This window comes from Nicotiana tabacum, chromosome 14 (genome assembly GCF_000715075.1).
Source record: "Nicotiana tabacum cultivar K326 chromosome 14, ASM71507v2, whole genome shotgun sequence".
NCBI classification, from domain to species: Eukaryota; Viridiplantae; Streptophyta; class Magnoliopsida; order Solanales; family Solanaceae; genus Nicotiana; species Nicotiana tabacum.
In genome coordinates this window covers 114,813,431-114,885,519 of record NC_134093.1, presented here as the reverse complement: position 1 = coordinate 114,885,519, position 72,089 = coordinate 114,813,431, and the positions used below count along the sequence as shown (strand labels likewise).

Sequence of the window (72,089 nt, the reverse complement as noted above, 5' to 3'; positions counted from 1 at the left end):
GTTTTAAAACAGTATTATTCATATATTCTACATTAGTCTATGTATACACGAACTTCATTTTACGTAGTTACTATAAATCTGGAAATTAAGCATTAAATAATAAGCTTTATAATATTATTACAACACTTATTATATTTATGATACTTCTCTTTATATTAAATATTATTACTAAATTACAGTTAATATTTAATATTATTACAAGAGGGGTTGCTCTAATGGTAAGCAACCTCCACTTCCAACCAAGAGTTTGTGAGTTCGAGTCACCCCATGAGCAAGGTGGGGAGCTCTTGAAGGGAAGGATGCCGAGGTTCTATTGGATTATACTAGATATACTGGATTATATATTTAATATATATTTTCACCTTTTTTACCACTTAATCGTGATAAATTAGTATAGTTTAATCTTTGTATATTGATATACGATTTTTTTCTTTTTCAATATATTCACCGTGATTGAGAACTTCTTTGTGGAACTATTTGCCCTTATTGAGTTCAATATTCTTCATTTTCAAGACTTACACTTTAATTTTATAATTCAAATATAATTTTAAATAAAATATTTCTATAATTTTTTAGAAACTTTTTACTCACGCGCTACGCGCGTACTATTGACTAGTGTGTGTGTATATATATATCCGTGCAGAGTTAGTTAAACTCGTAGCACATGCTGAAGTTGCTTGAGGATAAACAAAAACATCAATTATGAGGGACTCGCTTGAGTAAAATAGTAAAACCTTGCTCAATGTTGGCAAATAACGTATTACTGGTATTTATTTCGACGAGTTTTCTCAACTCATGATAAAAGAACATGACTGATAGATTATACAACTAGAAAATAGTCACAATGATTTCTAGGTTTTACCATGAAATTAAACTTTACAAAAGGCCCTTTCTAAGGCTGCAAAACTAACAAACTAAAGCAACAAATTCACCCTTGCAACGACGCCAAAAACTTTCTTGTTCCGTGATAGATTTGTGGTCACTGGTGTACTCTCAAACAGAATGCTTGGAGAGCTTCTCTTTGGATTGACGTTCTTCTTATTGTTCAGATTGGCTGACCTTTCGGGGTGATTTGATCCTTGAGCCACATGTATATTGGAACGAGCACGTAATAAGTTGCAGCAGTTATGCCAAGGAGGAATCGCACGAGAAATACGAATGGGTTTACAGGCTTGCTCACATCCTCAACCTTCGGACCGAGCTGCAACACGAATAATACAGCACCAGAGAAATATTAACTATTGGTGTAAGAAAGTATTAACAAAGCGGGTTGCTCTGATGGTAAGCGCCCTTCACTTCCAACCAAAAGGTTGTGAGTTCGAGTCACCCCAAGAGCAAGGTGGGAGTTCTTGGAGGGAAGTATGTCGAGGGTCTATTGGAAACAACCTCTCTACCCCAGGGTAGAGGTAAGGTCTGCGTACACGCTACCCTCCCCAGATCCCACTAGTGGGATTATACTGGGTTGTTGTTGTTGTTGTTGTAAGAAAGTAAAGTTCAAGAAGTTCAAAATGTATGATATGGTATGTTTAAGACTACAAGTTTCAAAAGTCTTCAATTTCTCGATAAACTCCGTGTCCAATCAATCAGGTTCATATAAAATAAAACAGAGGGACAACAACAACAACAAATCTAGTGTAATACCTTGTGAAGGTAGGGATGTTTCCGATAAACCATTGGCTCAGGAGAAGCATAATCACGTCATGTGTTGAAGAAAAAAAACAATAGTGCATAAACCATGGAAAGAAAACAGTAACACGAAACAATACCAATAATAGTAGGATAACAAGAAAATTGAATAAAACAGAGGGAGTAAATGGAATTTTATGTGTCACCATCCACCGAATGAATTGTGTCACAATTTATGTCATGCAGTTTGACTATGGAGAAAAATAAAAAGGATAATCTTGTACGTGTCATCGGTAGTACTAGAAAAACAGTATTATAAGCATTTTCACAAATAGGAGTAATTGATTTCCTAATTCTTGAAATTTCAATTGCTCAATGAGTATGAATTCTAAAGAACTTGTACTATCTGTATAATGTACCCAATATTCTGAGATGTTTGAAAGTGAAAAATGTGTCTATAAACTGAGATGAACCTTAGCGTTTTTCCTATAAACAGATTGACCAACACAGAAACTTCAAAAATGGCATTTTCTAAGCAAAAGCACAAATTTAGCAAGAATGGAAGTCCATACCTGCAACGGAGATTCCCCAAAATATGGCTTGACACCAGTCACAGAACAACCCATGATCAAGCCATGGCGACGGACACCACGATACCATTTTGGGCCAATCCTCTTGAGTTTAACTTGAGCGAAACCAGCTTTTTTGAACCATTCTATATATTCTTCTTCTTTTGGAAAGAGCATCCACATATCTGCAAAGAAACGAGATAGCCAAAACGTCGGGTACACAGGACCTATTAAGCAGGCAACACCACCTATGGTCAGTACTCGGTATGCTTCCTTGATACCGCGCTGTGGATCGGGCCAATACTCAATGCTGGAAAATACAATCATGTTATTACATCTTCAAGTATTTGAACTTGCCATTTTTTAACAATAAGAATGAATATAGACAAAAATTTATAAATAAGAAACTAGTATAACACACTTGTTAAACGCCTGAAGTATAGTGATGCAAATTGTAAGCCAGAAACATAGAAAACAATACACATGGCCGAGAAATCATAGCTAGTTGAACTGCATAATCTTACTTATGGTCTTCTATTAAAAGCACATAGAATGTTAAACAGCATTTTCAACATTTGAGAAAGAGTAAAAAAGAAACTCCTCCTCAACTCGATGAATTGTTTAACAGCATTACATAGAGAATAACATAGAACAAATTGACATTTCAGAAACAGAATGGCACTATTGTGACGGCCCATGCCCAACTGCCATGGCATTGTCCATTTTGAGCCGCCCCTTTCTGGCCTACGTCAAGGCTTTTGGGCCTCACAATTTTGTCCCCTTGGAATTTAACCCAAAAGACGCCTCAACAGTTGAATCATAAACTCGTCCCTATATGGTTCCTAACTTTTCCATCTGATTCCAACTCCTTTCGAGTTAAACCGCCTGCAACCCGTAAGCTATTACCCGGAAGAAAACTCAGACATTTTTGCTTAAACATTATATTTGTATTAGAAAATTTATCAAATATATATAAATATTTAATTGTGAACCCAATAACTAAGACGAGTCATGGATTCCGTGGCAAATTCAAAATCCATAAAATTCATATCCCGGCTCCGCATCTGAGAGTACTAGGTACATGTTCGACCGAACCCAATAACTTTTTCTTAGACCTTATATTTATACTGATAAATCCATTAAATACGTACAAAATATTTAATTCAAATCCATTAACTAAAACAAGCTATGTGTTCAGCAGCAAGTTCAGATACATAAATTTCAAATTCTAGCGGTGCCTCTCCTGTTACAACTGTAATTTGATTTATCCTTAACATCACAAAAGGAAGAAGCAAAAACAAAGTAAATAAATTACCTTCCAGCAGAAACATATCTATCAAAAGTATCAGTAGGAAAAGGCAAATCCTCAGCATCTCCTTCCAATATCTTACATTCTTTCAAAGGTTCCTTTTCTCTAGCCTTGGCAAGTTGATGAGGTGATTGATCAATAATTGTAACATTCTTAGCATCAACATGTTTAACAATACCAAGAGTAGTAAATCCAGTCCCACCACCAACATCAACAACTTGCAATTGTCTACTGTTTAATTCAGCTGGTTCAAGTGCTTCATCTCTCATATCTTCAGTCCAATGACCTGGATTTATAACATGGTCATATACTATAGATAAGAATCTGTAAAACCAAAATGCTTCTTTTTTGTGTTGTATAAATCTTGGTTGTGAAGCTGGTCTTGAAGATGATACACTGCATTTTGTTCTTAGAGTTCTTGATTTGGTATTTGGAATTCTTGAGTAATTTACAAGACCCTTTTGAGGAAAACACTTAATGTGTAATTCTGATGGAGAAATACCACTAAGAATCTTGAAATTTTCAGCTCCACTTAGTATTGAAGAAGCCATGGATATGTATTTTTGATGTTATTTTTTTTACTGCATATAGTTTTGATAAGCTTCAGAAGAGAAGCTTATCAATTTTGATGGGATTTTGGAGGAGAAGCGGAAAAAAACATAGCAAAAAGTTCAATTAGGTGAAGAGGTAGTAGCAAGTGGCAGAGCATTACCTTTTTTCGCGACCACATGTTGAGATTACGATTAGAGCTCTCAAGAAAACGAGAGCCACAAATTAAAATACGACACCATTTTCCCTTTTCTTTCACTTAGTGTGCCATCATTTTCTCTCTTTTTTTATCCGTTCAAAAATAGAAAGGCAGGGTTTTAATTTGAAACACTGTGAGTATAAATTAATGAGACTCGACCTGTCCCGCAAGCCACACAGTCTATGCTAAAACGCATAAGATGTGAACATTCATTTGTTAGCCCCAAAATTGCCGCAACAACAATGATAACAAAGTAATAATAACAAAGCCAGTATAATTTTACAAGTGGATTTGAGAAGAGTAATATATACGCGAACCTTACCTCTACTTTCTAGAAGACAGAAAAACTGATTCCGTAATACCCTCGGCTTAGGATAGGTAAAAACAATTGTAATTATGGCCAATATTTTGATTAATGGAGTCCATCTCACATAAGCATAAGCATTTTTACAAAGTGTAGACTTTGTTGACAATATTCTTTGGGACCCAAAAATATTGTATTGTGTGTTGGACATCATTTGCACAAGTTGTATCTCTTCTTTTACACCTAAGAGACCAAGACTTTTTTGCCTATAAAAGGGAAGATCATTAGTTCATTTTAGACACACCAACAAGACTTGTCTTCAATTCTTGTTTCTTCTTTTCTTCCTTTATTAAGAGTGTTTTGTATGAGAGTTAGTGTTGGGAAGCACTTGTGTGAACCCTTTCTTTGGAGTGAACTTGTGAGGTTATTCTCTTAGGGTATTTGGGATTAATTAGAGTGTTTACTCTAATTTTGTACTCTCTTTTGTACTCTTATTGTTATAGTAAATTGCTCCTCTCCGCTTGTGGACGTATGTCACTTTGACTGAACCACGTTAAATTTGTGTCTTCTTTATCTACTTTAATTATCGTTGTTATCAACTTACATTGTCTTCATTATTGCCATTATACCATTGTTTGGCTATATTCCGCACAACCCGGGTTCCCGATCCTAACAAATTGGTATCAGAGCCGGATCTAACCGGGTTAGTTTCAATAGCCAAAATGACTCTAACAAAGACCTATGTTGAGAAATTTGACCGAAGTACAAACTTCGGAATATGGCAATTAAAGATGGAAGCTATCCTAATTCAGGATGGCTTAGACTTGGCGTTGCAAGGAAAGGAGAAGAAGCCGGATAAAATGACGGATGAGGAGTTTGCCGTCATAGACAAAAGGGCAAAAGCAAGTATCATTTTAAATCTCTCAAATGAGGTTTTACGTGAAATTTCTGTAGAAACCACAACTAAAGGCATGTGAAAAAAATTGAAAACCTTATATATGAAGAGGACGGTGGAAAATAGACTTTACCTGAAGCAAAAGCTTTATACAATTCGTATGGGTGAAGGTACCTCTATTCTCTCTCATCTTGACATCTTTGATTCCATTCTTATGGATTTGAGTAATATATATGCTGAAATTAAAGATGAGGATCAAGCTGTGTTATTGCTTTGTTCTCTACCCCCATCTTTTAAGCATATAAGAGATACTATGCTTTATGCAAAGGATACTATCTCTTATAAGGATATTAAATCTATCTTAAAATCAAAAGAACAGATAGATAGTGATATTACTAGGGAAGCTAGTGGAACTCAAGCGTAAGTTGGCTTGTTTGTTAGGGGCAAATCTGACTCCATATCCAGATACAATAATTTAAAGTGTCGCTATTGTCATAAGAAAGGTCACAATATCTCCGAATGCTATAAGCTGAAAAATAAAGAAAAGCATAAGGAAAGGAAAAATGAGCACAAAAATACTGACATTGCCGAAGCAAGTGTAGCTGCTGATGAGACTGAGGGAACTATTTTTTTAGCAACTTATAATAGTTTCAAATCTAACAATGAGTGGATTTTAGATTCGGGTTGTTCTTATCATATGTGTCACAATCGGTATTTATTTACCACATATGAATCTATTAGAGGTGGAGTTGTCTTGATGGGCAACAATGTTGTCTGCAAAGTTTTTGGAAAAGGTACAGTCCGAATCAAAATGCATGATGGTGTGCTGAGAATTCTCACTGATGTTAGACATGTTCCTGACTTGAAGAAAAATCTCATCTCTTTGGGCACTCTAGAATCTCTTATGTGCAAGTACACAGGTGAAGGTGGAGTTCTGAAAGTTTCTCATGGTGCTCTTGTGATCATGAAAGCACACAGATCTGGTTCGTTATATACTTTATTGGGATCCACTGTTATAGGCCTTACTACAGTTTCGGTATCAGACAAGTTGTCTGATTTTGATGGCATTAAATTTTGACATATGTCCATTGAGGCTTTTGCGGAGAAGGTAGAGAAAATTTACTATATCAGCCAAAATTAGGCCAAGGTGGAGATTTGTAATTCTGGCCAATATTTTGGTTAATGGAGTCCATCTCACATAAGCATAAGTATCTTTGTAAAGTGTAGACTTTGTTGGCAATATTCTTTGGGACCCAAAAATATTATATTGTGTGTTGGACATTATTTGCACAAGTTGTATCTCTTCTTTTACACCTAAGAGGCCAAGACTTTTTTGCCTATAAAAGGGAAAGTCATTAGTTCATTTTAGACACACCAATAAGACTTGTCTTCAATTCTTGTTTCTTCCTTTCTTCCTTTATTAAGAGTGTTTTGTATGAGAGTTAGTGTTGGGAAGCACTTGTGTGAACCCTTTCTTTGGAGTGATCTTGTGAGGTTATTCTCTTAGGGTATTTGGGATTAATTAGAGTGTTTACTCTAATTTTGTACTCTTATTGTTATAGTAAATTGCTCCTCCCCGCTTGTGGACGTAGGTCACTTTGACCGAACCACGTTAAATTTGTGTCTTCTTTATCTACTTTAATTGTCGTTGTTATCAACTTTCATTGTCTTTGTTATTGCCATTATACCGTTGTTTGGCTATATTTCGCACTACCCAGGTTTCCGATCCTAACAGAAATAGCAACAAGCGTATGAAAATACACAATAACACTAAATCATGTAGTAAAGCTACCGTTACAGACAAGTATAATGCTTGACTACCTCTCCTAACCCTCTACCTTAATTTTTAACCTTCATACCTTTCTATACATGGTCATGTCCTCAGTAAGCTGGACCAACGTCATATCTTGCCTAATCACCTCTCCCCAATACTTATCCGGCCTACCTCTACCTTTTCTTAGGCCCTCCAGGGCCAATGTCTCGCACCTCCTCACTGGTGCATTTGTACCTCTCCTTTTCACATGCCCAAACCATCTAAGTCTCGTCTCCCGCTTCTTGTTAATCACAAAACTGCAAATTTTATAGTCGAATTATATATTTAAGATCACAAATTAGAAAAGTTGATCTTAATTTCTTTAATTATCAATTTATGCCACGTAAACAAAGACGGGTGAGTATAAGTTAACGAGACTCGACCTTTCCTGTGAGCCACAGAGTCTATGCTAAAACGCATAAGATTTGAACACTCGTTTTTTAGCCACAAAATTCCAAAATGGAAGACAATGCGAACACATTTAAATTTTGTTTCTAGTGATTGCTCACGATACAAAATTATAATTAATTGTTATGCTTCTTGTTTTTTGTAATCTAATACATTTTTTAGAATTTGAGTTTTGTTATAAAATAAAAATTGTAAAGTAAATAAATCCAAAATAAGTATAGAGAAAGAGATTGATATATTATTCAATTTCAAAGTGATGTACATAATGAACTAAATCTCCTCTATTTATAAAATAAAGGAAGCAGTTGCGAAACTTTTCTTGAGCTGCTTGTAAGTTGTCTGTGTGAGCTGCTCGCAACCTGCTTGTTTAATAAGAAGCTGCTGTAAGTCATTTCATTGAGTTGTTTGCAACCTGCCTGCATCAGCTGCGTGTAGATAAACTTCAATGGAGTACTAAATGGATACTCTTTTTCAGGAAGATTATTTATAACAGAGTAATAAATGGGCACCCGCAATAATATTTTCATAACACTCCCCTTGGATGTTCATTATTAAGTGCCTCGTTAAAACCTTACTAGGAAAAACCCCGTGGAAAAAAAATCTTAGTCAAGAAAAAAGAGTACACTAATAATATACATTGCAAGCTGCCTCATTGAAACCTTTGCCAGAAAAATTCAATGGGAAAAAATCCGGGCAAGTAAAAAAGAGTACAGTTCATACTTTACTCCCCCCTGATAAAGACGTTATTTCAAATACCTAAGTCTCCGCATTCCAATCTTGTATAGCATTTCTTGAAGGTTGCAGTTGGCAAAGACTTGGTGAACAAATCTGTCCGATTTTCAGTTAAACGGATTTGTTGCACATCAATGTCACCATTTTTCTGAAGATCATGTGTGTAGAATAATTTTGGTGAAATGTGCTTCGTTCTATCTCCTTTTATAAATTCTCCCTTCAAATGGGCTATGCATGCAGCATTGGCTTCATATCAAATTGTGGGTCTTTTATCACATTTCAAACAATATTTTTCTCGAATGAAATGAATCACCGATCTCAACCATACACATTCCCTACTTGCTCCACATGTAAACACATAGCTGGTTTTGGACCGAGCTTTAAAGGGATCAAATATATAACATGCATCTGCATAACCAACGAGATCTGCACTACCTTTGTTTGCATAAAATAAACTTACATCAAGAGTTCCCTTTAAATATCGCATTATATGCTTAATCTAGTTTCAATGTCTCCGTGTAGGAGAAGAGCTATATCTTGCTAGTAAATAAACAGAAAATATTATGTCATGCCATGTAGCATTAGCAAGATACATAAGTGCACCAATTGCACTAAGATAAGATATTTCAGGACCAAGGAGTTCCTTATCCTCTTTTGGAGATCAGAATGGATCATTATTCACTTCAAGTGATCAAACAACCATTGGTGTACTCAATAGGTGTGCTTTCCATGTAAAAGTATTTTAAGACCCTTTCTGTATAGGCAGATTAATAGGTAAAGATTATGTCTGCTAAATGTTCAATTTGCATACTAAGACAAAGTTTTGTGTTTTCAAGATCTTTCATCTCAAATTCTTTCTTGAGATATTCAATTGCCTTTTAGAGCTCTTCTGGAGTTCCAACAAGATTTATGTCATCAACATATACAACAAGTATAATAAATTCTGATAACATTTTTATCATAAAAATATATGGACAAATAACATCACTTACGTAACCTTCTTTTAGCAAATATTCACTAAGACGTTTATACCACCTACGCCCAGATTACTTTAAACAGTATAAAGACCTTTGTAATCTGATGGAGTACATTTCTCGAGACTTTGAACTATATGCTTCAGGAATTTTAAATACTTCAGGGATCTTTATAGAGATTTAATCAAATGAGTCATATATGTTATGACTTGCATTTAAATGGCATGGCATCTTCATGTATCTGAACTGCAGGTCCAATCCTCACAATCTTTTACAATATTGTGCACTATATTGTATCAAATATATCGTCGACGATCATTTCGTATCGGTTCGCAAGCGACATAACTTGTTGAGATCTCATCACTTTCTTTATTTTCAGGTACCTAAACTTCTTCTGGAGTTTCATGAAATGTTATGTCGTGGACTCTTCTATAGCTTATTTCCTCCTTATTATGATCATTTGCTCCTATCCTTTTCAAGGATTGTTACCTTTGGAACCGATTGGTCTATCACGCATCATGCGTACATTAAACTCTATCCTTCAGGGACTTAAATTTTAATAGAAGCATTTGCAGTTGGAATATGATATTTTATTTTGGATCAACAAATGCTTCTGACATTTGACTTGAATTATCTTCTGAATGAGGATCACACTAATGATAATTCGATTCATATAACATATTTTTCAATTGCTTATTCCATCCCCTTAATGTTAGTAAAACTAACATATATCCTAAACCTTCTTTGGGAAACCTATCTTTGTAATTTGTAGTAGAGAAATTAATCATATACTACGCATCAAAAGTTATTAGATAGTAAAAATATTTGGTTTCTGATCCTAAACCAATTGTAAGGGGAGAACTTATCATATATTATTGGTCTGATGCATGCAAGTGTTGTTGTATGCAATTTAGAAAATCTTAGACCAACATATGAAGTTTTGTTCGCATAAGCAAAATTTTAGCCATTAACAAGAGGCATTCAATGCTTAACCAACTTGGATATAAACCAGCGTTATCAAGATGAACTGTCTTGATTTCATAATCTGAAAATTATGCTCTTAATTGGGAAAAGCAATTTCAAATTCCAAACTGCAGGTTGACAATAATCGCACATGTAACCATCTCATATATACATCTATAAGTGATTCACATGATATGTGAATGAACCCATATTCATCTTTTATATATTTCAGAATTAGGGATCTTAGTCCCAACTTTAGCTAATATAATCATATTATTATGAGAACAAGAAATACAAGAGATTTCTTGAAGAATCTTCTAGTTCTTTAATATATGCTTGTTAGAATTCTCAATTAGCATGTGCTATCTTTTAGTAAACTTCTGGTTCACTGTGGCATAAACTTTTGCATCAGTAAACTTCTTATTTACTGTGGCTACTTTTGTATCAGTAAATTTCTGATTTACTGTAGCTTATTTTGTCTCAGTAAAACTTCTAGTTTACTTTGACTGCTTTTGTATTAGTAAACTTCTGGTTTACTGTGATACATGATGTAGTACCAATTGAAGAATAATGCGGGTAACTTCTTCCATACATTTTGTACTTTCAAATATTGCTCAGACACTTCTAGTATCATGAGAGAAAATCATAATCAAATGAATAATATAAAGATAATTATAAATTTATAAATGACGAAAATTTAAAATATTAATATTTCTACCACTAACTTTGTGACAAATATCTCCTTCAAGGATAAATACCATTAACATCTGAATTTTTTTGTATCAATGCGGCAACCACATAGTCATTGCATCTTTTAAGGAAAGATACACGAGTTATTATTTTCTTCGGGGAACTCAATAACTAACCATAATATATTAATGTAATTGTAGTAGAAAATATTCTACAAGAATATTTTTGCCCTACAATGATACTTAATAAAATTATCCAAGATGTTTTACGTACAACAGGTACGTGCGATAATGATCTTTATGCCACAAAAATAATATTTATATCCTCTGTTATTCTACCTCTTCAGGAGATGAGTTGGTATTTTTTCATTCACTCCAGGGAATGAAAGTGTGCTTCAAAAATAACTTTGAACAGCTCATTATTTTGTTTAAGTACAGAAAGACACAATTTCATAATATTTTCTTGCTTCAGGAGAAAGTTTTAATTGTTTTACTACTTCAGGAGCAAATTTAAAATACAAAATATTGAGTATATATGCTCTCCATCATTTACCTCTTCTGGTGAATTGTAACATATTTACATTAAGAGCGCGTTCATATTTACAAGCTTTATTAATATTGTCACATTCACTTCACGGAATGAATGAATATTATCAAAAGTTCTCTTATTTCAGGAGATGGAACATAATTATCTGAACGTGCAATAATCACATTAAATTGTGATGGCGTCTAACCTCTTTTAATATATTTGCCACCTCAGGAGAAAATCGAGGTATGTATGTAATATAGAGAAATTTTCTCTAACTTATCTTCATTGTAACCATAGCAAGCCTAAATTATCACTTCTGGTGGTCAGAGGCATATACCACTTCTGGTGGTTAACAAAATTTAGTTACAATGAGATATACGAAACATAATCACTTCTGGTGGTTGTATATTTCTTGCAAACTCTGCTGGAGTTTAAGTGAATCTAACAATGTTATCCACTTTGTAATTTATTAAGATAATTAGGATGAAAATAAAAATCAAAATAGGTAATGTATACGTAGCACATAACCAAGCAAGTGATGATAAAGATATTAAATCAAATATAAACAAAAGGCTCAAATTACTTTACACAAATCTGGCCACTCCAGACGTAAGTAATATCTACATCACTACTGTTAAGAAGAGAAACTCATCACCTCAAGGATATAATCTGCCTTATGATGCTCAGAATGAACAAGTTCTAACCATAAACGTAAGAGCGTCGCCTTACATCGGAGGTGAACACACCTCAAGGATATAATCTGCCTTATGATGCTCAGAATGAATGTCACGACCCAAATTTCCCCTCCGTATGACGTCGTGACGACACATAGTCTCTACGACTAGGTAAGCCTAACATTTGTGGAATAATAAAATAAAAACATAAATTTAACAACTAACCGTTCAAAAATACACAGCAATCCCAAAACCCGGAACATCATGAATCACAAACTACAGAAGGAAAATCTAGTGTCTCTATACATCAAAGTCTAACAAAGGAAAAATACAGAAGATAATGGACATGAGAAAGAGTAGAAGGGGACTCTGAGGTCTGCGGACGCGGCAGATATACCTTGAAGTCTCCAAAGCGGTCCCGGCTCACTGATAGTGTGGCTGATAAGGAGCACCTGGATCTGCACACGAAAAACATGTGCAGAAGAGTAGCATGAGTACACCACAATCGATACCCAGTAAGTGCCAAGCCTAACCTCGGTTGAGTAGTGACGAGGCCAGGTCAGGGCCCTACTGGTATATATATAATAAAACAAGATAGAATGAAATACCGCAGTAAAATAAAGACTGAAATTTAACAAGAATGAAATCATAGAAGACAACAACTCAGTACATAGAGATAACAACAGGGGATCTCCCGAGATACTGTCTCGTAGTCCCAAACGTAAATGTGCAGTACAGGGAGATCTCTCAGAATACCGTTTCATAGTCCCAAAGTAAATATGCAGTACAGGAGGATCTCCCAAAATACCGTTCCATAGTCCCAAAGTAAATATGTAGTACATGAGGATCTCCCTGAATACCGTTCCGTAGTCCCAAAGTAAATATGCAGTACAGGGGGATCTTCCGGAATACCGTTCTGTAGTCCCAAAGTAAATATGCAGTACATGGGAATCTCCCGGAATACCGTTTTGTAGTCCCAAAGTAAATATGCAGCGCAAACAATAGAAATACAACTACATCGCAAAATCTTATGATTTAGACTAAGTACCAGTCAAGGAAAAAAAATAGAAAATTCACTAAGCATGTTGCACAGAGTTCACATAAGCAATTAAGACACTTAGACATGTTGTATTAGACTAAACAGGATAGCTACACATATTGGAATAACTCAATTAAGAATGAAAATAGATTAATACTCATAAAAGTGGTATAACTCAAAATAAAAAGAAAACAAGTTGCTGCTCAGTAAGAAAATCGAGTTTTTCCACAACTAGCCCGCGTACGTACTCGTCACCTCACGTACACGGCGCTCATATATCAAAAATAGTACAAATCCTACGGGGAGTTCCCCCACACAAAGTTAGGCAAGCCACTTACCTCGAACCAAGCTCAATCAATCGGTCACAATGCCTTTCCCACGAATATCCGGCTCCAAATGGCCCAAATCTAGCCAAAAGTAATTACATATCATAAATACAACCATAATAGACTCATCTAATTAATGAAATCGACACTTTAACAAAAATTTTGAAATTAACTCAAAAATCACCCGTGGAGCCCACGTCTCGGAATCAGGTAAAAGTCATAAAATACGAACACTCATTCACTCACGAGTCTAAACATATAAAAATTACTCAAATCCGACCACAAATCCCCTTTCAATACTCGAAATCTTTGTTGAAGAAGTTCTTCCAAATTTTTTCCAATTTCAACCCCAAAATCCGAAATTAAATGATGAAATCAACCACAGATTAGTGGAATATAACCATAAAGGAGTTAGGAATCATTACCCAAAAACTTCCTCCGAAAATCTCTCCAAATTTCGCCTTTTACCGAGCTCTCAATCAAATTTTGAGTTATGAGCCAAAAACCCTCGATTTTGAACTTTAATTCTGCCCAAATATTTTTCCTTAATCGCGATCGCGGAAACACCCTTGCGATCGCGAAGAACAACTTCGATGCCCTATTATTTTACTCTACGCGAACGCGTAACTCTCCACATGAACGCGATGAAATAGCTCCTCAAACTTACGCGATCACGACTGACCTCACGCAATCGCGAAGAACAACATCCAATTCCATTGCTGCCTTATTTCTTCTTCGCAAACGCGGCCTAGCCCACGCGTTCGCGATGCATAACCTGACGAACCTACGCGATTGCGTCCCATTCTTGGTGAACGTGAAGAGATAACCCAGATGGTCTCCCAATTATTCTCTGCGATCGCGAGTCTTATCACGCAATCGCGATGAAGGAAACCAGCTGCAGAACACCAGCAAAAATTGCCAACTCCTTAAGTCCAAAAATGACCCGTTGAGCATCTGAAACACGCCCGATGCCCCCGGGACCCCAACCAAACATACCGACCAATCCTAAAACACCATACGAACTTAGTCGAGACCTCAAATCATATCAAACAACGCTAAAAATTGCGAATCACCCTCCAATTCAAATCTTAAGAACTTGAAACTTCAACATTCTACAACCGATGCCGAAACTGACCAAATCACGTCCGATTAACCCCAAATTTTGCACGCAAGTCATATTCAATACTACGGACGTACTCCAACTTTCGGAATCAGATTTCGATCCCGATATCAAAAATTCCACTACTGGTCCAAAACTTTAAAATTTTGACTTTTGCCATTTCAAGCCTAAATGAGCTACGGGCCCCCAAAACACATTCCGGACACTCCCCTAAGCCCAAAATCACCCAAAGGAGCTAACGGAATTGACGGAATTCTATTCCGAAACCGTCTTCATACAGTTCCGACTACGGTCTAAATTCTAAGACTTAAGCTCTCATTTAGGGACTAAATGTCCCAAAACACTCCGAAACGCAAAACCAATCATCCCGGCAAGTCACAATAGCAGAAATAGGTATGGGGAAAGCAGTTAATTGGGGTTCGGGACTCTAACTCTCAAAACGACGGCCGGGTCGTTACATTCTTCCCCTCTTAAAACAATCGTTCGTCCTTGAACGAGCATAGAGACATACCTGAAGTGGTGAAAAAATGAGGATAACGGCTGCGCATATCCTGCTCGATCTCCCAAGTCGCCTCCTCGACCGGCTGTCCCCTCCACTGAACCTTCACGGAAGCATTGTTCTTTGAACTTAGCTTTCTGACTTGCTTGTCTAAAATAGCCACTGGCTTTTCAACATAAGATATATCCTTGTCCAAGTGGACTGAGCTGAAATCCAATACGTGAGCCGGATCACCGTGATACTTCCGGAGCATCGAAACATGAAATACCGGATGGACTCCTGCTAGGCTGGGAGGTAAGGCAAGCTCATAAACAACCTCCCCAACACGCCGCAACACCTCAAAAGGACCAATGAACCTTGGGCTCAGCTTGTCCTTCTTTTCAAATCTCATAACACCCTTCATAGGGGAAACCCGGAGCAAGACCCGCTCTCCAACCATGAATGCAACATCGCGAACCTTTCGGTCCGCGTAACTCTTCTGTCTGGACTGGGTTGTGCGTAGTCTATCCTGAATCACCTTAACCTTTTCCAAGGCATCCTGAACCAAGTCCGTACCCAATAATCTGGCCTCGCCCGACTCGAACCAACCCACTGGGGACTGACACTGCCTACCATACAAAGCTTCATATGGTGCTATCTGAATGCTGGACCGATAACTGTTGTTGTAAGCAAACTTCGCAAGTGGCAAGAACTGGTCCCAAGCACCCCCAAAATCTATCACACACGCACGGAGCATATCCTCTAATATCTGAATAGTGCGCTCGGACTGCCCGTCCGTCTAAGGATAAAATGCTATGCTCAACTCAACCCGAGTACCCAATTCATGTCGTACAGCTCTCCAAAACCTTGATGTAAACTGTGTACCCCGGTCAGAGATAACAGATACCGGTACGCCATAAAGCCTGACGATCTCACGGATGTAGATTCGAGCTAGCTGCTCGGAAGAATAGGTAGTCATCACAAAAATGAAATGAGCTGACTTGGTCAGCCTGTCCACAATCACCCAACTGCATCAAACTTCCGCTGAGTCCGTGGGAGACCAACAACGAAGTCCATAGTGATCCGCTCCCATTTCCACTCCGAAATCTCTATCTTTTGAAGCAACCCACCCGGTCGATGATGCTCATACTTCACCTGTTGGCAATTTAGACATCTAGCCACATGCTCTACTATGTATTTCTTCATCCTCCTCCACAATAATGCTTCCTCAAGTCCTGATACATCTTCGCGGCACCCGGATGAATGGAGTACCGCGAGTTGTGAGCCTCCTGAAGAATCAACTCACGCAAACCATCTACATTGGGCACACATAGCCTTCCATGCATCCTTAATGCACCATCATCTCCAATAGTAACTTCCTTAGCATCACCGTGCTGGACCGTGTCCTTAAGGACAAGCAGATGGGGGTCATCATACTGACGCTCCCTGATACGATCATAAAGGGAAGACCGAGAGACCACACAAGCCAATACTCGAGTCGGCTAAGAAATATCCAATCTCACAAACTAGGTGGCTAAGGCCTGAACATCCAACGCCATGGGCCTCTCTGCTGCTGGTAGATATGCTAAGCTCCCCAAACTTTCTGCCCGGCGACTCAAAGCAACGGCCACCACATTGGCATTCCCAGGGTGGTACAAAATGGTGATATCATAATCCTTAAGAAGCTCCAACCACCTCCTTTGACGCAAATTAAGATCCTTCTGCTTGAATAGATGCTGCAGACTCCAGTGATCGGTGTAAATATCTCAAGGAATACCGTACAAATAATGGCGCCAAATCTTTAGGGCATATACAATAGCTGCTAACTCAAGGTGAAGGACATGATAGTTCTTTTAATGCACCTTCAGCTGTCTGGACGCATAGGCAATCACCCTACGGTCCTGCATCAACACCGCATTAAAACCAATCTGCGATGCATCACAATATACAGTATAAGACCTCGAACCTGTAGGCAATACCAATACTAGGGCTGTAGTCACATTCCTCTGTCCAGCTGAACGGAGCACCCTTCTAGGTCAGCCTGGTCATAGGTGCTGCAATAGATGAGAATCCCTCTACAAAACGATAGTAATACCCCGCCAAACCAAGAAAACTCCGGATCTCTGTAACTGAGGGCGGTCTGGGCCAACTCTGCACTGCTTCAATCTTCTTCGAATCTACCTGAATCCCCCCACTCGATACTATATGACCCAAGAATGCCACTGAGTCTAGCCAAAACTCACACTTCAAAAATTTTGCATATAACTTCTTTTCTCTCAAGGTCTGAAGTGCAGTCCTCAGGTGTTGCTCATGATCTTCCCGAGTCCGGAAGTACACCAGAATATCGTCAATAAACACAATGACGAATGAATCAAGATAAGGCCAGAATACACTGTGCATCAAGTGCATAAAAGTTGTTGGGGCATTGGTCAGCCCAAAAGGCATCACAAGGAACTCGTAGTGACCATACCGAGTCCGGAAGGCAGTCTTCGGGATATCTGGCTCCCGAATCTTCAACTGATGATAGCCGGAACGTAAATCAATTTTGGAAAACACTCTGGCACCCTATAACGGATCAAATAAGTCATCAATACGAGGCAATGGATACATGTTCTTCACTGTGACTTTGTTTAACTGGTGGTAATCAATACCCATCCGCATAGAACCATCCTTCTTCTTCACAAATAAGACAGGAGCACCCCAAGGTAACACACTGGGCTGAATGAAGCCCTTATCAAGCAATTCCTGTAACTGCTCCTTTAACTCTTTCAATTCAGGAGGAGCCATACGATATGGAGGAATAGAGATGGGCTGAGTGCCCGGCAATAAATCAATGCCAAAATCAATATCTCTGTCGGTACATCTCTCACATAAGCTAGATACGCGTCACACCCTTTCTCAACCATTGTTGAGCTTTAAGAAATGAAATAACTCTGCTGGGAGTATACTCTAAGGTACCTCTCCACTCTAACCGCGGTAAACCTGGCATAGCCAGCGTTACGGTTTTAGTGTGACAATCAAGAATAGCATAATGGGGCGACAACCAGTCCATGCCCAAAATAATATCAAAGTCCATCATGCTTAGCAATAACAAATCGACTCTGGTCTCAAAACCACTAAGAGCAATCAAACACAACCGATACACGCGGTCTACAACAAGAGAATCTCCACAGGAGTAGACACATAAACAGGGAAACTCAAAGAATCCCGCAATACGCCCAAATACGGGGCAAAATAAGAGGACACATATGAATATGTAGAGCCTGGGTCAAATAATACTGATGCATCTCTATGACCGATAAGTACGGATTTTAGCCTATTAATTGCTCTCTTTTACTTGTGTTTTGGGCCAAAATTGCGTGAAGGTATTCCCGAAAACTAACTTAATATGCTTGCTTGCAGGGATTGTTCAAAATGAGATAAAGGAGACATAATCAATACATAAAGGAGTCAAAACTTGAACAAAAACCAAAACTGAGCCAAGAGGTGTGGAACGCAGACCCCGACAAATAAGTGCGGCCGCGAAAGTATCAACGCGGATGCAGCCATTATTTTGAGGTCCGCGATATGAAGAATCAGAGAGATGGTACATGAACGCGTACCGCGACAAGAAGATGCGGCAACGAAAGTACCAGCACGGCCGCGATGGGAATTCCGCGGACCGCGGTTGCTAAGGTTCAAAGAGTGCTTAATTCAAGCAAAAATGAAAAGGGCGGTCCGCGTCAAAGTTACGCGGCCGTGGAAGTCTCTCACGCGGACGCGGTGGAAATTATGCGGTCCGCGAAACAAGGTTCAACCCAGGTATAGATATAAATAAACGCGGACCGCGATCAGAATTACGCGGCTGTGAAAGCAAGTGTGCAGCCGCAGTCAGAACTACGCGGCCGCGAAAACTTCTGTAGGGGTATTTTCGTCCGAAATTTCAGCTTATTATAAATAAATCTTTTTGTCAATTTTAGGTTATGTTACGTTTTTTACGTGAGACGGGTAGGTTTTCCCTTTTGGGCAATTTTGTACAAGATTTACCTTATAACATTAGACTTTCATCTTTTAATTTAGTATTATGGATTATATCTTCTCTTTATTTTTGATTTCTGCTATTATTATGAGTAGCTAGACCCATAGCTAGGGTTGTCACCCAACCCTAGGGTGGGTATTTAATGGGTCTTGAATTTTAGGGCTTGATTGTTTATAGGTTAGTGATATTTAGCCTAGTTCATGCTAGAATTGTAGAATTAATGGTTGCAAATACTGATTCATGCCTTTGTGACTTAGGCTCTTCTTGAGAAAGAGGGACTAAGTCTAGGAAAACTAGGCTAACAAGGAATTGGGGTGAACTCAAGAAATTGATAGCCCCAATTAAAGGGTTAAACCTAGAGATAGTAATACCCGACTTGAGCTAATATCACATGACCTGCATGAATACCCAGTTGGACTTGAGAAAGCCAAATTGAGCAAAATCACTCAAACTATCGAGAGATATAGAGTGAGTACTTGGGTGTGATAGCTATATTACGATCCTAAATTAATCAAGCTTGCTCTAGATTCTTACCACCCGTTAGATGTCCACCTAGGCGAAAGTCACTACCCTAGTCCTTTTAAACACTTGAAAACCAACATCAAAAATATTGTACTTAGCTTTAATCATTGCATACAATAGAATAGAATTAGAAGTAGAATCAACACCATCATGTTTGGAAGTGAAATTAGGAACAAAACACGCATCTAGACTTAGATATAAACCTAATTCCAAATCAATTAACTCCCTATGGAAATCGATCCCGACCTTGTTGGGTAAAACTGCATCGACCATCCTCGCTACTCAATAGTGGTGTAGGTTTGGACCCGATCAATTTTTGGCGCAGTTGCTGGGGAGTTAGACGGTCTTAGCTATATATCTAACTATCTGTGTGTTTTATTTTTCTTTCCTTCTGTTTTTCTATTTTTTGTGTGTCAATTGCTTTTAGGTACAAAATGGCTCTTAACGAGGTCCTCGGACATATTCCTCAGGGGGAGGAGGTAGATGAAAATGAAGTGGATGAGGTTCATCTTAAACCTCAAGTACAAAGAAGAGGCCGCCCGCCTCATGACAACCTTCCAAACCCTCCCCCACCTCCTCCAAGGGCATCACACCGGGTGTTGCCCAATGAAGGCTACGCAAGTGCAATTGTCCCGCCCCGGATTCGGGCGGGCAATTTTCAAATAACCAATGTCATGCTTACTCTATTAGAACAAAGGGGTTTCTTTACCAGAGCTCCACATCAGAACGCATATAAGCATCTCAAAGGTTTTGTAGACACATGCCGGGGGAGCAAGCAGACGAATGTATCTGAAGATGCTTTAAGGTTGAGGCTTTTCCCTTTATCACTTAGAGGGAAGGCTTTGGATTGGCTTGAGAGGCTACCCAACCATTCCATCTCCACTTGGGATGAGTTGGCCGAGAAGTTCATAGCGAAGTTCTTTTCTCCGGGACATATGGCAACATTGAGAGATGAAATCCTTGCTTTTAAACAAGAGCCAAATGAACTATTACATGAGATTTGGGAACGGTACCGGACAATGGTCAAAGAGTGCCCCAACAACGATATGACTGAAGCAATGATCCAGCAAACCTTTTATAGGGGTATCAACACAACTAACCAGTGTGTGGTAAATCAGCTCGCATGTGGTAACTTTATGAACACGCCATATTCAGAAGCATGTGAAATATTAGATGAGATAGCGGACACCTCTTCAGCTTGGCAAAGTCGGACCAACGTTCCTCGGGGTGACCCTAATGTTATCCACCTTCATAAGGAACTCCATGATCATGGACAAGCCATAGCAGAGTTGACAACTACCATGAATCAGTTAGCCAAGGCACATCTTCAGCAGGTTCAGGGGCCAAAGCAAGTAAACACCATGGAAGGAGTGAATGTAATGGTCAACAAGAGAAGACAGCGTGGTCAACGAGTGCGAAGCAATCAAGAGCAATTTGAGCAGTGTGGTAGTGGCTACAATCAAGACGATTCTTATGATGATCAAAGTGAGGAAGTTTTATATGCCAATAATTACCAAGGCCAACGGAGCAATGCTCCAAATCAACAATGGAGATCACAAGTAAACAATCAAAATTGGGGCAACCAAGGCCAAGGGAATTGGAATAGTGGCAACAACAACAATCCAAACAATTGGGGGAACAACAACCAAAATTGGGGTAATCAACAAGGCAATTGGGGAGGAAACAATAATAGCAATTGGAGTGGCAACAATAATAACAATTGGGGAGGCAATGGAAACCAAGGGGGTTGGAACAACAGTAATCAAGGGAACCGGGGGTCGGGCCCTCAAAGGCCCCCGATGTATCAACAACCCAACAACCCGCCTCCATATCCGTCACAAGGGCAAAGTTCTTCCAACAATGAGATGAGACGGATAGAAAGTATGTTCAAGCAAATGATGGAAAGAAACGTCGACTCTGATGCCCAAATAGCCTTTCACAACACTTCTATCCGCAACTTGGAAGTCCTCGGCCTCTACCCCGGCCCCTACCTCTCGCGGCTCTAGTAGGGGGTGCGGGTGCCTGTTCATCAGATCTGCTTGTATGTGTCCTCACCATCTGTGAGAGAATAGAATACAGAAGTTTAGAATTTTTGAAGTCAGTAATTTTCGCCCGACAAGGAATCAAAGTAGTGAAATTTCCCTAACAGTTTCATAGCCTCCCGAAGATAAGTACATACGTCACCGTACCGATCCGCGAGACTCTAATGAACCGGTTTGTGATTCACGACACCTACGAACCTAGAGCTATGATACCAACTTGTCACGACCCAAATTTTCCCTCCGTATGATGTCGTGACGGCTCCTATTCTCTACGACTAGGTAAGCCTAACATTTGTGGAATAATGAAATAAAAACATAATTTTAACAACTAACAGTTCAAAATTAAACAGCAATCCCAAAACTCGGAATATCGTGAATCACAAACTGCAGAAGGAAAATCTAGCATCTCTATACATCAGAGTCTAACAAAGGAAAAATACAAAAGATAATGGACATGAGAAAGAGTAGAAGGGGACTCTGAGGTATGCGGACGCGGCAGATATACCTTGAAGCCTCCAAAGCGATCCCGGCTCACTGATAGTGTAGCTGATAAGGAGTACCTGGATCTGTATAGGAAAAACATGTGCAGAAGAGTAGCATGAGTACACCACAATCGGTACCCAGTAAGTGTCAAGCCTAACCTCGGTCGAGTAGTGACGAGGCAAGGTCAGGGCCCTACTGGTGTATATATAATAAAACAAGATAGAATGAAATACCGTAGTAAAATAAAGACTGAAATTTAACAAGAATGAAATCATAGAAGACAATAGCTCAGTACACAGAGATAACAACAGGGGATCTCCCGAGATACCGTCTCGTAGTCCCAAACGTAAATGAGCATTACAGGGGGGATCTCTCGGAATATCTTTCTATAGTCCTAAAGTAAATATGCAGTACAGGGGGATCTCCCGAAATACCGTTCCGTAGTCCCAAAGTAAATATGCAGTACATGGGGATCTCCCGGAATACTGTTCCGTAGTCCCAAAGTAAATATGCAGTACAGAGGGATCTCCCAGAATACCGTTCCGTAGTCCCAAAGTAAATATGCAGCGCAAACAATAGAAATACAACTACATCGCGAAATCTTATGATTTAGATTAAGTACCAGTCAAGGAAAAAAGCAGGAAATTCGCTAAACATGTTGCACAGAGTTTACATAAACAATTAAGATACATAGACATGTTGTATTAGACTAAACATGATATCTACACATATTGGAATAACTCAATTAAGAATGAAAAGAGATTAATACTCATAAAAATTGTATAACTCAAAATAAAAGGAAAACAGGCTGTTGCTCAGTAAGAAAATCGGGTTTTTCCTCAACTAGCCCGTGTACGTACTCGTTACCTCACATACACGGCGCTCATATATAAAAAACAATACAAATCCTACGGGGAGTTCCCCCACACAAAGTTAGGCAAGCCACTTACCTTGAACCAAGCTCAATCAATCGGTCACAATGCCTTTCCCACGAATATCCGGCTCCGAATGGCCCAAATTTAGCCAAAAGCAAATACATATCATAAATACAACCATAATAGACTCATCTAATTAATGAAATCAACACTTTAACAAAAATTTCAAAATTAACTCAAAAATCGCTCGTGGGGCCCACATCTCGGAATCGGGTAAAAGTCATAAAATACGAATATTCATTCACTCACGAGTCTAACCATATAAAAATTACTCAAATCCGACCACAAATCCCCTTTCAAAACTCGAAATCCTTGTTGAAGTAGTTCTTTCATATTATTCCTAATTTCAACCCCAAAATCCGAAATTAAATGTTGAAATCAACCATAGATTAGTGGAATATAACCATAAAGGAGTTAGGAATCATTACCCAAAAACGTCCTCCGAAAATCTCTCCAAATTTCGCCTTCTACCGAGCTCTCAATCAAAATTTGAGTTATGAACCAAAAACCCTCGATTTTGAACTTTAATTCTGCCCAGATATTTTTCCTTAATTGCGATGGCGAAAACACCCCCGCGATCGCGAAGAATAACTTTGATGCCTCATTATTTTACTCTACGCGAACGCGTAACTCTCCACGCGAACGTGATGAAATAGCTCCTCATACTTACGCGATCGCGACTGACCTCACGTGATCGCGAAGAACAACACCCAATACCACTGTTGCCTTATTTCTTCTTCGCGAACGCGGCCTAGCCCACGCGTTCGCGATGCATAACCTGACGAACCTATGCGATCGCGTCCCATTCATGGCGAACGTGAAGAGATAACCCAGTTGGTCTCCCAATTACTCTACGCGATGGCGAGCCTTATCACGCGATCGCGATGAAGGAAACCAGCTGCAGAACACAAGCAAAAACTGCCAACTCCTTAAGTCCAAAAATGACCCGTTGATCATCCGAAACACGCCCAAGGCCTCGGGACCCTAATCAAACATACCGATCAATCCCAAAACACCATACGAACTTAGTCGAACCCTAAAATTACATCAAACAATGCTAAAAATTACGAATCACCCTCCAATTCAAATGAACTTGAAACTTCAACATTCTACAACCGATGCCGAAACCGACCAAACCACGTCAGATTGACCCCAAATTTTGCACAAGTCATATTCAACACTACGTACCTACTCCAACTTCTGGAATCGGATTCCGACCCCGATATCAAAATTTCCACTACCGGTCCAAAACTCTAAAATTTTGTCTTTCGCCATTTCAAGCCTAAATGAGCTACGGGCCCCCAAAATACATTTTGGACATGCCCCTACACCCAAAATCACCCAACAGAGCTAACGGAATTGACGGAATTCCATTCCAAATTGTGTTCACACAGTTCCGACTACGGTCCAAATTTAAAGACTTAAGCTCTCATTTAGGGACTAATTATCCCAAGACACTCTAAAACTCAAAACCAATCATCCTGGCAAGTCACAATAATAGAAATAGGTATGAGGAAAGCAGTTAATAGGGGTTTGGGGCTCTAACTCTCAAAACGACCGACGGGTCGTTACATCAAACAAGATCTAACCACAGACGTAAGAGTGTCGCCTTACATCGGAGGTGAACACTAAAATAGAAATTAAATTCGAAGTGAGTGCTCAAAATGACAGGGTTCGTGCTGATAACATGTTATGAAATAAAAATTGTAAAGTAAATAAACCGAAAATAAGTAGAGAGAGAGATTGATATACTATTCAATTTCACACCGATGTACATAATGAACTGAATCTCCTCTATTTATAGAAGGAAGGAAGCAGTTGCGAGACTTTTTAGGAAGCAGCTGTGAGCTTTTATTGAGATGCTTGTAAGCTGTCTGTATAAGCTACTCGCAACCTACCTGTTTAATAAGTTGTTGCAAGTCATGTCATTGAATTGCTTGTGACCTGCATGCATCAGCTGCTTGTAGATAATCTTCTTCAGGAAGATTATCTACAACAAAATAATAAATGAACATCCACAATAATATTTTCATAACAAGTTTTGTGTATTGAGTATAAAAAGTTTCAACACTATTAGATTACTTTAAACGTAATTGCAGGTAATCTCAAATAATAAATATTGATCAATAATAAAAAAATAAATGCTAAATAAACGAGCAATAGCAGGTTAAATTGCAGCTCATTGAACTTTAGAAGTCAGTGTTTAGATCGTTGTAGCTTAAGCTAAGTCTATATAATAACGACATTAAGTGTGCTTAATAACATTTCAGTAATGAAATTATAACATTTGTGAGCACTTAATTTTTTATCATGCGTCACTTCTCACTGTATCATTCCTGCTCCCATTTTTCCCACGCGTGTTCTCACTCCTTGCCCGTACTCATGTCCCACACTCGCAAACCTCATACCCCATTTCAGCCATTAAAACACATACAAAAAAGAGGAGAAAAAGAGATCTGAAAATACACAAGATAGAGAGAGACGGAAGATAGCAACAAAGGAAAATCATAGGGCCTACTTCTTCTTCCCCCAGCCAGCCTCCTCCATGAAACTGAACCCAAAAACCCCATTAAAAAGCTCAACCAAATAGCACCAAGTTTCAGCCATGAAACTCACCAAAAACACCATGAAAAACACCATCTAAACTTCCCCAAAAGCAACGAAAATCAGTCCCAACCCCAACTGAAAAACCTCACAAAATCAGCTCTAAAATCCACAAAACAATGCAGCTCTAAATCCACCATAGCCGCTGCCCAGAAACAGCCATTAAACCTACCTAAAACAACTCCCAAACCAGCCCCAAAAACCAGACAAACCCGGCAAAACCAGCCGCGAAACAGCTCTCCTCAAACCCGCAAATTGCTGCTAATTCCACCGTGAAACAATACCAAAATTTCAGTCGAGTTTGAGGCTGCCAACGAGGTCGTAGTCGTTAGCTCCGGTCTAGTCCATCTGAAGTCCATGTATATTGGAGAATTTGTATTCATCTATAAAGATTGGGCTCGAAGGCTTGTTGTTCTGTCGTTGCAAAGATTTGAATTCATTAGAGGTTCACTCTTCCCTTTCTTTACTATTTTCACTCCCTAATATCATGCTTTTCGTTGGGGTTTCTTTGATTTTTTGTCGCTTTGTCGTATAAGTTGTTTGAATTAGTGTGTCGTTGATTTTGTTCTGTTTTGCGGAAAGTTCAATTCAATGTTTTTATTCCATTTTTGTGATTGTTTAGGTTATAGTTGTATAGGTGTAGAAGATTAGTGTGGCTTGGTGAAAGAAATAATTAGTGTTGATCAAGTCGTGGAGTTAGGTAAGAAAATTAGAAATGGGCCACAACATTTAATAAAGAAGAAAGAATTAGACATGGGCTGAATTGAGTATAAATCTGTAAGGCCCAATAATTTTAGTCATAGCTTAATACTTAGCCCATTATTCCATAATAGGTAAATGTCTCATAATTTCAAAGATAGAATAGTAATTGGTAAACATCTCTAAATGTTGATAATTTGTCAATACTTTAAATAGTTAAGATATTTCTTGACTTCTAAATAATTCCTTCCATAATTCTCATGCCCTACGATAATCTCAAAACTAGTTTAGAAAAAAAAATGGACTGCTCAAGACATGACTGAAGTTACTTTCAGCATGCATTACTATTACAGATTATTTATGTAGCTTAACCCAGGTAGAACCTTTTCGCCTAGGGAGATCCAGCTCGTAGTTCCGGGTAGAAGTACTCTTCGCTCAGGATGATTTACGTAGATTAACCCAGGTAGAACCTTTTCACCTAGGGGGATCCAGCTCATAGTTCCGGGTAGAAGTACTATTCGCTCAGGATGTTTTACGTAGCTTAACCCAGGTAGAACCTATTCTCCTAGGGGGATCCAACACATAGTTCCCAGTAGAAGTAGTCTTCGCTCAGGTTATTTTACGTAGCTTAACCCAGGAAGAACTATTTCGCCTAGGGGGATCCAGCTCATAGTTCCGGGTAGAAGTACTCTTCACTTAGGTTGTTTTACGTAGCTTAACTCAGGTAGAACAATTTCTCCTAGGGGGATCCAACTCATAGTTCCGAGTAGAAGTACTCTCCACTCAGGCTGTTTTACGTAGCTCAACTCAGGTAGAACTGTTTCGCCTAGGGGGATACAATTCATAGTTCCAGGTAGAAGTACTCTTCGCTCAAGTTGTTTTACGTAGCTTAACTCAGGTAGAACAATTTCTCCTAGGGGGATCCAGCTCATAGTTTCGAGTAGAAGTACTCTTCACTCAGACTGTTTTACATAGTTTAACCCAGGTAGAACCTTATCGCCTAAGGGATCCAGCTCATATTTCCGGGTAGAAGTACTTTTCGCCCAGTCTTGTTTTTCATAGGTTAACCCAAGTAGAACCTTTTCGCCTAGGAGAATCCAGCTCATAGTTCCGGGTAGAAATACTCTTCGTTCAGGATATTTTATGTAGCTTAACCCAGGTAGAACCTTTTCGTCTAAGGGGATCCAACTTATATTTCCGAGTAGAAGTACTCTCTATTCAGGCTTTCTTTTCATAGTTTAACCCAGGTAGAACCTTTTCGCCAAGGGATTCAGCATTTTATCAGTAATACAGGGCACCAACCCCTGGCTACATTTTATTTTCAGTAATACAGGGCACCAACCCCTGGTTACGTTCCTTTTCAGTAATACAGAGCGCCAACCCCTGGTTATATTTCCTTCTCAGTAATACAGGGCGTCAACCCCTGGTTACATTTCCTTCTCAGTAATACAGGGCGCAAACCCGTGGTTACATTTCCTTTTCAGTAATACGAGGCACCAACCCCTGGTTACATTTCCTTTTCGGTAATACAGGGCACCAACCCATGGTTACATTTTTTTTTCAGTAATACAGGGCGCCAGCCCCTGGCTACGTTCCTTTTCAGTAATACAGAGCGTCAACCCCTGGTTATATTTCCTTCTCAGTAATATAGGGCGTCAACCCCTGGTTATATTTTCTTCTCAGTAATACAGGGCGCCAACCCCTGGTTATATTTTCTTTTCGGTAATATAGGGCACCAACCCATGATTACATTTCTTTTTCAGTAATACAGGGCGCCAATCCCTGGCTACATTCCCTTTTCAATAATACAGGGCCCCAACCCCTGGCTACATTTCCTTTTCAGTTATACAGGGCACCAACCTCTGGTTACATTTTCCTTTTCAGTAATACAGGGCGCCAACCCCTGGTTACATTTCCTTTTCAGTAATACGGGGCGCCAGCCCTTGGTAACATTTCATTTCAGTAATACAGGGCGTCAACTACTGGTTACATTTCTTTTCAGTAATATATGGCGCCAACCCCTGGTTACATTTCATATCTGTAATATAGGGTATCACAGTCCCTAGTTGTGTTTTTCGACATAGGATCACCACTCCCTAGTCTTCTTACCAGTATAGGGTACACCAATCCCTATGTATTTTCCAATATAGGGTACACCACTCCTTAGTTGATTTGATCTTAAATGTAGGGTACACAAATCCCTGATATCATTGCCAATATAGGGTATACCATTCCTTGGCCACATTCTTCTAACATAAGGTACACCAATCATTAGTTGAGGTATCTTTTTGACAATAAAGGAACACCATCCAAAAAAAATCATCATGATCTTTTCAGGGTACACCATTCCCGATCCTTTATTGTTTTCAATAAAGAAGTAGTTTAGAATTTTGTTACAATAACTCACGAAATTTTTCTAATAAAAACTGGGGCAGAAAAATTTCGTCTGTTTGATTGTTTTGGTGTCTGAGCAGGTTTTACCTCGAGGCACAAGGTTCGAGATGACCAAAAGAAGGATTCTCAATCCAGAATAAAGAAAAGAAAAGGAAAAGAAGTGAATCCAAATGCATATACAGATGGAAAGGATATGGACTGCTCAAGACATGGCTGAAGTTACGAGCTTTACATTTCCCGTTTTGCTCAGAAAAAGCTGTAGAAGAATGAACTAGCACATGCAGCTAGCAAGCATCAAGGTTGAGATCAGAGTCTGCATGAACAACCATTCAACATTCAAGATCAAGTTTCAAAAGACTTATAGATAGGAATCTTGTAACTCATAGCTGATAGACTTGTTTAGTTTCTTTTGATTTTGATGTAATAGCAGGACCACGGACCGGAGCCTCGACGAAACCTCACTCGAATCTCCAACTCATCATTCCATCATTTTCTTTGAACTACACGTGACCTGATTCCCCTATAACCCGTGATATGTAGCCTGTCTAAACTAGGACTCGGTTGCACCCTCTATTTTATTTCTCTTCCCTTTTGAATAATGGTATGGCCAAAAATTAGTCATATCGCTCATCTTTTCTTTGCCTGAAAACTCTTCATGTTTTCAAGCAAAGAGGGGCATTCTGTGAGAACCTAATTTTTGACCATGCTAGAATTTTTCCACTCATCTCACCAATACCTCATTTCCTACTGCATCATTCCCGCTTCCATTTTTTCCATGCGTGTTCCCACTCTTTGTCCCCTTCTCATGTCCCCTACTCACAAACCCCATACCCTATTTCAGCCATTAAAACACACACAAAAAGGAGGAGAAAATGGGAGATTTGAAAATACACTAGATAGAGAGAGACGGAAGATAGCAATAAAGGAAAATCCTTGGGACTACTTCTTCTCCCCCCAGCCAGCCTCCTCCATGAAACTTAACCCAAAAACCCCATTAAAAAGCTCAACCAAATAGTACCAAGTTTTAGCCATGAAACTCACCAAAAATACCATGAATAACACCATCTAAACTTCATAAAAACCAGTTGAAAATCACCTTTAAATAAGCCCCCCAAAAGCAATGAAAATCAGTCCCAAACCCACCTGAAAAACCTCACAAAATCAGCTCTAAAAGCCAAAAAAAAAATGCAGCTCTAAAGCCACCATAGTTGCTGCCCAAAAACGGCCATTAAACCCGCCTAAAACAACCCCAAACCAGCCCCAAAAATCAGCCAAACTCGGCAAAACCAGCCGCGAAATAGCTCTCCTCAAACCCGCAAAATTAGTTACGAAAATCATAGTTTTCACCACTCTTTAACCCCCAAAACAGCATCCCAAATTGCTGCTTATTCCACCGTGAAATAGTACCAAAATTTCAGTCGAGTTTGAGGCCGCCGACGAGGTCGTAGTTCGTTAGCTCCGGTCGAGTCTATCTGAAGTTCATGTATATTGGAGAATTTGTGTTCATCTATAAAGATTGGGCTCGAAGGCTTGTTGTTTTGTCGTTGCAAAGATTTGAATTCATTAGAGGTTCACTCTTCCCTTTCTTTACTATTTTCACTCCTAATATCATACTTTTCGTTGGGTTTTCTTTGATTTTTTGTCGCTTTGTCTTATTAGTTGTTTGAATTAGCGTGTCGTTGATTTTGTTCTGTTTTGCGGAAAGTTCAATTCAATGTTTTTGTTTTATTCCATTTTTGTGATTGTTTAGGTTACATTTGTATAGGTGTAGAAGATTAGCGTGGCTTGGTGAAAGAAATAATTAGTGTTAACGGGTCATGTCGTGGCGTTAGGTAAGAAAATTAGAAATGGGCCACGACATTTAATAAAACGAAAATAATTAGACATGGGCTGAATTGAGTATAAATCTGTCAGGCCTAATAATTTTAGTCATAGTTTAATACTTAGCCCATTATTCCATAAGAGGTAAATGTCTCATAATTTCAAAGATAGAGTAGTAATTGGTAAACATCTCTAAATGTTGATAATTTGTCAATACTTTAAATAGTTAAGATATTTCTTAACTTCCAAATAATTCCTTCCATAATTCTCATGCCCTACGATAATCTCAAAGCTAGTTTAGAAAAAAAAAAAATTGTTAATAATCGCTAGTATGCTTTAGGCGCGTATTAATAAATAAATTATCGTAATTATGTACACGTTCCGGTGACATAGATATGATCCCACAAATAAATCAAGGTACGCGTTCGCGCGACTTTGGCCACACAATCTTAATAAATAATAAAATGTTATTAATTGTGTACACGTACGCGTGACATGATTTTTGCAAAATAAACAAAACGGATTCACACACGTGATTCGTTTCAAAGATAATTTCATATGTTAATAGTAAAAGCGGACATAGATAAAACATGAAAACCAATAAATCACAGTTTGTCCAAAATTAATTCAAGCCGATTTTAGTCAATAAAAGTGACCGTGCTAGATTCACGAAACTCAGGGAATGCCTTACACCTTATCCTCGGTCAACAGAATTCCTTATCGAGACTTTGTTTTCGCAGACCAACATGAAAAGAGTCAATCTTCCTTTGAATAGGGATTCAAACATAAGGTGATTTGGACCACCCAAAAACTCAATTCCAAGTGGCGACTCTGTAAATAAATAATCTCTATTCAAATTTATCACTTTAATTGAAAAAATTCTTTAACCCACAACAATCTAAGCTCATATCATTTTGGGGTAAGAGGGTGTGACAACATTAAAAGTGCAATAGATCATGTGCTAAATTTTGTAAAATTGTAACTCACCAAATTTAAATTTTTTGATCGGTCTCTATTTTTTCCCAATGTTAATATCTCAATGAGCGACCATAAATAATACTTAGGAATATATAATTCAATAATTAGACGTAGTCCAAAAATGATCAACTTGACAGTTGTAAGTGAAAACATGCAAACAATCAATAAAACGGGAACCTGAATCTACATTTTACATATTTATCCTTAAATAATAGTACTCCACTACTCAGATCTGATATTAGATTATCTAATTTGCTCTCCAGATTCTGGAGGTTTAGGAGGCAAGACATCCGGAGCGTGTGGTGGAAACGCTTCCGGCAGTCCAGGTGGCGAAGTCGGTGGCCGTGGTGCTTCTTGGCTAGGCGGCGAGGTGTTCGGCGGTTCAGAAAATTCTGGACTGTCAATTCGTGGTGCAGTTGGCGACGGCGATGGCGTTGGGGGGTCTTCACCTGCAGAGACAGGCGTAGTGTTAATGTTATTGGTTCATATGTTAACTGAGGGTTAATTTCACCGAAGGTCATTTAACTACCTCTCGATTTCATAAAAGTTACTCAACTATTTTTTATTACTTAAAAGTAACTAAAGTTTACCATTGTCACTTAAAAGTCACCTTGGCTCAAACCCTTACCTATAAATTTGACATAGCATAAAATTTAATGAGAAAAATGCAAAAATAAATGTCACATCTAGAACTGTCAAAACGGGATAGCCCAGCCCAAGCCTCGTCGGCTTTTCAATTTGGTGGGTTAGCCCGGGCCGGGCCGCCATATAAATGGGTCTTAAAATGGCCAAGCCAACCCAGCCCTAAGAGAGCCGCAGGCTAGGACGGGCCGGCCCTTTAATTTTTTGTAGAAAAAAGAATTTCTTTAAATCTTTAAATATTTTTTCGTGACATAGTCGATTAATCATGTAAACAACTTCTGTTTGATTAGAGCGTACAAAAATCTTGATATTTGACGAGGAATCTCGTAACTAAAATGCAAATTTTCTATATCTCTAGCTCTCTTTTTTAAAATTACATGAATATTTTCTTAATACTTTTCTTTCATTTTCCTCCGATTCAGGGATTGCTTCAATAAATTTATATGCTGAGGTTTCTTAATTTAGGATTAACATCATTTGCTGATTTTATCATTATAGTCCATAAAATTTTTAAAATTCCTGAAATTTGCTAGTGGTCAATTTTTCTTTTTGTATTTAAAATTGATCTTTTTCTATACTGAAAAGCGATTTAAATATTAATAATATATTAAAGTAATCCAAACTAATCATTGACCACTTGAAGTAATATTTTCTTTTGAAAAAAGATTATTATTGGCCACCTAAAACTTTTCGAGTTCGTTATTAGTTAAGCAAAAGAAAAATTAATGTTGTCATATTATATGCATGTCAAAAATCTAAATTATAGTTGATATGAAAGGGTAAATGAGCAATCTAGGGTTGAGGAATGGGGATTATAGTTAATGATTTTTTTAGTTTTTAGTTTTTTAAAATATTAAATATTTAATAGTTAACAAATTTGAATTAATTAATTTTTGGCCCACGGGCCGGCCCAGGCCCAACCTCGATCAAGCCTCAGGGCCAATGGGTTGTCTTGGTCCGGGCTTATAAGCCTCAGTTTTAAATGGGCTCAAAAAATTCTGGTCCAACCCTCCCCAAATAGCGGGCTGGGTTGGGCTGGCCTCATAGGCCAAGCCCATTTTGACGGCTCTAGTCACATCAGCTTAAATGAACTATAGCCACTTTAGATACATTTTGTAAATTCGATTTAACCCGTAATTCAAATGGGTTTCACTAAAAAAATATTAAACGCCATATTAGCTTAGAATAATTATTCTATACCACAAAATTCTAGTCCTGTTTGTTACAAAATGGTCATTCGTAATTATTTTATAATAAAATATTTAATGCTAAAAAATTCTTGCCTTGTTAGTTACATAATACCCCATTCGGACCGTTTTATAATTTTCTGCTAAAATTAAAATATTATTGTATTCATCTTTACACAACATATAAATATAGCATGAGCCGACAAGAATAATAAGGTTAATAAGAACCTATTTTTACAAACTACTATTTCATTAATTTTAAAATGCGCTTATTAAGCAATACCAACAGACAGAAAAGACCTATTTAGTAGGCATCACATACAATTAAAGTGCATAATGAAATTTGTCAATACATGCAATTACAAAGAGCCTATAGCAATAGTTTATACAAAAGAAAGACACACATGATAGTGTCGTTAAGACTATGGGTGTGTTTGGTATGAAGGAAAACATTTTTCGAAAAATATTTTTCAATTTTTTCATGTTTGGTTGGATTAAATATTTTGAAAAATATTTTTCTCATAAATTTATTTTCCTCCAGTTGGAGGAAAATATTTTCCCTATCAAAAAAAGAAAAAATATTTTCCAAAACTCTTTTTCAACGTTCCCCCTATTTCCCATCCCCATCAACCCACCCCACACCACCCACCCTCGCCCCACCCCGACCCCGACCCTTCACCCTAAATAGAAATATTATTAAGAGTACTTTCTTTTCATATTATAAATAGAGTACATTTTTTTTCATTTCAATAGATGAGTATATTTTTGGGGGAGAATTACATAATAATACACTCCACAAGTTAACCTTGCAACCGGATGACCCAGATCTAAGTTTACAAATATGTAGCCCAATATTAATATTAGTTGGCTCAGATCCGAAAACAACCTTCATGCCCTTTTTTATTCTAAGGCAATTTTTTAATGATTTTTCGTTCTCTTTCTTACCCAAGGTTATATATTCCTATTCCAACTATAAAAATACAAACAGGCCTAAAATCTCTTATTCTCCAAGTTCTATATAGATGAACTTGCTCCAAAGTTTTTGATTTGGCAGAAAAATCAACTAGGAAAGAAAAATTTAAAAGTTCATGATTTAGCAGAGAAATCAACGAAAAAATTAACTTTATACATAAATTGTTCGAAAAAAATAAGAAAAATACAAAAAATTTATTTTCAATTTTAACTGCATCTGTACAGTACGTGTATAATGATGTATAACTTTGTATAAACTTGTATATGAAATATTGAATAATGCATACCAATATTTCGTTGGCATAGAAAAGCAAAATTAGTGTTAATCGAAAACATAGAGAATAAAAGCAAAAAGAAAAATCTAAACAAAAAGTAACCAAAACAAAAGCAAAACGGAACTGCGGCAAAACAAAAATAAAAAAACATGCAACAAAACTAAAATTACTACAGTGAAAGAGAAACTTACTTGAAAAAAAATCAATGTTGTATAACAGTATTTTCACACCCAATATACAATATTATACAACGTTATACCAATATAATAGTATTGTATAATGATGTATAATAGTGTATACAAAACTGGATTTCATCTTCAACTAGTGTGGTTCCCAAAACCAACGTTAATCAAACACAATTAACCCAACACTCAAGATTCATATTATTACAAGCTTTTACAATAATTTTTAACTTAATCCAATCACTTTAGAGTGGTTGACGCTGGTAGGTGCATATTTTAATAGGAGAAAGAGGGAAACAATGATTTTCTTAATATTAAGATCCATTGAGTTAGGGTTAAAATCGGGTCCAGGAGAAATGGGTATGAAGTGGGTATGACCTATTTCAGCTGATGTGGCATTTATTATTAAATTTTTTTAATTAAAATTTATGTCATGTCAGATTTATGGTAAGGTTTGAGCCAAAATGACTGTTAAGTGACAATTGTAAACTTGAGTTACTTTTGAGTGACAAAAAATAGTTAAGCGTCTTGCTGAAATTAAGAGATAATTAGATGACCTACGATGAAATTAACCCTATTAACTCATATTTATCAGAATCATGATTTGAATACTAGGAGTTCTAAATTCTAAGATCGCTAGGATCCAGTGACGGAGCCAAACTTTTCACCAAAAGTGTCAAAATATAAAAAAAAATAAAAATAGATACACCAAAAAGTTTAGTAAATATACTTTAACACAGAAAAATTTATCTAGCAATACAATGTAATTTTCCGGCGAACTTGGTTGAAAGTGACGGATTCCGCCACTGCTAGGATTGCAAATCTAGGATTGCAAAGCGTTGAAATTGAGTTTTGGATTTAATTTTTACACGTATATTTTAATAAATTTGTTAATATAAATCAGAGGTGGAGCTAAAATTTATAGTTTATGATTTTTGGACCATAATTCTTTTTACTTAGTGGATTCTATATAAATAGACCAAGTCTATTATATATATTCAATTAATTTTTTAATAAAAATACATAATTTAAGTCAAAGCTACTGAATTCTGCCGAACTCATCGCTATAAAATTAAGTCCGCCCCAAATACAAATATAGAGGTTAAACTATACTTATTGAATTTAGGTAACCTTCTAGCCGTCTTGCGTATATATGTGAAAACATTCACTAGAAAAAAAAAATCTTTAAAAAAAGCCGAACTTAAACAGTTAAAGTTTAAATCAACATCTAATTATCACCTGGTCTTATGGGTGGAATAGCATCAAAATCTGGTACAAAAGGTGAATCCGCCACCGCCGGTGGCGGATCGGTGGTTGTGGTGATTGGTGGCGTTGTGGTAGTAGGAAAATCAGATGGAAGTTTTTCATGTTGGCCAGGCATATTTTGATTCTTTGGCTCTGCCTTCTGGCTCATTTGTCTAAGCCCGAGTAGTGAATTATTCGAAATTTGAAGTAGGGATAATGAAGATTTTGTGTTGGCTATAAGAATGATTCTTTTTATTAAGGAGTACTTGGGCCAAGTTGAAACTCTCAGCATTTTAATAATTTATTCTAATGTGTTTGAGGAGATTGATATATAAGATTTTTTGTATAATAGATATATAAGAAAGTATATTGGATAGTCAAGTGAGAATTGCTTAGAGATACCTTGTATAACTCAGTGTTATTCAGAAGACACGTGGAGGTCATGCAACTCTGACATCCGTCCTTCCCAATCGATTGTTGAATGTTCTCGGATCGAGCCTCAAGGCCCGACGGGCTAACTTAGATCTGGCCCTCACTTTTAAATGGGCTAAAGAAATCTAGGTCCAATCCTACTTAAGTAACGGGCTTGATTAGGCTAACCTCATGGGTCAATCATATTTTGACGGCTTCGTATACAATTAGTTTTAAGGTTTCACGTATTGATTTTGATGATAACAAACCAACATATTTATTAATCAAAGAACACTTACTTGTGATAAACTTATTTTCGTACAGGTTTGTTCAAAGAAGAGGATGTTGGCAAGGATCCAAAGAAATATGAGAAAGAGTATATCATGTGATGAATTTATGAGCGAAAATATTATCAAAAGAAGAATCTACGAAAATTATGGAAGAAAGTTTTTCAATATCTTAAAAGGAAAGTTGCTAAAATCATGGAGAAGATCTATTATTTTGTGGAAGGAAGATATTACATGGAAGAGATACTACAAGATCAAGGAAGAAAGAAAATATATTATGAGTATATTATAATCTATATTATGGAAAGAGATTATTTTTCAAGATCAAGAAAGGAGAGAAAGATATATTGAGATCTATCAAAAGAAAATTATTCCCATAATTGTGAAAATAGTAAATGGTTATTCAGATCTTCATATTAGAGACAAAAATCTAAGATTCAAAGTCAAAAGAAGAGGATCTTGAATTTCTATTGAGTTATCTAAATGAGAGCTAAAGTTTGTGCAACCAGAAACTTGCCATAAGAAGAAGAACTTGGAGTTATTTTCGGAATACTCTATCAAGCAAATGATGTCTATATTCAATGATAGATCAGGAAGTGTCAGAGATATTTTGGACAAACAATGAAGATGCATTCAGCAAGAATAAATCTTGATTGATACTTTTCCAAAGAATGAAAGATTCAAATCTTAGAGGAGATTGGTACTACAATGAAAAAGGAATGAATATAAATGAAATTAAAGGAAGTACCAAGAATATAAAGGCAATAATAATATGCCTTATAGAAGTCATGTGCATATTTACATATGAAAACTTGATGGCTTACGTGGAAAGAATCTTTTATACAAAAGGCATTAAATAGTATGGCCTTGATTTTTGGAATTGTAAAGAAAAAGATCTCAAATCTATGTGAGATCAAATCTGTACAAAATGGTTTGTAGTATGTAAAGATTTCTTTAATAGATATCTATTTGTACTCAAAGGAAAGAGTAGTTACTCTTCAATATCAGACTTTTAATCGAGACAAGGATCGAGATCATGTTCAAAAGAGCAAGAAGCAGTAACGGAAAGTTGGAGCAGCAGCAAAGGAAATCCTTTTCCAAAATTAGAAGATCGTTGCAACAGCTAGAATATTCAACGACCAAGTATAAAAGAGAAGACACTTGCAACATCAAACTTACACAATCTTCTATACAATTGTCTATCAAACTACAAGTTCTTTATTCTACACGGACATTGTAATTCACTTTTAGTAGAATTATTGTATACACAAGAAAGTGAAGAGAGACAGAAAAATATTGGAGAGTGAGTGTTTCCTTAGAGGTTGTGTCATTATTCGTTTCTTTGGTGAGTAAGTGAATACCAAAGTATTGTCGTTGGTGAGTAAGTAAAAACCAACCTTTTGCGTTGTTAGTGAGCGTGTTAAAACCAACCCTTATTTGTTGCTGGTGAGCGAGTGAAAACCACTTGTAAACGTTGATGGTGAACGTTAAAAATCACACAAACTGTACTCAACTCATATTACAAAGAGATCAAGAGATAACATCCTTGCAAACCAAGGAGACTGGAGTAGGATACCACATTGGTTCCGAACCAATATAAAATTTATGGTGTCATTTACCTTACTGCTTTCATATTTTATTATAAGAAATTACTGTTTGTTGAGATTGGTATTTGATTGAATCGAGGTACTAACAGTCTTGTGCAGGTTGTCTCCGTATTAATCGACTACGTTTGAGGAGTAGTCGACTAGAAATTTACAAGGTTACAATTCATCCCCTCTTGTACTTTCACAGGAGCCGTATACGTGAATTATTTTCACAATTTAAGATTATAATAGTGTAAAATCATTTACATTATTGGTGTGTATGATTAACTTAAATGCTTAAGTAAAAGGTTTGAGCTTTGAGCACAAAAATAAAGAATTTCTTGTTAAAATTTGTCACACCTCCTTCTTCGAAGATAAAGAGGTATTCCAATTAAAGTGACATTATTTGAAATTAGATTATTTTATTTTATTTTATTTTTTAGAGTCGCAACTCGAAATTATTTAATTAACGATGTTCGAGTCACCAAATTTAGAATCCCAATGCAAGAAAGTTTGACTCTATTTATGGTCTGCAAACACAGAAGATTGGGTAAGAAATTTTTTTAAACCGGAAGAAGGTGTGAGAACTCTCGAATTTCGTAGTTTTAGCACGGTCACTTAATAAATTATACTCGGCTTAATTGTCTAATTATTATAAATTTAAAACCTATTGTGCATTTTACCTTTCATCGCTTTTAATTATTTTAAATAATTATGAAACTTATTTAAACAAGTGACGATGTCGCGCACTTATTATTTTTGTACACATTACAAATCACGTCACGTACCCACAATTTATAATATGCTTGATTTATATTATTATTCTGAAGTTGGGGGTCAAGTCATGCTGACGAGCACTTGAATTGGGTTACGTATCAGGACTATGCTACATGAACTGTAATCATAGTCACGATGATTTATTAATCGCGTCTAAAATAAATTAGGGATTGCAGCGGCGACGGGTTTCGACAACCTTTCATCGAGCATCATGGAATTTCGGCGGTCAAAAAGTGTTAATATATGAGCACTGACCACAATTCTTCCATACGGCCGGTGCTACACACAATAATACTAATTGGGCCAATGGAATAGGGAAAGGAGAAGTACAAGAGCATTCTGACAGGCCAACGGTCGTTTGGCCGGAATCCGGCCACTGGAATTGAAGTGCACTAATGACCCCAAACGAAAGGTCTCTCGAATACCTATCATTTGATGTAAGAGTTAGGTAAAAAGGAGGCGGGGTTGATGGTAATTAAAAAAAAGGGCGAAAAAGGTTGAATCTTTATTTTCAAATCTTCAAATTGACAAAATTGAAAGGTCTTTTGGGGAAAATTAAGGGTAGATTGGGAATGAGGATGAAAGAGTGATCATAGGGTGGTGTTTTGGCACCATTTGGAGGTGGTGCGTCGCCGAAGGGCGATTTTCGAATGACGGAAGACGGTGGAGTGAGGCGGCTGTCTTGAGAAAATAGGGGAATTGGGCGCGACTAGGGTTTGAGTGTAAAGGGGGAGGGGGGAAATTAGAGTTATGAGAATGAGGAGGGGTTTTGCTCGTTTAAGGGAATTGGGAAGGGAAAACGATATAGTATTGGGGTAATACTACGTCGTTTGATGGTCTCAGAGGTCAAAGGTTTTGGACCGGGTCAGGGCGAATTTGGACGGGTTTGGGCAGGTTGAAAGGGAACTGGGCCGACATAATTGGCCCAATTTTGACTTAGAGAGTTGGCTGGCCCTTCCCTTCTTTTTCTCTTCAGCTATTTGATTAGTTGTTTTCAAATTGTAGCCACTTAACCATTAATCCAAATCAATCTATTTTTTGCAAAATTAACCTATGAACTATTTTATCTAATAATTAACTAATTATTTTACTAACAGTGACTAATGTACTTTTGGTATTTTAGTATTTTATAAATGCAATTAACATGTAATTATATGTAAAATGTGAAGAGTAAAATATAAAATATTTATTCGTTATTTTCATGATTTGCAATGCTACTAAATATACTAAAAATGCAAATAAATACCAAACAAATAAAAATAAAATAAAGTAAGTTCCTAAAATTGCATAAAGGCAATTAACACTATTTTAGAGTATTTGTTAGGAATAAATTAGACACGGACAAAAATTACGTGCTCACAAAATCAGTTTACTATCTTAATAAATTTATTGGGCACGAATTTAATATAATCGGATCAATAAAATTCGTATATTGAATATCTAAAGTATCAAAAGGAAAATATATTATGTTTCTCACAAGCCTGAATTCCTTGTTATCACCCGCCGTCTTAGTGGCAACTAGCAAATGAAGTGCGTACAAGTAAAATCGAAATCAATACTTTGTATACGAAGTTTAGTTGTATAGGCGAAAATTCGTTTAGATATTGAATGAAATTTATTTTTATATATTATTTTTAACTATGACATGTTTTAAATCATAAACTCCGAGAAAATTCTTTCCTGCATATCCGTGGATTTAATTGTTTTCATCATTTTGCTTTTTAATTTTTTTTTATTACAGTAATTAATTTTTTGGTGTTTCAACATGATCTCTCCTGTACGTTAATTGTAATGCATTTTCGAGTGATTTCTTATATATATAAAAAAGTAAAGAAGAATCTATACAAAAATCTAAAGGATCTTGAAGTTAAAGTGTAAAAATTCCCAATGAAACAAATACTATACTTGCCAAACGAACATAAAAACGTCTTCATCATCAGCCTTCACTAACATTAAAATCTTTCACCTGCCCTAAAAACAACAGGCCCAAAAGTGATAATGGGCGGCGGAATATCCGTCGGGTACGGCGACCCAGGTTCCGGCAGCTTTGGAGGTATAACATCCGGTCCACCGGGCGGAACAATCTCCGGGATGGCCGGAGGTATAACATCCGGCCCACCCGGAGGAACAATCTCCGGAATAGCCGGAGGTATAACGTCTGGGCCACCCGGCGGAGAAATTTCCGGTGGTAGCCCAGGCATGTCTGGCCCTGGTGGATCATGACCAGGTGGTAATGGATTCGGAGGGCCTGGAAAACCAGGGCCCGGGCTCGGAGGTGGATTTTCCGGTGGGATTGGATCAAATTCTGGAACAGCAGGAGGCACAGTAGTAGCTTGCTGTATTGATCCGTAGCCTCTGATCATATGAGCTGAAATGGAAATGAGATTTGGGCTGTAATTGTGTTGCTTCTTGTTTATTCTCAAAGTCTTGACTATTAATGGAGCTGTATACGTTGAGTGGTAAAGTGCGATTGTCTTCTTCAGAAGACTGTGTGAAATGGCCATTATAGTAGACATTTCTTCTCCTATTAAGTAGTAGTAGTAGTAGTAGTATTTTTCTTGTTTTGTTTAAGCGGGGAGAAGAGAGAAAATTAACGGACAAAGCGTTTCCGGATGTAGTTTGGTTTTTGGTATATCACTTTATTTAGCTATACTTTGTATAAATATTTTGAAAAGGAGAGCTAGAATTTTAACTTTAACATTTTGGATTTTAGAATAATAATATATATTTTTTACTTATAAATTCCTTCACAAATTAGGAGTATCTATAATTTTTCGCAATTCTCCTTCAGCGTGACTCGAACCCAAAATTTAATGATCAAATATTTTTAGAATCAGAGTCAGAATTTTAACTTTATAATTTTGGATTTTAGAACAATAATATTTTATTTTTTATAAATTCTCTTCCAAATTAGGAGGATCTACAGTGTTTTTACAATTCTCCTCCAGCGTGACTCGAACCCAGGACCTAATGATCGTGGGTGGAGATATTTTACCAACTAAGCAACCCTTACTTGTCTAAAAACTTTAAGCGCCTATAGTTGAGTTCTGAATTTGATATTTATTATATATATATAATGAATTTATCAATATGAAATCAGAGACAGAGCCATGACTTTAAGATTATGGGTTTGAAATTCTAATCGTTTAGATTATTTAATTTTAAATTAATAATTTATATTATATATTTAATAAATTTTTTTAATTAAAGTAAAAAATATATTTTTGCATGAAGGATTATCAAGGGAAGATGACACTTGTGCATGGGGAAGATACTTGAAGCCATGTAGCAACAGCCATTACAATCCACCGCTTTGTCGAACACGTTGTCATAACTCGAACCTCTTCTTTCCTTTTTTTTATTTTTTTTTTTTATTTTTTTATTTTTTATTTTTTGCTTTTCAAATTATTTTTGCAAGTTCAGTTAATTTTTAGACGTAAATTATATTTCGTGTCGAAATTTTTTAGTAGTTCAATTGAAATCATTACAATTTTTCATCGTTTATTACGTAGTTCGCTAAATGCTCAAATACGGAAAGGTGTTCAACAAATCAAAGTTATTGAAGCACACAAATCGAAATCCAAGAAGAAATTGAACGTTATTGAATTTATTTATAAATCTTTTCTCATGGCTCTCACTAAATTTGACAGTCCAAGTTTATTAAATATGTAAAGAAATAGAAATTATTCACTTTTAAAAATTTAAAGAATCAAAACTGTTTAATAATATACTTAAAGGACTATTACAAATTTAACATCTATTGCACTGGCAACTGACACAAGGAATTCAAATAAACAAGAATAAAATGAGAATCGGAAGGCTAAGATAAGAAAAACGATCCCCTTGTACAGAAAATCTCATTTCTCAAGTTAAAAGAGATCATATAGCAACCGTCATTTACAAATAAGACACTCCATCTACATAGGCAAAATGGACATTTAGTAAAGTCTTAAAACAGCAATGTAACGTAAAATCTTATGTATATCATTGCTAAGAAGACACTCGATCTACATAGGGAAAATAGTTCCCCTGCTTCGGGATTGCTATACAAATAGCTTTTCAGATTTACTGTTTACTTTTTTTTAGTCGATATACATAAATTATACATAGTTATACACATGTTATACATGAATTATACATATATTATACATTCGCCGGCTATTTTTAGTTGAAGAGATTAGATGAGCGGCAATTTGAGTTAATTCTTCATTTTGGGCCAGCTCTATTTCCAGTTGATATAAACATTGCTGTAGTTCTCACTGCCCAAACAAAAGCTAGAAATTTAAAGTAAGAATCTTTAAATATTGTATTCCTTTATCCTTGAAGCAGTAAGTCAGTCATCACAGTTATAAGAAAGGCTCAGATGTACCAAATCCAGTAGGTCTTCAAGGAAATGCAATATGACAGTATCAAATACATGACATAAAAACTTACATCAAGGGCATGGAGTTTGATATTAATCTCGTGAAAACATAAAAAACACATATTCCTTCGTCTAACGACGTCTAGGTTGGTGCTTTACCAGGAACTCGCTGTGCAATCCACCCTAAACCATCGTATAAACCGTCACCAGTCAAGGCACTGCAGGCTTGAATATGCCAATCATGGTTCTTGATGCTATGAAGGGAAAGCGCATCGGTTATCTCTGCAGGGGTCATGGCATCTTTAAGGTCCTGTTTGTTCGCAAAGACTAGTAGAACCGCACTTTGCAGATCCTCGTGTGGGAGCAACCTGAACAACTCGTCCTTCATAATGGAAATCCTGGCTCTGTCAGTGCTATCAATAACTGCAATGACAGCATGAGTTCCGCGATAGTAAGTTGCCCATGATGTCCTCAGTCTTTCTTGCCCACCAAGATCCCAGACCTGAAAAAAGAAATAAAGAAGTAAGATAAACAGTAGGTCATAATACACAGACCTGTTCTCATCCATTTTTCCAGATATAAAAGAAGGCAAAACAACATGGAAATTAACCTGCAGTCTTTTGTCAATACACTCGGCCAATGGAGAAAACACAAGGAAAAAGTAGAAGGATACTAGTAAATTTTACTATGAGCACATATCACTTATCAGAGAAGAAATAAGCAGATAATGCCAATGATGGTTTCAAGCATTCTTGTGCTAGTTGACAGGGAAAAGAAAAAACAATCAAGGAGAAGAGCTCGGATGTATCATAAACTTTTTCATTCCACCGCCAAGATTCTTGAGGACGAGGTCCTACACCTTTACAACATACCTAACACTTCACTTCCTACTCTTTTTATGTAATCCAGTGTTTTGGAGAGCGAGAAGCGGAAAAAAACGGCGAGGCCTCGCTTCACCGAAGCGAGAAGCGAAGCGCGTGCATTTTTTATGTGAAGCACAATTTAATACATAAATAAAAAATATTAAAAAGGCATAGATAATGACCAAAAAGACATTGAAATATTTAATACCCAGTGTTTTGGCTTGGTGCCATTGAATAAAAAGACATAATTTACTACAATCACCAAAAAAACAAAAAAAAAAACAGGGAAAACAGAGAAAAAATTGCAGAACAGTCAACAGAGATTAAAAGAAAACAGAGCAGAACAGAGAAAAAAGAAGAGCAGAAGAAAATAATTGTTGGAAGTCGAAGAACTGAAAAAAATAGAAAATAAGAAGAGAAAAAAGAGAAGTAGAGAAAAGAGAACAGGAGTCAAGAGGAAGCAGGTAAGCAGAGTAAAGAAGAAGAGGAAGAGAAGAGAAGAAAGAGAAGAAGAGAAGAGAAGAAGAGAAGAGAAACTTACCTTGGAAGAAGTCGCAACAGTTAAGAGAAGAGGAAGAGATGGTGCAAGGCTAGCAGCAGTCCACTCGAAGCAGATGTTTTGGAAGAGAAGTCGCGTAAGAGTGTATTTGAAATTTTTTAAAATAAAACCCTAGGCAGCCGTCCTTGCTTAAGCGAGCTTTTCTCGCTCGCCTCGCTTCTCCCTTCTCGCTTCTGGGCCTGAAGTGTGCGCTTTTTAACCTATGCCTCGCTTTAGGGCAGAAAAGCGCAAGGGTTGCGCCTCGCCCTTCTCGCTTAAAGCGGAGAAGCGCTCGCTTATAATAACACTGATGTAACCTAACGTTTCCTTCAATAGGATGTTCCCGTCCCCCTCAATTTCCCATGCTCCCTCCTCCCCTAGTTTTTCTTGAAACATTTTCTTTTCTAACGAGTGTGTTTTCACAATGTTAGTTAGATGCTTCAATTTGTTACTAAAAGAATTCCCTGGCTTCAAGAGGAAGAAAGTGTTTGCTTAAAAAACTCACCCCAGAACAATTCTCTCTCATCATTGTCCACTGATGGCCAAGATACCGTCAATCATAAGAGTTCCTAGCCAAGTCCACAACAAAAGGAAAAATACTCCTTATAGCGCACAATAACTAGAGCAAGACTTCAAAATACTCAATGTAACAAACCCATGTGCACTAGATATAAACCTACCTCAAGTGTCAGCTAGAAGCAAAAGCATGTCATGCATCCTGAAATCAATCAGAGACTTTGTGCTTCAAGTAAACAAATATCCTCTGTTATTCTGGTTATTAAGAGGTTCAATAGAAGTATATTCTTGGCTCTAGCATCGCTAGATCTGAGCAAAATAACAATTTTATTCAATGGTGGGGGTGCAACACAGTATATTTTATTAAAATTCAATGGTACTGGCCCAATGTGAAACCTATTTAGTGACCTTCAAAGGGTGCCAGAGATGCTCAAGTTAATAGCTGATAAGGTTGATACCTACACATGTAACTAAGAATATCTTCGCTACTCCTCCTTTAATTATACTTATCAAGTCAGCATAAGATACTCAATTAGGCACAAGAAGTAATTTGGTCATGAAAAAAGTTAGTAGGTTTTGGGCTGTAGACAGTTTTATTTTCACATTTTTTAAGAGTCAACAGAACTATTTCATGGAGTTATAAATTCCAGTACGTCATGTCAAAAAGCTAACCATACCTAGTCTTACAAAGAAAACTATAATTAAAACACTCTGCACATGGCTGGAAAAAATTGGAGCTATAATTGGTACCACAATAACCCACTGCAATTGAGAATCTTATCGTGTAAAACCACACTGTAGAGGTGTCCATTTGTTTAAGGAGAACACCATTGTGAGGGAAAAGAACAACTAAGATGATTACGCAAGTCTTCATCATGAATATAAAATTGCACCTTAGACGTCCATCTGTTTATTTCATATACTGTACCGGACAGCAAAATGATTGAATAGCAAGACATGAGACTAGAAGGACCACCTATCACAGAAAATTCAATTACCCAATCTAAGAGTTTTCATACAGACAGTTCCTTAAACTCATCCGATCACTGATATAACTGACGTCACAATATTCTACTCTATGCAGATTGACACCGGTCCATTTTGGATGTTAACTGTTGTGCCATTACACGATTACGTACAGGTTATAATATATCGTGTGGAACATGTTTGCAAGTGAACGGGTGATGCCACAAATATGCCTGCTAGAATAAAAAATGAGAAGGAGGAGGTAGATGGAGAGCATGAGAAGTTACAGATGAAGAAAAATAGAGGAGTATTTATGGTGCGTTTGGCATGACCAAAATCATTTTCAGGAGGAAGTCATTTTTTGGTATTTAGACCATCACGAGGGGGAAAAGATTTCCAACACTTATAACTATTCATTATTTAAAATTTTAACTTCATATTAATTGCTCCAAGTAGCACGTATCTACTATTATTAATATTTCATACTCAAAATTTCTCAAAATATTTTTCATCAAAACACTCTCATTTGCTAATATTATTATTAGCATTGCCTTTGTGTTGATGATATATATATTTTTGCCGAAAATTATTTCCTACTCACCAACCAAAACTAGAAAACATTTTCCATGGAAAATTACTTCCAGCATATCAGACACTTTAAAGGAGTTGAAAGCACTTATGTACTTATAGGTAGAACTTTTCTATTTTGTACCTTTTTTTTATAAGGTAAATTGTATTAATCAAAAGGGAGAGAACTCTCGTGTACACGAAGTATACCAAAGACGTAGAGAATTTACATCAGAACATGATTCTCTACAAAAGACGCCCAATCTTCTATACAAGTAGGGGCTAAATGAGTGCACCAAAAAGCGATTAAAGATAAAAGACTATTCTTAAGATGTGAAAAAGGAGACTCAATCTCCTCAAAAGCTCTCCTATTTCTCTCCCCCCATACTACCCACATGAGAGCTAACGGGGCGAATTTCCACGCCTTTTGCTTTCTTCTTCTACGAAAACCGCCCCAGCTATATAACATTTCCTTTACAGTGCTTGGCATCACCCATTGAACACCAAAAAGATTCAGGATTGACCTCCACAATGCAGAGGACACAGGGCAATGCAACATAAGGTGATCAACTTCTTCCCCAGAGCTTTTACACATGTAGCACCAACTAACAAGTGTAATTCCCCTCTTTCGGAGATTTTCAGCAGTCAAGATCACTCCCCTTGCCGCTAGCCATGCAAAAAAGCACACCTTCGTGGGCGCCCTAGGAATCCAGATCGAGGAGTATGGAAAAGTGGTCTCCTCTCTCACCAACATACTCTGGTAAAAGGACTTTACGGTGAACAAACCATCGCCACGCAAGCCCCATCTCCAAGAGTCGCAGGATGGCTGGAGCATGTCTTGCCCGTATAGCAGTGCCAACAAAACTTGAAGCTCCGCAATCTCCCAATCTTGCATGTTACTCCTGAATGAGAGGTCCCATACTACCCCCTTCATGCTCCTTGCGAATCTGTTGGACCATCAGTTCCTTCTGGTTTGAAACTCTGAAGACGTGGGGGAAGGAGACCCTCAGAGTATCCTCTCCACACCACCTATGATTCCAAAAGCTGATTCTCCTTCCATCTCCCACCCTGTAAGTGATGTTGCCACTGAATGCTTCCCAATTCTTCATGATACTCCTCCACATGCCACACCCGAAAGGTGTTGTGATCGCCTTGGTCCTCCAACCCCCTCCCGTTGAATCGTACTTTTCTACTATGATTTCCCTCCATAGAGCATGCTCTTCTACCCCGAATCTCCACAACCACTTTCCCATTAAAGCTCTGTTAAATACCCTAAGATCTTTCACTCCAAGTCCACCCCACTTCTTTGGGGAAGTGACTGTCTGCCAATTCACTAGATGAAACTATCTAGTTCCATCCGCCGCATTCCACAGAAAGTTCCTTTGAAGTCGCTCCAGTTTTTCTGTGATGCTCACCGGTGCTTGCAACAGGGATAAATAATAGGTGGGCATACTCGATAAAGTGCTTTTGATAAGCACTTCCTTACCTCCTTTTGACAAATACCGTTTCTGCCACCCTGCTAATCTTTTTTCAACCCGCTCGATCACTGGATTCCAAACCGTAGTATACTTATATGAAGCGCCCAAAGGGAGGCCCAGGTAAGTAGTGGGAAGGGAGCCCACCTTGCATCTGAGAACACCAGACAAGGCATCAATATTAGTAACCTCACCTACCGGGAAAATCTCACACTTGCCGATGTTGATTTTGAGTCCTGATACTAACTGAAACCACTGTAGGACCTGCTTCAGGTAGGTCAACTGATCCATATCGGCATCACAGAAAACCAGTGTGTCATCCGCAAAAAGCAAATGTGAGACTCTTCGGGCACTGAGCACCCCAATCGGAGCTGAGAATCCTCTCAAGAAACCTCCGCCCGCCGCACGATCCATTATTTTGCTCAGAGCATCCATCACTAGAATGAATAACATGGGGGATAAGGAGTCACCTTGCCTGAGACCCCTGGAGCTGCCAAAGAAACCACACGGACTACCATTAACCAAGACAGAGAATCTGACTGAGGAAATGCAGAACTTTATCCATCCCCTCCATCTTTCTCCAAACCCCATCCGCATCATAATGAAGTCCAGGAACTCCCAATTGACATGGTCGAAAGCCTTCTCAAGATCTAACTTGCATAGTAAGCCGGGTTCTCTATTTTTCCTTCTGGAGTCTACAAGTTCATTTGCCACCAAGGCAGCATCCAGGATCTGCCTACCTTCCACAAACGCATTCTGGGAGGACGAAACAGTCATATCAAGAACCTTCTTAAGTCTGTTGGAAAGCACTTTAGAAATAATCTTGTAAATGCTCCCCACTAGACTAATAGGCTTGTAGTCTCTGATACAAGATGCACCTTCTTTATTAGGCACAATAGTAATAAAGGAAGCATTGATACTTCTCTAGAAAACACCATTCGCATGGAAGTATTCAATGGCTTCCATCAACTCCCCCTTGATGGTGTCCCAAAAGAGCTGAAAGAAAGCCAAGGAGAAACCATCAGGCCCGGGGGCCTTATCACCAACACAACACGACACAGCCTCGTGCACCTCCTCCTCCTCGAAAACCCTTTCTAGCCACCTATTTTGTACCTTTCGGGGCACTTACAATATTCCAGTCAGCATAGATGATTGGACTCTCTTCCTAATCATGTATTTCTTGTGGTGTTCCCTATTTTTTTATACATATTATATGTGGCTTTCTCCCATCACATCAATGAATCCTCTTCAGTTAAGATTAACCCTTTTGGGTTTGGACAGCTAATCTACTTCCGTCCTCACCCTTCTTCTACTCCAACTTCTTCTCCCTCCACCTGATTCTAATAAATTTTAACCCACAACTTTCTCCATCAGTTAGACTTTAACATGTAATACCTTTCCTCACGATTTCAGCCAGAATCTGCCTCAAATTTCTAATCTCCAAGTACTAAATTTTGAGTTGGTTAATCCCTAAATTACCTACATCTTTCCTCTCCTTCATCACTTAATCAGATTAATTCATATCTCAATTTATAGGGGGATAAAAGGAAGAATTAGGTGACTCTTGACTTTCAATTTCTCATACAACTCCCCCCCCCCACCCCCCCACCCCAACCCAAAGCAGGAGGACTATCAATACAACATGTACCAATAGCATTTGTTCATCTAAACAATAAACAAATAAAGGATAGCTTCCTCAAAAACTCATACTTCAATTGTTTTTCTATGTATACCGACTTGTTCAGAATCTATGCTCACTCAAAGTATAATTTGAAATATCATAACAATATCAAAACAAAAAAGAAAAAGTTAATCGTCAAGCTTAACACAACCACCTTAGAATACCATAAAAGATAATTTCTTAAATAATTCAAAATTGGAAGACGCATAACATGCTGCTGGCCCATTCTATAAAGGAAATATGTGGTTAGTTTCAGGGTTATATTCAATGTAGAGATCGCGTTCACATACTCACAAATTCTTTGCGGGGAAATTTTTCTAATGATAACTTGTCATTAACCACCATTCCGGAGAATAACAGTTATACAGATAAATATCTTCTTTAAACAATGAGTGCTAATCACGATCATGAACAAATGAGCTCTCCCCCTTAGCAACCACAACCTTCTCCTTAGCATGTTAGCAAATGTCAATTAATTTATTTCTGAGAACGCATTGCTAGCTAAACAAGTAAAACTAAATGGCAATACCGATAAATCTCCGCAAATTGCAATTACTATTCCTATGTATTTAACCAATTCATTTCTGCACTATATCTGTTAAACAATTTCATTCTTTTTCAAGCATTAAAGGGTGTGATCTCATGGTCCAATATAGTTGGATCGAAGCCCATGGGAAACCAGGGTTCTAATCCTAAAAAATGTTAAAAAGATCAGTAATCTTTTTTATGACAATGGTGTCCGGCCAGCTTGTGCACAACTTGACTATTCTACAGGGTACCTGCTACCTCCCACTAGCACAAGTACTAGATAATTCTGCTTATCAAGCTTAGATAAATAGAAAGAAAATCACCTATTATTTTTTTGTCCCCACTGAGATTTGAACTTGAGAACTTGAAAAAGCTAGGGAACATCTTCCCAATATTACACAGATATCCAATGCAATAAGCAAAGCTTGTGCACGCTGGTCTTGACACCACCCTTATACAAAACTAATGGCTCTCCATAAATACTCTCCCTATCCCATTTTATGTGATAGTTTTCGTTGGGCACGTTGTTTCAGAAAAAAGACAAAATTTTGAAGCTTGCCGTCTAAAACACATCATAAACATTAGTATGGCCATAAATTATCTCATTATAAGTTTAAAGTTAAATTATTTCTAATTTTTTTGGACATACTCAAACAAAGAGATTAGAACAATTTCATACTATAACTGCACGCATAATCTTGATGCTAAAAGTTAACTAATCCAATTATAACTCAAGATAAAAGTAGGAGTTTTGCCATGTACATTTGTGTGGCTATAAATCTATCTCATTAAGGGCAATATGAGAAGTTTAAAATTATATTGTTTCTACCTATAGAAAGGCATCTTTTTTTTGGACAGACTAAAGGAAAATATGTCACATAAATTAGGATAAAATGGTTCAAACAATCCAACTACAACTAAGAAAAAATCAAATAAATTAAGAGTTTCAGATGTAGAATTTGTACCTCAAATCGTATGTTCTTATAAACAAGCTCCTCAACATTACTACCAACAGTAGGATTTGTAGTAACCACCTCTCCTAAATGCAACTTGTAAAGCGTCGTCGTTTTACCGGCGTTATCCAATCCAACTACAACGATCTTGTACTCTTTTGCTGGAAACATCATGAACCAGAATCTCGATATGAAACCTCCCATACTTTATAGATCTGATCCAAAAAATGGATTAAAAATCCAGATCGTGATTATCAGAATTAGAGTCGAAGATCAATAATTTAATCGGTGAGGAAATAAAGTTGAATAATTGATTTTTGATCTGAGAACTGCCTTTTTGACGAAGGAATAGGAATTTTAGAGATAAAAATATATTCAAAGGAAAGAAAGGAGAAGGAGATGAGACTAGACGATTATTTTATATCTAAATGTATTTTTTTAAAATATATTTAACTAGCCAATATAATAATTATCGTGAATAATGTATAGGTTGCCCATTTTTCCCCCTTTTGCACACATTACTTTAATTTAGTGACAGAGAAACTTTAATAAAACTAAAATTTGAGCTGAAATATGCCCTGAATAATTAAAAATATTTTATTAATAAAATCCAAATATACACTAACATAGCTTTCACCATATATGAGGTGAATATTTGATCCTTTTTAATTACTTAGGAATATGTTGAGATAGAAGATAACATTAAGGATTTTTATGAGCTGATAGATTAATGAATAGTATATATAAGTTAAATTCAAATATGATTTTTGTCCAATAAGTTTAAAAACAATATGAAATATTCAATAGGTGGTCTACGAAGACAAAGGTGCTAAAATGAAAAATAGTGTCAAGTTTGAAGCTCCATCAATGTATTAGATCTAATCTTTAAGAGGTCGGTGTACAAAAATAGTATTGAATATGGTATATTAGTAATGCTGAGATTATTTTTTGTCGACGGTTTGTTTTGGTGTATTAAATATTTGAAAGGGCAGTTCTGTCTTTAGACATGCTTATCTATATATTAAAAATTATGGTAATGTGAATGTCATGGTTCGCTATATATAAAAATAATAATGAATAAAGTATATAATAAATATAAGTATTAGTTATACATACGTTAAAATATATTATCAAATAATAAATTAATAATAATATCAAAGTTAATACAATATTATTTTTTCTAATTATATCCTACCAAACGACCCCTAAGAGTTCTGATTGGTGCTGTAATAAATGGACCAAAAGTGCTTGATTTTAGTAAACTTAAATGACAATATTTGTCCAGTGTAATAGAAGTAGGACAAAGATAGAGTAACTCTCAAACTTAAGGGACTATTCAAGTTCCATTTCCTAGCACCTGCATCGCTATCTCCGCCATCGTCCTCTTCAAATTATTCGTACACTCTGTTTCTCTCATTTTCGCTCTTTCCCTGTGGCGCGAATTCTATCTAATTCTCCGCCGTTAACGACCGCTGGCCGCCGGAGAGTCAAAGCTATTCGTACTTGCTGTAATTTTCCGGTAGAAAAATGTCACACGTTTTGAACTTTTTGGTTTCTTCCTCTTCCTGCTCGCCTACGACCTTCGCAACCTCAAAACGACCAGCATTTCCTGTCTCCGCCGTCCGTTCACGGTTACCGGTGAAGACATTTCTACGTACACCAATCGTAATAGCTTCAGCTTCAGAGAACGGTTCGGGAGTGATACGATCAAGTGCGACGCAGGTGCATGATACTTACAATGCGGTCGCGGATTTTGAGGTGGACGCGGTGACGGAGGCGGAGTTGAAGGAGAATGGTTTCAGGAGTACGCGAAGGACGAAGCTGATATGTACGATCGGGCCAGCGACGTGCGGGATTGAGCAGTTGGAGGCGTTAGCTGTGGGAGGAATGAACGTTGCGCGGATCAATATGTGTCATGGAACTCGGGAATGGCATCGTATGGTGATCGAGAGAGTTCGGAGGTTGAATGAGGAGAAAGGCTTCGCGGTCGCCATAATGATGGACACTGAAGGTAGCGAGATTCATATGGGAGATCTCGGTGGCGCTTCATCGGCTAAAGCTGAGGTAATGTTCACTTTGAATTCACCGTTGTTAGATGTATACATCTGCTGCTGCTTCATCAATAGCGTTAATGTTTACTTTGAATTATTTTAAAGCGTGGGCCGTTTGGCAAAAGGGCAAGTTCCTAAACCCAAAAGAGTAAAAATAGGACCGAAAACCGTTTATTGTGTTTTTATAGGATTTGCGACTAATAATAAAGCATATCGATTTCTGGTTCATAAATTAGAAAATTCCGACATTCATAATAATATGGTTATAGAATCAGATAATGCTGAGTTCTTTGAAAATATATATCCGTATAAAAAGGAATTTGAGTCGGTTGGTGAAGGATCTAAACGACCACGGGAAGAAACAAAAGAAAGTATATTTAATAAGGAGGATATAAGACGTAGTAAACGTCAAAGAACATCTACTTCATTTGGACCAGATTTTGTGACTTTCTTATTGAAAAATGAGCCTCGAACATTTAAAGAAGCTATGTCTTCTTTGAAATCATTGTTTTGGAAAGAGGCAGTCAATAGTGAAATGGAATCCACATTGAACAACCATACATGAGAATTGGTTGATCTTCCTCCTGGAAATAAACCTTTGGGTTCTAAATGGATTTTTAAGAGGAAAATGAAAGATAATGGCACTATTGATAAATATAAGGCAAGACTTGTAGTCAAAGGGTATAGACAACGAGAAGGTCTTGATTATTTTGATTCTTACTCTCCAGTTACAAGAATTACGTCCATACGAATGTTAGTAGCATTAGCTGCAGTTTATGGTCTTGAAATTCATCAAATGGACGTTAAGACGACCTTCTTAAATGGAGATTTGGAGGAAGAAATGTATATGGAACAACCTGAAGGGTATGTGGTTCCAGGTAAAGAAAAGAAGGTATGTAGACTTGTTAAGTCCCTTTACGGACTAAAACAAGTACCCAAACAATGGCATACGAAATTTGACCAAACAATGTTGTCAAATGGTTTTAAGATAAATGAATGTGATAAATGTGTGTACATTAAAAATGTTCCAAATCACATAGTCATTGTTTGCTTATATGTGGATGATATGCTGATAATGAGTAATGACATTGCCAACATAAATGCGACTAAGCGTATGCTAACTAGCAAGTTTGATATGAAGGACTTGGAAGTTGCTGATTTAATTCTGGGGATTAAGATTCCTCAAGGTCTGGCATTGTCACAATCTCATTATATTAAGACAGTACTTGGAAAATTCAAGCACTTAGGGTTTAAAATTGCAAAGACTCCAATTGACGTGAATCTTGCATTAGCAAAGAACAAAGGCCAAAGCATATCACAATTGGATTATGCTCGTGTGTTGGGATGCTTAATGTATATCATGAATTGTACACGATTAGATATAGCTTGTGCTATAAGTGAATTGAGTCGATACACGAGCAATCTAGGTCAATCACATTGGATGTCAATGAAACGAGTTTGGAATATTTAGAACATACCAATGACTTTGCTTTGCACTACAGTAAATATCCTGCGGTGATTGAGGGATACTGTGATGCAAATTGGATCACCGGTTCAACTGATTCTAAGTCCACAAGTGGATATGTATTCACTATTGGTGAAGGAGCAGTATCTTGGAAGTCGTTCAAGCAAACTTGTATTGTCCGCTCTACAATGGAAGCTGAGTTCATAGCCTTAGATAAAGCCGGTGAAGAAGCTGAATGGCTCCGGAATTTCTTGGAAGACATTCCATTTTGGCCCAAACCGTTGGCACCAATATGCATACATTGCGATAGTCAAGCGGCAATTGGAAGGGCTGGGAGCGTGATGTATAACGGTAAATCTCGCCATATATGACGAAGACATAAAAACGTTAGGTAATTACTCTCTAGAGGAATTATCACGATTGACTATGTAAAGTCAAGTGATAATGTGTCGGATCCACTTACAAAAAGCCTAACTAGAGAGGTAGTTGAGAAATCATCGAGGGGAATGGGACTATGGCCGAGAACAAGCCATTGTGGCGGTAACTCTACCTAGAAGACTGGAGATCCCAAGATATAGGTTCAAGGAGATCAAACAAAGTCATGAATGACGGTTCAACATTGTCAACTCAAATTTTGGTCCATTCTCGTGATGAGACAATGTTCAGTACCAAGGATAAAGCATTAAGGTTTTTTAATGATTTCTAAATTTGATACGGGGTATATCAAATAGTGTATCTACGGGATGACACGTTTAGGAATCACCTATGTAAGTGTGAAGTGTTAGCCGCTTCAAGGAGAATTTTATAAGGCCAGTTCTCTACGCACTTATGAAACCAGGCGGTGTTCATGGCTGAAACGAACACAACAATGAGAGCCAAAGACGGTTAAGGGTTGGTTGTGTGACTTATGGTTGTCTAGGTATACACTAAAGTTCGACGGTTCAAAGTTATCAAATCTACCAATTGACCGAGTATATCCGACATAAGTTCACTACGAAAAGTTCAAAGGGAAACTTACTTATCCAGATGCAATTAATCCTTACTTGCGAATCACACAGTTTTTCATGCATATTTCCGTGATATAGCCATTCCCCATTCATGTGGAGGATTGTTGGGGTTTTAAGCTTAAATGTAACTTAAAAGAGGGTGAATGGGAAATGGAGGAAAATTAAAAATATTTGAGTTTTCCTCCTTGACAAAGGGACATTATCCCATATTGAAAGAGGAAAAAGTTTTGATGGGTATATATACAATTGCTCTTCTTCTAGCTCTTAAAGAGTTAAGAAGAAGGCAAGCCTCGCGCCGCCGTCGCTCGACTCGGCTTCGGATTTGGATTTAGTCAAATGATCGATTGATTGATTAATTTTTTGGACCAAATTTATTTGTTAATAGTAAATATTAACATAAATGTTATTAAATATCCGTTTTTTTTTTTTGTAAACAAAAAAATAATATTAAATCCAACGGAACATTATATGCCCTTTCGGTTTTTGTAAAAGCCATTTACGTTATGGCCGTTTTACACAAACAGTCTTTCTGATGAGCTGCACCTATTCAGTTTTGAAGAGTTGCACCTCTTCAGTTTGAGCTCAACATTGGCTATAAATACCAGTCCATTCTCTCAGATTTTCCATACGAATTTCTGAGTTCTCCTCCTTTCTTCTGCATTGTTTTAACTACAAAGAAAGCAACAGTAAGTGTGATTTGCTACCGATCTTTGTGTTCGCTGAAACACTGGGGTTTGAAATACCGCTACACCAGTGTGTAATTCGTTCTATCCTGGGAGGAAATAATCCACAACCTTGGGTACTAGGAGGGGATTAAATTCCTTAAGGAAACACTGTGAATTCAGTGGGTTCGGATTAAATTCTGTTTCTTTTACATTTCTGTTTATATGTTATTTTATCTTCTCCAGAATTATTTTACAAATACAGTTTACTATCAAGATCGATTGATTGATTAATTTTTTGGACCAAATTTATTTGTTAATAGTAAATATTAACAGAAATGTTATTAAATATCTGTTTTTTTGTAAACGAAAAATTAATTTTAAATCCAACGAAACATTATATGCCCTTTCAGTTTTTGTAAAAGCCATTTACGTTATGGTCGTTTTACACAAATAGCCCTTCTGAAGAGTTGCACCTCTTCAGTTTGAGCTCAACATTGGCTATAAATACCAGTCCATTCTCTCAGATTTTCCATACGAAATTCTGAGTTCTCCTCCTTTCTTCTGCATTGTTTTAACTACAAAGAAAGCAACAGTAAGTGTGATTTGCTACCGATCTTTGTGTTCGCTGAAACACTGGGGTTTGAAATACCGCTACACCAGTGTGTAACTCGTTCTATCATGGGAGAAATAATCCACAACCTTGGGTACTAGGAGGGGATTAAATTTCTTAAGGAAACACTGTGAATTCAGTGGGCTCGTATTAAATTCTGTTTCTTTTTACATTTCTGTTTATATGTTATTTTATCTTCTCCAGAATTATTTTACAAATACAGTTTACTATCAAGCTTAAGGAATTTAATATTTGTGTTATACTCACTGTTCTGGAGACTAAAACCTTTGTGGTTTTCTACTCCATGGGAGATTAAAATCTACGTGATTTTAACGTTTGTTTGTGTCATTCTTTTACAGAAATGACGAATGACAACCAGACTGTTCCTATGGTGACTGTCAATGCATCGACAAGCCGAACAACACCGGCATTGGCACGGGCAAAAAAACCTGAAAAATTTTTCGGGTTTGATTTCAAGCTGTGGCAGCAGAAGATGTTCTTCTACTTGACGACTTTAAGTCTGCAGAAGTTCATTAAGGAAGATGTTCCTGTTCTGCCCGACGAAACTCCAGAAAATGAACGCTTTCTCGTGGAAGCATTCTGATTTTCTATGCAAGAATTGCATTCTTAACGGACTGGAGGACGATCTGTATAATGTCTATAGTAATGTGGAGACGTCAAAACAACTGTGGATAGCGCTTGAAAGGAAATACAAAACGGAAGATGTCGGGTTAAAGAAATTCGCTGCTGCTAAATTTTTGGACTACAAAATGGTAGATAGCAAGTCTGTTATTACCCAAGTATAGGAATTGCAAGTGATTATTCACGATCTCATTGCTGAAGGTATAAGTCAAATTAATACTAAAAGTATTAATTATATTGTTTTTACTAACAGAATTTTCACTGAAGGTCTTGTCATCAATGAAGCATTCCAAGTTGCAGCGATGATTGAGAAGTTGCCTCCTTTGTGGAATGACTTCAAAAACTACTTGAAACACAAACGCAAGGAGATGTTCCTTGAAGATCTCATTGTTCGGTTGAGAATCGAAAAGGACAACAAAGCTGCTGAAAAGAAAGGTCGTGGAAACTCAACAATAATGGGAGCAAATATTGTTGAGGATACTCCTCAAAATAATAGAAAGAGGAAGAAGGCTTGTGGACCGAAAAGCAACCCAAGCAAGAAGCGGTTCAACGAAAATTGCTACAACTGTGGAAAAGCTGGACACAGATCTGCAGATTGTCGTGCTCCAAAGAAAGACAAGAAGAAGGGTCAAGCAAACATGGTTGAAAAACACGAAGATGTTGATGACTTGTGTGCTATGCTTTCTAAATGCAACCTGGTGGGAAATCCTAAGGAGTGGTGGATTGATTTTGGAGCCACTCGCCATATTTGTGCTGTTAGAGAAGCGTTTGCTACATATGCTCATGTTGGACCCGAATAGATGTTTTCTATGGGAAATTCTGCAACGGCCAAAATTGAAGGATGTTGGAAGATGTTTCTGAAAATGACTTCTGGTAAGGTGGTGACTTTGAACAACGTCCTTCATGTTTCAGAGATTAGAAAGAACTTAGTCTCTGCTGGACTTCTTGTTAAAAACGCTTTCTAATCTCTGGAACATGAAGGACGTTGTTCAAAATCACCACCCTACCATAAGTCATTTTCAGAAACATCTTCCCACATCCTTCAATTTTGGCCGTTGCAGAATTTCCCATAGAAAACGTCTCTTCGGGTCCAATAGGAGCATATGTAGCAAACGCTTTTCTAACAGCACAAACATGGCGAGTGGCTCCAGAATCAATCCACTACTCCTTAGGATTTCCCACCAGGTTGCATTCAGAAAGTATAGCACACAAGTCATCAACATCTTCATGTTTTTCAACCATGTTTGCTTGACCCTTCTTCTTGTCTTTCTTTGGAGCACGACAATCTGCAGATCTGTGTCCAGCTTTTCCACAGTTGTAGCAATTTCCATTGAACCGCTTCTTGCTTGGGTTGTTTTTCGGTCCAGAAGCCTTCTTCCTCTTTCAATTATTTTGAGGAGTATCCTCAACAATATTTGCTCCCATTATTGTTGAGTTTCCACGGCCTTTCTTTTCAGCAGCTTTGTTGTCCTCTTCGATTCTCAACCGAACAATGAGATCTTCAAGGGACATCTCCTTGCGTTTGTGTTTCAAGTAGTTTTTAAAGTCCTTCCACAAAGGAGGCAACTTCTCAATCATCGCTGCAACTTGGAATGCTTCATTGATGACAAAACCTTCAGTGAAAATTCTGTTAGTAAAAATAATATAATTAATACTTTTAGTATTAATTTGACTTATACCTTCAGCAAGGAGATCGTGAATAATCACTTGCAATTCCTGGACTTGGGTAATAACAGACTTGCTATCTACCATTTTGTAGTCCAAACTTTTAGCGGCAACGAATTTCATTAACCCGACATCTTCCGTTTTGTATTTCCTTTCAAGTGCTATCCATAGTTGTTTTGACGTCTCCACATTACTATAGACATTATACAGATCATCCTCCAGTCCGTTAAGAATGTAATTCTTGCATAGAAAATCAGAATGCTTCCACGAGAAAACGTTCATTTTTTGGAGTTTCGTCGGGCAGAACATCTTCCTTAATGAACTTCTGCAAACTTAAAGTCGTCAAGTAGAAGAACATCTTCTGCTGCCACTGCTTGAAATCAATCCGGAAAAAAATTTCGGGTTTTTTTGCCGGTGTTGTTCGGCTTGTCGATGCATTGACAGTCACCGTAGGAACAGTCTGGTTGTCATTCGTCATTTCTGTAAAAGAATGACACAAACAAACGTTAAAATCACGTAGATTTTAATCTCCCATGGAGTAGAAAACCACAAAGGTTTTAGTCTCCAGAACAGTGAGTATAACACAAATATTAAATTCCTTAAGCTTGATAGTAAACTGTATTTGTAAAATAATTCTGGAGAAGATAAAATAACATATAAACAAAATTTAATCCGAGCCCACTGAATTCACAGTGTTTTCTTAAGGAATTTAATCCCCTCCTAGTACCCAAGGTTGTGGATTATTTCCTCCCAGGATAGAACGAATTACACACTAGTGTAGCGGTATTTCAAACCCCAGTGTTTCAGCGAACACAAAGATCGGTAGCAAATCACACTTACTGTTGCATTCTTTGTAGTTAAAACAATGCAGAAGAAAGGAGGAGAACTCAGAAATTCGTACGGAAAATCTGAGAGAATGAACTGGTATTTATAGCCAATGTTGAGCTCAAACTTAAGAGGTGCAACTCTTCAGAAGGGTTGTTTGTGTAAAACGGCCATAACGTAAATGGCTTTTACAAAAACCGAAAGGGCATATAATGTTCCGTTGGATTTAATTTTCCGTTTACAAAAAAACGGATATTTAATAACATTTCTGTTAATATTAACAAATAAATTTGGTCCAAAAAATTAATCGATCATTTGACCGACGACGGCGCGAGGCTTGCCTTCTTCTTAACTCTTTAAGAGCAATTGTATATATACCCATCAAAACCTTTTTCTCTTCCAATATGGGATAATGTCCCTTTGTCAAGGAGGGAAACTCAAATATTTTCAATTTCCCTCCATTTCCCATTCACCCTTTTTTAAGCTACATTTAAGCTTAAAAACCCAACAGATGTATACATCTGCTGCTGCTTCATCAATAGCATTAAATGTTTATGGGTTAAATACTTTTACCTCTTTCATTGGTTACAAGTTAAGGAGCCTGAATGTAAAACTAATAGTATAATTATTTTCTTAGAGCCCTTTTGGCTTAGCTAAGTAAAAATATCTGAAGAACCATGCTCCGATTTGCTCTTTGTCGCGCTACTTCTTCTACCAAGCAGCTTCGGATTCTCTTTAAGGCACCATGTAGAGTAGAGATTTGAATAAAAACTCTATTTTGACGCTCAATGTTGCTGGACTCTACTCCTCTCCCCGGGCTCGCTCCGCTCTATGCCCAACTCAATCACATGAGGGATTGAGGTCTCAAGTTCAAATCCCCGCGGAGACAAAAAAAATACTACGTAATTTCTTCCCATATGCTTAAGCCTTGGTGATTAAAGTTACTCAGTACCTACATCATCAAAAAAAGTTATTAAAATAACCAAAATGCCCTTAAACAAATTTACAAAAAATATAATTTTGTATATTTACAAGGAGAAGGAAGAACAACTGAAATGGAATGGAGAGGAAGTTCAGAATTTTGTTTTGGGAAGGGTATTTCATTTGTGCTGGGAAGGGTATTTCAAAAATTACAAAAGATATTAAGAATAAAATAGTACACTTTGGCTTATAAGACTTGGTTATAAGAACTTCTAATGCTTACCGAATGTGTAGATAAGTCAAAAACTGCTTAGAAGCTTGCACAAACAACCTCTTAGTCAGTAAAGTTAGAGCAAGATTCTGGTTTATGACATTATATTCAGGTTCATCATAATAGGTGTTGGCTCTATTAGGGTATAGTGGGGCTTCGAGATCTTTTCTTCGATTTATTTTTTTCTCCCAAATTGTTGCACGAGAATGACTGGAGTTGCTCTTTGGAAGTGCAAGCTTTCCAATTGTATTAGTAGCTCAATTTGGAGTTTCTCTTTTTGTTGTATCAGCAAAAATGTGTTGAGATTTGCTCTTAATGTTACGGAGTGGACAAAATTCTGGTGGATTAGGAAGCAAGAATTAGAGGGATGAACAAATGTCAGAAGTGGGTGGCATAGCCTGTTGGATTTTTGCTGCAGTTTTGGACAAACAAAACCCTTTAGTATGTTGTTTTCCCAAGTTGGAGGGTAGAATCTCAGAGACTTCCGGTTGCATTGCTTGTTAGTTTTACTGTTTCAGTGGTAATGGCAGGCATATTTGCATGAACTTTTCATCTTAGTAGAAAAAGAAACTATGTTAAATACCAAGTATAGTTTGTGAAAACTGTTTGAAGCTATTGAGAATATGGATAGTTACTTATCTTTATGCTTTTGAGCCATCTTCATGTGTAACAGGCAATTGCTAATGACTCCACCTGTGCAGGATGGGGAAATTTGGACTTTCACTGTTCGAGCATTTGATTCACCAATCCCGCGACACACCATTAATGTTAACTATGATGGATTTGCTGAAGGTTTGCTGTATAAACTGAAAGAGAAAGTAAAACTATTTTTTTCCAATGAACTGTAGTTTGTTTGGTATGATATGTCCAACTTTCCATAAGGGAAACTACTTTTCATACTATCTGACAGTGTTTGGTTTAGACACAAAGGTGGTGGTGACATGTGATAGTAGTAGAAAGTGCTAGGTTGGAACATGAGGGTGTTGTTGCGATTAGTATAGTTAATAGATAATATTTACATGATGTTAATCACAAGTGGTATGAAGTATGAATTGACATAATTATTGTGAAAACATAATTTCTGCCATTAAAAAATTTATATTGTTTTTCCTCATTTGGTGTAAAATGGTTTTCTTGTGTAAAAATCTTTAACAATTGTAGACAAGAAATCTCCAGAAAATGATTTAAGAAGCAAAAAAATTTTTGCAAAAACATTTTGTATCACATATCAAATATAGAACAGTTTGAGTTTCCAGTGCTTATTGGTAGATGAATATTTTGAAGTTTCACTTTTTTGTTTTTGACTTAATTGCATCACTACAGATGTGAAAGTGGGTGACGAGCTACTAATAGACGGTGGAATGGTGAGGTTTGAAGTGATTCAGAAAATTGGTCCAGATGTTAAGTGTCTATGTACAGATCCTGGACTTCTATTACCTCGGGCCAATTTGACATTTTGGCGGGATGCTAAATTAGTAAGCGAACGCAATGCAATGCTTCCGACTATTTCTTCAAAGGTTTGCATCTATGTTCCTTGTGCAGATCCTTTTTATATGCTCAGCTTACATAACTGCAATTGAGACATACATCTTTGGCTTAAGCATGAATTCTTGTAGTAGTATGTAATTTTTCCCTATAATTGCAACCTGCAGCTTTCTATCTCCACAAATGTTGCCGGCCTCGTGATAAATATATTCTAGGAATTAAGCTTTCGGTAACAGATAAAGATTATGGAACCTAATTCCTTCATCTCCCATAGTTAATGCTTCAGATATCTGGTATTGATATGTAATACTCTCTACTCTCTAGAGCTGGTTTATTTACCTTTTTGGTATTAAAATGTGAAAAAGAATTTCCCAATGGACAAACCCTTTTCTATTAATACTCTTTTTGTCTCATTGTGTACTTCATTATCATTAGTTTGGGGCAAGCAATTTTTTCTTTAACTATGATTTTTAATTTACTGTTCCTTGAGCCGAGGGTCTATCGGAAACAACCTCTCTACCTTTATAAGGTAGGGGTAAGGTCTGCCTACACACTGCCCCATACCACACTTATGGGATTAAACTGGATTTTTTGTTGTTGTTGTTGTAACTATGATTTTTATGCATTTTGTAAAATATTTCAGAGTTTGGGATTCTACCACAACTCATTTGCTATATTGGTTCGCAATCAATTATTTGTACTTATTTAGTGAACTTTTTAACACATATATAGGGTTCGAGCCAAAGCTACTGGTTCGGTGAACCCATAGCTAACACTCTGTATCCACCCGTCTCTCACCCCTCATAATCCTGTTATAGATATACAGTCTTATTCTTGATGATTGATTATTGAATGAAATGTCTAATCAAATAGCTGCTAAACCTAAGTTACACTATTTTACATTGGTCTTTCACTAACTAAGCAGTTGCACTTTCAAATCTTATCATACGGATTTCATTTTCCAATTATATACATATGAACTTCCTTTTACACTAAAAGATGTGTTAGTATTCCAACAATTAACGGCTCATTTATGCACTCATTTGTATTCTGTTGCATAAAGAGTAAAATGAGTTTTTGATTTTGCTTGAAGTAGAACGACCTTGAACTCTTACCTGGTGGTTAAAATGATATTCATCTACTTCTTAGCTCATCTTCATTCACTTTATTTGGATACTTTCTCCTCTACTCAAATTTATGCAGGCTCTGTGCATAAACGTTTTGTCACACTTCTCTTTATGCTTAACTTCCAAAATTTGGAATTTTAGTCTTTCTCAATCAATTTGTTGCTACAGGATTGGCTAGACATCGACTTTGGGATTGCTGAGGGCGTTGATTTCATTGCTATATCATTTGTCAAATCTGCTGAAGTCATTAAGCATCTTAAGAGTTACATTAAAGCCCACTCTCCTAATTCGTAAGAATACAGTCGCTTCTAAGCATCAAAAGCTGCTTCTGCCATGATGCCTCTTTCCTTCCAAATGAAGTATCTTTGTAGGGGTGGGATGATTCATTAATATGATCTAATGTACTGTGCAGTGATATTGCCGTAATTGCAAAGATAGAGAGCATTGACTCATTGAAGAACTTGGAAGAGATAATTCAGGCATCAGATGGAGCTATGGTGGCAAGAGGAGATCTTGGTGCTCAAATTCCGCTTGAACAGGTCCCATCAGAACAGCAAAGGATTGTTCAGTTATGCAGGCAGCTTAATAAGCCTGTTATAGTAGCCTCCCAGCTGCTTGAATCTATGATTGAATACCCTATTCCAACTAGAGCCGAAGTGGCTGATATTTCTGAAGCAGTTAGGCAAAGGGGGGATGCTTTGATGCTCTCTGGTGAGTCAGCCATGGGCCAGTACCCTGAGAAGGCATTGAGTGTTCTAAGAAGTGCTAGTTTGAGAATTGAAAGAAGCTGGAGAGAACAAAAACACCATGAAGTTATTGAACTACCATCCATAGCGTCTTCCTTTACTGGCAGTATTTCAGAGGAGATTTGCAACTCTGCTGCCAAGATGGGTAAGATTCTTTCTATTGGATAAATTTATTTTTGAATAGATTTTTCTTTACAAAAATTGATTTTTCTATAGAATTTTATTTCCTTATTATTTTTCTAGCCTGCAGATGCAATAGTAGTTTGTTGCTAATGTTGCCGTAAAGACTAGACTTTGATTCATGAAATTTGAAATAATTACTCTAGAGAGAACGGGTGTAAATCCAATTAGCATTTTTGCAGTGTCCGTTAAATTTAGCAAAGACCAAAAGTTTTCCTTTAATGGATGGATATGTTTATTGGACGGGCACTTTAGTTTTATAACGACTTCACAGCAGAAAGAAGCAGTTTTATTTTAGAATGTAGGTTCTTCTCTGAAGACACTTTGCTTTGGGTTTGGGGGCTGGGACCTAAAATAGTTTCGTAATTACTACTGTGCAAGGCAGTCACAATTTGTTACCCTCATGTTGTGGATATGGATGTTTAAATTCAAGTAGAGGCTCAACGAGCCATTCCTTGAAGAAAGCATATCCTAATGTTACCTGTTAATACATTTTCTTATCTTTTTTCTGTTTGGCTGAGTACTAATATCTGTTGTGATTCCGCAGCTAACAATTTGGAAGTTGATGCTCTTTTTGTTTACACCAAAAACGGACACATGGCTTCTCTCTTGTCACGATGTCGTCCTGACTGCCCAATTTTTGCATTTACAACCACAACATCTGTACGTAGACGCCTGAACCTGCAATGGGGTCTGACACCTTTCCGCTTGAGTTTCTCCAACGATATGGAAAGCAACCTCAACAAAACATTCTCCTTGTTAAAAGCTCGGGGCATGGTCAGATCAGGTGACCTTATCATTGCTGTTTCTGATATGCTGCAGTCCGTTCAAGTTATGAATGTTCCATGACCACATGCTTTTTTCATAAGTTCTGAGCTGGGAAACCTTGATAATCTATTCCCCAATCATATTAATATATGGTCATCAGTTTTTTTCTTTGCTAGAGAGTTAAATATCACATTTTTCTTAATTATATCCAATTCTTGGGAGCTGGATTACTGACTTTTGGTGTAACTCAACTGTATTACTAAACTTTGCCTTCCGTTGGAAGTTGGCAACAAAAATGTTAGCGCTATTACTCTTTTGTCTCATACTTGCCTTTTTACTAACGGCCCTTTACTTGGACTATTTACTACATGTTGGTGTCATTCTTAAATCATTTTGATATTACTATAAAAAATATTGAAACAAACATGAAAGTATGGTTGACATAAGTGGAATAGACTCCTAGAATACCTTATTGCACTTGACAAGACATGATTTAATAAGGCAAAAAGAAACACATAAAAGAGAATATTGATAGTTTTTTGAAGATATTCACGACATTAAGATATTTTTATGCAGTGATCAAGATTAACATTCAACGTGATATGTAGCTTTGATCTGATGAGCGAGAGCCCTTCCATAGGGACTCTTGGATCATGACCGACTTTTGTCTCTATTCGACCAATTGATTTCAAGCCAAGTTGGCTTATACCATTACGCTGGCGAGCATAATCTTAGCTTGGACTACTACTCTTTTTGTCGGGAGGAAGAAATAATGAAGAGTTCAAATATTATCTTAAATAGTGGCACTATTCACTGTTTAGAGGTATCGATAAATTTAAAATGAAAATCAAAATGATAAATGTTGATCTCGTTCACTACCTTCGACGCATTAATAACACTGGTGGAGATCAATCTATTTACCAAAATTATTAGTTTGTGGTATTAAACTTTGTGCTAAAACCTGCATAAGTTATGGAAATACATGTATTATTTACAGAAACTGAATGTGGAATAAAAACACTTATATTTAAACATACATAAGAGTCTCTGAAAACAAAGTTGCCCCGCAAGTAGGCAATCTCTGCCATAGGCGGATTCAGGATTTAAAGTTTATGGGTTCCTGTAGCGACCTTAAATAAATATACAATAAGTAAATAGGTTCACAATCAAATATTTATGAATATTTAGTGGATTTTGTAATATATATACAGGATATATCCAAAAGCTACTGGTATTGTTGTACAGAGATCAGGGGCGGATCCAGCCTATTACATGTGATTTTCCGGGAACCCACATATAATAGGCTGGATCCGCCCCAGATCTCTGTACAACAATACTTGACTACTTGTATTATTACTCATCATAAAAAGTATTCATATTATTCATTGCATAATAATTCTTACATTATAATCACTACATGTCTACATTAATCGTGAACCAAATGGCCCCTCAGTACTAGTGTAGTTCCAATTTATTTAACATTGTCTTTTTGTTAGTCTAAAAAATATTGACACATTTTTATATTTAAAAAATTAGTTAGGAGTAATTTTTACTTTCATATTTTACAATTGCATGACTTGTTATTGGCGCACTACCAAATAAATTGCTTGTCACAAGGATCGGAAAGAGATATTAATAATTTTATCGTCGCTAAAAAATATTACTATAGTCTATTTCAATTTATATGACATAGTTTGATTCTTATGGAGTTGTAATAAGCCCGCGGTCCTTTATATCCTCGTTTTACATCCACATAGAATTGACACTAGGTAGCTTCTTTGAGCACTCCTATTTAAAAACATTCAGTTTTTAAAAACTATTTAAAGTTTAGCCAGTTTTGACAAATTTCAGAATGTTCATACTTGTTGCGACCACTAGATAGCTTGTTTACTCCTATTTAAATATGCCTAGTTTTTAAAAACTATTTTGTATTCGGTCGAAATAGATTTCGACCTTCGTATGATTGATCGAGTTCGAAACATAATCGATCGAAGTAAGACTTCGAGATGGGTTCCGAAGATGGTACAAACAAGCTTCGAGTCCGAGGGGGCGATCAATGTCGAGCTCGATATTATAATCAAGCTCGAACCCAAATCGAACTATGATGCAAAGTAAAGTTGTCGAGCTTATGATCCAGGGACCGACCAACATCGACCCCGAATCAATTCAAGGGTACGAGTCAGAATCGAGCTCAAGTCAAGATCGAGAGCTCGAGTCAAGACCGAAAACTCGAGTCAATATCGGGCTTATAGACAAGAGTCGTTGCAATCCCATTAGAGGAGAGAATCTTGACAGGAATTGTGAAAAAGCTGATTTATCATGGGTCACCCACTACGTATTTTAAATTATATCTAAAGTAAGATCCCTCTACTATAAAGGGGATGGTTATCATTTCTGTAGAGGGCAAGTTTTTGCTAACATTATAATTCAAGCACCATATTCTCCTATAGTGAAGAGTTGTTCTTTCAAGTTTCTTAATTTGATTCCACTTGTGTAGTCCTAAAATTCATCTTCTTTACAACATTGTCTATTTTGCAGTCTTTGCAATCTATACTTGATATTTCTATTTATCCTTACGATTTGTATTAAGCTACACCACATATCCTTAGAACTACATACAAATTTAACTCTATCCGTTTTTCGAGTAAATAGTTTAGCGCCCACCGTGGAGCTAAGGATAACAGTGGTTATTTGATACGAATTTGCAAAAACACACCGTTGTGTTTTACGCTTGTTTCCGAAAATATCTTGGATTAGCAACGACTAACTACCAGTCAAATGGCCACACCAATCGACAACGAAGCTGGTCTTCAAGATGAGAACAATAACTTGATACCCAGTACCGAAAGATCACTTGTCAATGCCGTTGGAGCTCGAATCGGAGCGCCGATAGATATCAATTCGCATGTGGCCATTGAGGCGAACCTACATTCTGAACCCGAAAATAGCATTCATGGTGGCACTCGGTCTGCAGCTCGAGATACCCAAAACGTCGAGGAAAACGGCGTCAACTTGCGTATGATTTTCGAAATGTTGCAAGCTCAACAGGCAGCAATAGCTCAGTTACAGAGCCAAACCCAGCTACAAAGCAGGCCGGAGCCCAATCCACCTCGAGAAATCACCCACAGAACGGAGCCAGCCATAGTGAAATCAAATGAGCAAGAATCGAGGACTACTCCCGAATTGCTAAATTGCTCGAGGAACTCACAAAATGAGTCGAAGCCAACGATAAAAAAGTAGAAATATATAACTCCAGGGTCGATCAGATCCCGGGAGCTCCACCAATGATAAAAGGGTTGGATTCAAAAAAAATCATGCAAAAACACTTCCCCTCGAGCACAGCCCCAAAACCAATCCCCAAAAAATTTCGTATGCCCGAAATTTCCAAATATAATGGAACGACCGATCCCAACGAGCACGTCACTTCTTACACATGTGCCATCAAGGACAATGATTTAGAAAACGATGAAATCGAATCTGTATTGTTAAAAAAATTCGGAGAGATCCTCTCGAATGGAGCAATGATTTGGTATCACAACCTACCACCAAATTCCATCGACTCGTTCGCCATGTTAGTAGATTCTTTTGTGAAAGCACATGCCGGCGCCATAAAAGTCGCAACAAGGAAATCGGACCTCTTCAAGGTAAGACAAAAGGATAACGAGATGCTGAGGGAGTTCGTATCTCGTTTTCAAAATGGAACGAATGGATCCGCCACCAGTCACAGATGATTGGGCTGTTCAGGCTTTCACTCAAGGTTTGAATGAACGAAGTTCGACGGTCATGGCGGTTAAAGCATAACCTGATCGAATACCCAGCCATCATGTGGGCCGACATGCACAATCGGTATCAATCAAAAATTAGGGTCGAAGATGATCAATTGGGGCCTGAACCCGCTGTTCGAAGGGATATTAATCTAGAACAAGGTCCAATCGGGGATCGATACTGACCATACAACGAAAATCGCAGAGTCAGTGAATTGAGACATAAACCCGAGCAAAATAACAAAATAAGTAATCGAGGTCAAGGGTCCTGGGGGCTGATAAACAGAAGTAGGTTTGATAGGCTAGTCGGATCTAAGGAAGCGCCTCGGTTATCGAAATATAACTTCAGCATTGATGCATCCGCCATCGTATCGGCTATCGGATGCATCAAAGACACTAAATGGCCTCGACCCATGCAGATTGATCCTGCCTAGAGGAATCCCAATCAAATGTGTGAATATCATGGCACCCATGGCCACAGAACGGAAGATTGCAGGCAACTAAGAGAGGAAGTAGCCCGGTTATTCAACAAAGAGCACCTTCGAGAATTTGTAAGCGATAGGGCGAAGAACCATTTTAAAAACATGGATTTCAGCAAGAAAAACGAACAAGAAGAACCACAACACGTCATTCACATGATCATCGGCGGCGCCGATACCCCTCAGGGGCTGGTGCTTAAACGCACTAAGACATCGATTGTGAGAGAAAAGCGATCTCGAACTCAGGATTACACACCCATAGGAACTTTGTCCTTCAATGATGAAGATGCAGAAGGAGTCATACAACCTCATAACGATGCACTGGTAATACCTGTACTCATGAATAAAACTAAAGTTAAGCGTGCGTTGATCGATCCAGGTAGCTCGGCCAACATCATCAAATTAAAGATCGTAGAACAGCTCGGCCGGCAGGACCAGATCGTACCCGCAACCCTGGTTCTAAATGGATTCAATATGGCATGTGAAACCACCAAAGGCGAGATAATTCTACCGATAAACATGCCCGAAACCATCCAGAAAATGAAGTTCCACGTGATCGAATGCGACATGAAATACAACGCCCTTTTCGGAAGGCCATGGATCCACAACATGAGAGTTGTACCTTCAATCCTACATCAGGTCCTTAAATTCCCAACATCGAGAAGAGCCATAACAGTGTACGGAGAACAACCAGCCGCAAGAGAAATGTTCGCCGTCGAGGAAGCGAAACCAATATCCTCGCCTTCGCTAGTAAAGGGATCGGGCTCAGAAGGGGAATGAGATACCAAATAGCAATCACAGACATCAGCTTTGACCCAACCAGATAACCAGAAGATCGAAGAGTATGATGATTAGAGGATCCCTCGATCCTTCGTGATTCTGATGATTCTGACGCTACCAAATCAACGATTGAGGAACTGGAGCAAGTCACACTAATCGAGCACTGGCCTGAACGGAAGGTATACCTGGGAACGGGGTTGAGCCCCGAACTCAGGAAGAAACTTATTCAATTTCTTATCGATAACATTGATTGCTTTGCCTGGTTCCATTTAGATATAACAGGGATCCCATCGGACATAACGACGCATCGGCTAAGCTTGGACCCTAGGTTCAGACCGGTGAAGCAAAAGAGAAGACCCCAGTCCGAGGTAAAACACGCATTCATAAAGGACGACGTAACCAAATTTCTCAAGATAGGGTCCATTCAGGAGGTGAAATATCCCGAATGGTTAGCCAATGTAGTTGTAGTGCCTAAAAGAGGGAACAAACTTAGAATGTGTGTGGATTATATAGATTTGAACAAAGCATGCCCTAAAGATTCCTTTCCGCTGCCTAACATCGATCGCATGATCGATGCCACGGCCGGCCACGAGATCCTCACTTTTCTCGATGCCTATTCTGGGTATAATCAAATCCAGATAAACCCGGAGGACCAGGAAAAGACTTCATTTATCACCAAGTATGAAAAATGTTGTTATAATGTGATGCCCTTCGGGCTAAAAATGCAGGAGCTACTTACTAACGCCTAGTAAATAAAATATTCGAAGAACAAATAGGTAAATCAATGGAAGTTTATATTGATGACATGCTAGTTAAGTCCCTGCGCGCAGAGGACCATTTGACCCATTTGCAGGAAACGTTCGAGATTTTGAGAAAATACAACATGAAGCTCAACCCCGAAAAATGTGCTTTCGGGGTCGGTTCGGGCAAGT

General features: G+C 37.5%; 4 protein-coding genes across 4 annotated transcripts; 1 reads left to right on the top strand and 3 right to left on the bottom strand.

Annotated features, from left to right (window-relative positions):
- Positions 1-807: 807 nt before the first annotated feature.
- Positions 808-4,162, bottom strand: LOC107773365 (2-methyl-6-phytyl-1,4-hydroquinone methyltransferase, chloroplastic-like). The gene is given in 3 exon segments (NM_001325158.1): positions 808-1,201; positions 2,199-2,505; positions 3,511-4,162. Coding segments are annotated over 3 exon segments (1,008 nt in total). The 5' UTR covers positions 4,056-4,162; the 3' UTR covers positions 808-1,045.
- Positions 4,163-31,797: 27,635 nt separating this feature from the next.
- LOC107773364 (uncharacterized) lies at positions 31,798-36,567 on the bottom strand. Its single transcript, XM_016592788.2, has 2 exons — positions 36,190-36,567; positions 31,798-32,141 (listed from the first exon to the last, which is right to left on the bottom strand). Exons 1-2 carry the CDS (start codon positions 36,485-36,487, stop codon positions 31,936-31,938), a joined length of 504 nt encoding a protein of 167 aa, XP_016448274.1. The 5' UTR covers positions 36,488-36,567; the 3' UTR covers positions 31,798-31,935.
- A 6,970-nt stretch (positions 36,568-43,537) lies between these two features.
- LOC107773363 (uncharacterized) lies at positions 43,538-52,099 on the bottom strand. Its single transcript, XM_075229908.1, has 2 exons — positions 51,719-52,099; positions 43,538-44,121 (listed from the first exon to the last, which is right to left on the bottom strand). The coding sequence occupies exons 1-2, from the start codon at positions 51,908-51,910 to the stop codon at positions 43,762-43,764; spliced, it is 552 nt and encodes a 183-aa protein (XP_075086009.1). The 5' UTR covers positions 51,911-52,099; the 3' UTR covers positions 43,538-43,761.
- Positions 52,100-52,965: 866 nt separating this feature from the next.
- LOC107787533 (pyruvate kinase isozyme A, chloroplastic-like) lies at positions 52,966-66,439 on the top strand. Its single transcript, XM_016609120.2, has 6 exons — positions 52,966-53,770; positions 62,530-62,620; positions 63,152-63,345; positions 64,609-64,730; positions 64,853-65,331; positions 65,914-66,439. The coding sequence occupies exons 1-6, from the start codon at positions 53,234-53,236 to the stop codon at positions 66,213-66,215; spliced, it is 1,725 nt and encodes a 574-aa protein (XP_016464606.2). The 5' UTR covers positions 52,966-53,233; the 3' UTR covers positions 66,216-66,439.
- The last annotated feature ends 5,650 nt before the right edge of the window (positions 66,440-72,089 follow it).

Bases quoted from the DNA above. Each gene is read 5' to 3' on its own strand.
- LOC107773364 (XM_016592788.2), bottom strand. From the start codon at position 36,487: ATGCTGAGAGTTTCAACTTGGCCCAAGTACTCCTTAATAAAAAGAATC. The intron at 32,142-36,189 runs GTGATAATTAGA...CTGTCTCTGCAG, and splicing joins TATTCCACCCATAAGACCAG to GTGAAGACCCCCCAACGCCA.
- LOC107787533 (XM_016609120.2), top strand. From the start codon at position 53,234: ATGTCACACGTTTTGAACTTTTTGGTTTCTTCCTCTTCCTGCTCGCCT. The intron at 53,771-62,529 runs GTAATGTTCACT...CCACCTGTGCAG, and splicing joins CTTCATCGGCTAAAGCTGAG to GATGGGGAAATTTGGACTTT. The intron at 63,346-64,608 runs GTTTGCATCTAT...TTGTTGCTACAG, and splicing joins TTCCGACTATTTCTTCAAAG to GATTGGCTAGACATCGACTT.
- LOC107773363 (XM_075229908.1), bottom strand. From the start codon at position 51,910: ATGGGAGGTTTCATATCGAGATTCTGGTTCATGATGTTTCCAGCAAAA. The intron at 44,122-51,718 runs GTACAAATTCTA...TTCTTTTTTCAG, and splicing joins ATAAGAACATACGATTTGAG to GTCTGGGATCTTGGTGGGCA.